Consider the following 72,089-nt stretch of genomic DNA (forward strand, 5'->3'; position numbering starts at 1 on the left):
CAGGTACCTGAAATCATCATAGCTTCTGATTTATTTTCATTAATTTTGTATCCAGACACTGACTCATATTTGTGCAGGCATTTCATAAGTGCAGGGATGGAAAGAAGTGGATTTCTTACAAAAAGTAAAATATCGTCCGCGAAGAGAGCTATCTTATGAATTGACCCCCCTTCATCCTCTATCCCTTGAATCTGTATATTTTGACGTATCGCCTCTGCCAGAGGCTCAACACTAAGAGCAAATAAGATGGGCGACAGTGAATCCCCTTGTCTCACACCCCGCTCGATTCTAAAAAAGCTGGAACAGTGACCATTAACTCTAACCTTGGAGCTGGGCTCCTTATATAATAAGCTAATCCAAGCCACAAATTCTTTGCCAAAGCCCATTTCTATCAGTGTCTGCCTCAGAAATACCCAGTCAACTCTATCGAATGCCTTCTCTGCGTCTAAGCTGAGAAGCATTGATCCTTGTTTGTCCCCTGACGCTATTGCCTGCAGGTTCAGGGTTCTCCTTATATTATTTGTTCCTTGGCGTCCTAGTATGAATCCCGTCTGATCTGGTTTAATTAATTTCTTTATATTTTGTTGGATTCTAGTAGCCATTATAGAAGTGAGGATTTTATAATCTACACAAAGTAGACTTATTGGGCGATAGCTGGTGCATTGCATGGGGTCCTTCCCCTCCTTATGTATGACAGTTATTATGGCTTCTGACCATGACTTTGGAGGGTCTCCAGATGTTAGAACATAATTATATAATTTACATAACATGGGAGTGAGCTCGTTCACAAAGATTTTATAGTATTCTCCAGAAAAACCATCTGTTCCTGGTGTTTTATTGTTTTTTAGTTTGGTGATGGTTTCTCTAATTTCACTCTCTGCGATGGGTTTTATTAAGAGTTCTGCTTCCTCACTTGATAATTTATTCATTTTAAGGGGTCTTAAAAACTCTGTAATTTTCTCTTCCTTAAATTCTAATTCTTCAGCCCTATATAGTTGTTTGTAATACGTAGCAAATGAGTCTGATATTTTAGTGGGGTCGGTCTGAACCTGACTGGTCTCAGGGTTCCTAATCTTGGGAACTGCACGACTAGATTGGGCTTTTCTGAGTTGAAAAGCCAGTAGCCTACTAGCTTTATTCCCCATTTCATAATACTTTCTATTAACATATCTGAGAGCTCCCTCTGCCTTATATGTCAGAGCCTCATCCAGTTGTTGTCTAATTACCTTTAACTTTTTAAGAGTATCTTCCTTTCCAGATTGTTTATGTTCCTTTGTTAGTTTTTTTATTTCAGTTTCCAATCCTTGTTGTTTTGCGAGCCTTTGTTTCTTTATTCTAGATCCTATAGAAATAATCTTTCCTCTCATCGTGGCCTTACTGGCATCCCATACAACTGATGGGGAGACAATACCATCGTCATTTATAATGAAATACTCAGTTAGCGCTCCTTGTAGTTCTTGCCTGATGTTTGTGTCTGTTAGTAGTGAGACATTAAGTCTCCAGTGTCTAAAGTGGTTGTCTACTCCTAAATTAATTTTCATGGTCACAGGGCCGTGGTCTGAGATAGTGATTGGCTCAACTATGCTTTCTTTAATCCTATATAGTTCAGTTTTTGATATACAAAAGAGGTCTATCCTCGAATAGCTCCCGTGTACTTGAGACATAAAAGTGAAATCTCTCTCATTTGGGTGGAGCTGTCGCCAAACATCTACCAAACCGCTATTTAGCGTATAACGCTAGCCTTCGGGGCACACCGACACATAAAAAGAAATCGCTATTTCTATACCACTAACAAGGCTCACAATATCACCACACTTACACGGTAGCATAACTAGGGTCTCTACATGTAAACCGAAGCATTGAGAACTTTGCAAGTTTACAGGCAGTTTATTAAAAAAGGAATACAGTACCGTTCGCGTCCGGCTCGCTTATCCAGGCGGGCGCCATCTTGGGGAAACTGAACTGTCTGTTGCCGGAAGAAAGCACTGAGAGCATAGAAGCACTGAACGAAGAGAATTCAGTTTCCCCAAGATGGCGCCCGCCTGGATAAGCGAGCCGGACGCGAACGGTACTGTGTTCCTTTTTTAATAAACTACCTGTATACTTGCAAAGTTCTCAATGCTTCGGTTTACATGTAGAGACCCTAGTTATGTTACCGTGTAAGTGTGGTGATATTGTGAGCCTTGTTAGTGGTATAGAAATAGCGATTCTTTTTATGTGTAGGTGTGCCCCGAAGGCTAGCGTTATACGCTAAATAGCGGTTTGCAAGAAAATTGGTCACATTTGACTAACAAAACAAATACATGAAAACAAATACCAGAGAACGGTCGAACTCGGTACACATGTGTTATTAACCCCAGGTTCATTTTGCGCCGGAGTTCCCCTTTAACTGTATTCATTGAGTTTAAGTATGCTGCCCTCCAGTGGTGGTTCTGTGGTAGTGCTGGCAGTATGGTGGGTAAATGACTTTGACCAGCGTATTATGGATCTAGTACAGATATTTAACTCTTCCAGAGGCTTAAAGAATTTGCAGCATGTGTGGAGTTAAATCTTTTATCACAAGTGCAACACCATCTTCACATGAGTAAAGAAATCATCATTTATCTCCGTATGACCTTCCAGTTAATTATTAGATTGAATTTGGGCCAGAGTCTTAATGTTTAAACACAACTTCTAATAACAAATGTGAGTTGGTGTAAAGTTGATAATATATATTTTTTTCATATGTATTAAAAATTGAAAACTGACATCTCTCAGTATGAATTTTGATAACTTGAGTGGCCCCCTGACCTTTTATCCAGCCCCATAATTATCCTGAACAATGTAAAGGCTTCATACACATTTTCATGGCACACTGTGTTCACTGTGGGCTAGCTTACTTTTATCTCATAGCATTGATTGGAAATTATTCCGTGGTACCTCCATCTAGTTTTCCATGCATTTATGTCTTATCAGTTATTATAAAAGCTTGGCTTGGAGAAGTACAACAACAAAGAGTAAGTTGAGGTAATAATTAAACAGGCCCAGCCGATTGTTTCATTTATTACAGATAAGCTCAGAGACACTTGCTCCATGACTGCACAGAAGCTGTAGGTCTGATAACAGCAGAAGAGGCCAAACTGAGCAATCTACCATGAAGTTTCTGACATCAGCTCTACTTGTTCTCTTCTCCTCAGGTAAGCAATTTATCAACAGAGAAAGACAGCGGAGAATATGAGTTAATCATCATCCCACATGGAGCACAGCAGATTCAAGAAGCTGCTAAACTGGAGGTGCTGAGTGAGTATGAGTCATAAATCTGCAATTGACTCAGAGTAATGTTTTTGGATTAACAACATATCTGGAGGAAAACAAACTGTTTATGAATGAATGTATTTCCAGGTCATGTCATTGTTTTATTTGTTTTTGTGCATAGCCAAAGTGTCAAGACCCACCACAGGCTGCCCCACAGAGAACTTAACAGAAGGTAAAACTTCAGAATTGTCTTAAGAAGTATGCCTGCAGCAGGTGTACTTCTCAAGTAATATTCTAACAGCTATGTCCGTGTTTCTTTTTATCTTATTTCAAAATAAATATCATAAAATGTTGGGGGTTTTTTTTAACACCAGCTGAAGCCTGATAATGTCTTATCAGTTTTTAAAGACAATAAACTTTTATTAAAACTCTCCATCAGATTGTACAGTACGCGTTTTACTTTTCTATTTTCCACAAGAGTGCGCTCATGTACAGCCATAAAGCATCAGCTGCTGAAACCTAATTTCATCTAAGTAGGCCTCCGAGCAGCCTGTTGACCAGTCCTAGCAGACGTGTTAAGAGGATAAAACATTAGTGATGAACTGCTCAGAGGCAGAGAATGGAAACTAGAACGGCAATGTCTAAGCAGTAAGGCCTGAAACCTTTCACAAAATAAAAAACTAACCCTCTGCATGTGTAGTTACTGTCCTTTTATCATCTTCCCTCTGTCCCTGAAAGAACTTTTCAGAAATCTGTGTGATTTTCAACTGAGGAATCATTTTCCTATAACTGCATTCATGGACATCATCATCATATTATTATTATTTTAAGCAGCTATTTTTGCTACTTCTGCACTCACTGACATTCTTGTGCCTGCAGCTATATTTCTTTTTTTTTACCATCTCGAAGTTTCCAGACCAGACAAGTTTCAGTTGTCACAGTTAATAAGTAAATATTAACTACTTATCAAATTACAACCATAATGAACTTTTATTGAAACTTCACATCAAAGTCAGTGTGAGTACAGATGAGCAGCATAATGTTCTGTACCTTCACACATGTATCAAACACACATAGGAGCCAAACCTGCTTCCCAGTTTCTTTAAAAATACTAAACAGAACATTTGGGGTACAAGATACAAACCAGCTAAGAAACATGCTGAGAAACATGTGTGGGCTGACATTTGTAATACCTGTGTTTGTGTTTAACGTGTCAGAATTTTGAGCAGCTATTGATGTTGTGACTGGAGTTGATATAAAATAACATACTCCTTTAATTTATCGCACAGTGGGGACGGTGGATTGAGTTATAAAGACAGATAGATCTATCTATCTATCTGTTGCTTTTGACAGTCCCTCTTGATACTGTAAATCAGTCATTCTGATGACTTATATGAAGTGTATATATTTTGCGCTAAAACACAAAAACCAGATTGTGAATGAATTTATGTCCCTCACTAAGGATGAGCAACTACTGTGTTGCATAGCAGTTTAATGAGTTTGTCAGTGTGCATGATTGTAAGAACAGAAGTTATTTGGTCACTTAACGGACGTGAATCTTTCTGATCTTCAGTAGTGGAATATTCGTCAATTTCTTTGTTTTTATTTCTTTCAGGCCATTTAAACAGCACTTTACCTATCATAACAAGTCTGACATTGAGGTGTTTGTCATTATCAGAGTGATGAGGATCGTGTACACTTCTCCAGTTTAATGTACTGTAAAATCAGGTGACTGCCTGCTCCACTGTGGTACAGTTATTACATTACTCTACTAATCTTATCCTTGAAGCTCATATAATCACAGGTGAGAACAGATAGAGGTGTTATTTTGATATAAGGCTCCATTACAAGGCTCAATTTTTTTTTTCCAACTTTGCAACTGATCAGCTTCACTTTATATTTCATGATTATTGGATCAGTGTTATATATTTGTACATCTTAATTTATTCTTTCCTTTAGCACACCCATTACCGTTCACTGCAAATTTTTTAACACCATGAGACTTCTTAAATTTTGCCCTCTCGATTTTTTTTTTTTTTTTTTTGTTAAAATAAAATCATCTCTTAAATTTCTTGTATACTTCAACATTATCAATAAATAATATCAAGTGTAGTGACTTTTAAACTTGCAGGTTTAATTTGTCAGGAAGGACCCAACAGGTTAGTCCTAATATTTATGCATTTATTGTTATTTTTGCTGAATCAAAGAAAAGTGTGACCTCTATAAATACTTTTGTTATTTTATAAGTTTCATATCTTATCTATGGTTAAACTCCTATCTGTAAAGATAAATGGACTTTGCTTACTATTCAATTATGACGGCATGAAGTCATGAACTTAAACATGGATCTGATCATCTTTATCACTATTCGGCCATAAATGTAGCACAAGTACATTATTCATCTGCAGTTACTGGGCAGACCAGACCAAGGACAAAGGATTTTTATGTTTTGTTTGTTTTTTTAATATATCTCACCTTGGATTCAGTGAAAAGCAATTTTTACACACCTGACTCATAGGAAATAAAAAAAGAAAAACAAAATAGTGACAATTAAAAAACATGCAAAAAAAAATAAATAAATAAATGCAAAAAAATAAATAAATAAATTTAACATTGTATCTAACATATTTAAACAGGATGCAACAGTGAAGCTGCCAAACGTTTAATAGATCCAGATGAATACGGATGCTATGGTGTAAAAGAAGAAGGCGGCAGGAGCCTTTAGTTATAAGCAAAAAGCAACTTAACTAAGTTAGATAGAAACTGCAAATATTATTTATTTATTTATTTATTCAAAAAATAACAGACTGATGTGTTTGCAGCTGCATCCATTTGTACAGTGCAATGCACATTATAGATGAAACCAAATATCAATCAGCAATCTTAGCTGGATCCAGATTTTCTGGATTTATTTAACCTCAGTTAGTTTGAGGCAGTTTTATGAAATGTTAACTATTCAAAAAAACTACCTTAATGTTGTGGAGCGTGCATTCAGCTGTTGCGAATTTGTTTTGCAGTAAATCAGCGTTTTTTTTTTTGTTTTTTTTTAAATTTACTTGTCATCCCTCTATAGCTTAAAACAAGAGGCAGGAAGAGGAAAATGCAAACCATTTCCATACTTTATGCTTGTGGCAAGAAATAAGCAAGCACAACAAGGCTGCAGTTATTCATTACACACATAAGGCTATTATGTCATCTTTACATTGTCCTAGATAAACTGTGATTTGTGGGGACCTGGGTAGTAACAAAAGATAAATTGCTCAGCACATGAATATCTACAAATCTCTACAGCTCTACAGTTGTTTTTGCCTTTTGGCACCACTCAGTCTGCATTCAATCTTTCTGTCTGCTTTGTACCAAATTATAAATTATGTAACTAGCACTTGATTTCATTAAATCTTCCTTAATGCTAAAACCGACTTGTGAGACTTGATAAATGATAAACTACAGTTTTGAGACAGATTCCTGAAAACTTGACATCCTCTTGCAGTATTTTCTCATTTAAAAAATATGCAACATTCAAATTTTTAATTACTCACTTAACGTTCATACTGTATGTAAAAAAAATTGTCAAAGAGCTTGCTCAAAAGTCTATATGATGCAACACTGCCACTATATATATATACAAGTGTTACATCTATTTTATTTAGTTTATTTCTTTATTTAGTCAATGCAGGTGATTTAATTCAATTGCCCCTCAGGGACAAATAAAGTTTTCTGAATCTTAATGTAAAAGGTTTATCAAGATGCAGAACAATTGCTTCCTTCAGCTGTAAAATGCTAACTCGTTTAACAACTCACAGATAAATAACTTACTCTACAGAGGTCACAGGTCAAACTAGCTCAAACATCTAAAAAGATCACTGACTTCCAAAGCTTTCAACAATCATGCAGATTTTCAGTCCACATTCTCTTCCAAATGTTTTTGTTTTTGCAAGTCATTTTCCCTGCCCACAGTCATTAATGTCAATGTTGTTTTAGTGTTTAGACTTAATGTTTGACTTTTCTGCCAAAAGTTTTAAAAGTCTCTGTATTTATCATATTTTTTCTTCTTAAGTTAATTCTGAGTTTCAGTGTAAAATAGATGAAGTGATCAGTCACCTCAGAGGTCAGTTAATACAAAAACAATAGTTTGACAGCACAATAATGTTACTACAGTCAATTTTCTGCTTTTTGTGTCATTTTCTGCTGCTGTTCTGTGCCCACAAGAAGTCATTTTGGGTTGCTGTTCACGTGTGGTCTCTTTGTCTATTTTATAGAACATATTTGCAGACTTGGGAAATAGACAAATAATTGAGAACTGTAGGGATGTAACATGTAACATGACACCATTTGTGAAGAATGCAACTTGTATCACATAAAACCTCAATTTACAGTATGTGCTCAACTAGTGTTGTGGAATATAACTTTGCATAAAGTGAGTCAGTGGAGGACAGCATTAAACAGAAATATATATTCTAAGCTGTCGTGAGATAACTTTATGTGAACTTAAAGTAATAGTACTTTTACTCAGTTTTTGGCGATTCCACCTGCTTCTGACTTATCATTGGACAACCTCCAAAATATTCAGTTTTCACTGCTTTTATGAATATAAAATCCTTTATATATATCCTTTTCTGCGTCTTTAGTCTTTGGTCACAACTTGGAGTCACAAATAAAACTCTGCGGGGTCACAAGTGAAACCTATGAGGATTACTGCTGTCAGTACAGAATGTCTCCCATCAATAGACCAGTGCCTGACAAGCCATCCTAACTTCCTCGATATACATTGAGTATCATATTTACACTGTGAGTACCACTAACAAAAGCCCTTTGTTGTTGAGACGCTGCAGGTTAAGAAGCACAGCAGGTGACCGGTTTCTCCTCCCATACATTACAGTCACATGTGACACACCGTGAATACCTCATTGTTTCAGCTCATTTGTTTCCGTATTTTGGACACATTCATCAAACTTATTTGTATTTTATTATTTTAATTATTCCGTATAAATGACTGAAAACTATATATAGACACTATATGATATCTTGACATTGTTTTCAGGTAATTATTCAGCCAGTCTACACACACTGAAACCAGCGGTCTGTTTGTAAAGCCATCTGAAGGAGGCTGAGAGTCTCCTGGACATCTTTGATCCTCCTCCTTAAGGAATGCTACGGCTCACTGCAGTTTCTCAAACACGGCCCTGAAGGAGACCCAAAAGCACTCACTGAAGAGCTCACAAAGCTGACACACAACACCCCACCACCATGACTCAGATCTTGGCTACACATATCTACATGTGCCAAACATTTGTATTCATGGCAAGTAATTCAGATGAATTATTCGTGGTTTTGTGGAAAGTCCTGCAACTGACATTATATTGTGAGGTCAACATTAAGAAATGAAACGGTCACAAGATTTCAGGACCATATAGAGGTTTCAAATGACCCATGGATTTGTCTTCATGAAGAATGACGGTAAATAAGTCTACAGAAGCTTATAGCAATATTGAAACAAAGTTTTCAAAACTATTTGATTACCAAGATCATGTCAAGGTACAGGTTAGCACTGATGCCTCACAGCGAGAAGGTCCCGGGTTCAAATCCATGGGCCGACTGGGCCTTTCTGTGTGGAGTTTGCATGTTCTCCCTGTGTCTGCGTGGGTTCTCTCTGGGTACTCCGGCTTCCTCCCACTGTCCAAAGACATGCTCATTAGGTTCATTGGTGATTCTAAATTGGCCGTAGGTGTGAGTGTGAGTGTGAATGATTGTCTGTCTCTCTGTGTTAGCCCTGAGACAGACTGGAGACCTGTCCAGGGTGTACCCCTGCCTTTCGCCCGATGACAGCTGGGATAGGCTCCAGCACTCTGCAACCCAGGAACAAGCGGTTACAGAAGATTTATGAATGAATGGATGTCAAGGTACACAGAGATGTGGGTTGTTGAAGTGTGGGACCGCTCTCAATTCCTCTTCTTTTTGGTTTCCGGGGTTTTTATTTATTTATTTTGACGATCTCCATTTCATTAATCCTGCAAAACCAAAAAAGTCCATCATCTCAAGGCCAGATCAACTTCTGACCAAACACAAACCTTGAGGCAGTTTGGTATGTACACAGTGGTATTGTAAATGCTCTTAGTGCTTTTTATTGCTGAATGGGGGGCTGGTGCTGGTACTGTTGGGGGGGTAGGGCTGGGGCTGGTCCTGTGTTGTAGGAGTGGGACAATAAAAGAGCAGGAACACCTGTGACTCTCCTTGCTTTTTGAGTTTGGCAAGGTCTCAGCATTAAAGAAGTCACCATGGACAAAAGCATCACCTGGACGGCTGTGATTCTTATTTTATCAGGTAAAAGTATAAATAATGTCAGTTTGTGATTTGAAGAGGTATAGCTTGTTTTCGTGTTTTAAAAAGAAATGTATTGTTGTTAAGATCTCACAGCAATGTTTAACCGTGTTTGTCTTTGTTTCTTCTTTGTGTTAATTAGGCATGTGTGTAGGTGAGGGCATACTACCACCAGGACCCCTGAGTGGAGCTGTGGCAGGCACAGTGAAGTTCATCACCACCCTCAAACCTCCTGAAAAACCATTCCTGTCAGTCAGCTGGAGCTTCAAAGGGGTGAACATCATCACCTCCACCAGCGTTAACATCACTGATCCCGGATATACCGGCAGGATTTCATTAGACCGAGCCACGGGGGCCTTGGAGCTCAAAAGTCTGATGCTGGAGGACAGCGGGGAGTACACGGTCACCATCATACCAGATGGAGGGCTGCAGAAACAGGGGAAGACCACTCTGAATGTGTTTGGTAGGTGTCGTACTTTGCACCTAACCCTTGATTAAAATAAGTGAAAGAATAAATAGTAGTGCATGATTGACCACAGTTTCAGAAGTATATCAGACTCATTGGTGAATTTTATAGAAAATATGGACGAGACATACAGAAGACGTCCTGGCAGAGACACTGGGGCAAAAAACAGTTGTCAAAGAAGAAAATATCAAACTCTTGTGAAGCTTGTGTTTCATCAGTTGCTTCATTTGATATCCTTAAAACTACTTGTACTGTTTGAATGAATCCTCAACTCTTCTCTCCAGTTTCCTGACAAAAACCCAGTAGTAAATACTTCAGTCGGTTTGCTTCAACATATGACGTTTTTGAGACTGTGAAGTGCTAACTAATACTAAATAATAAAATATTCTATTGAACTAATTAGAATTAACTGAAAATAAAATGGATGCAATTCAATCAATTCAAGTGTAATATATCTCCAGTGTTTAAGGACTATATCACTCTTAATGTAGTTTATCTGACGTTGTACAATTTCGGAATTTCACAAATATTTCATAGAAATACAATTTTTAAATGTCAGAAAGTTAGTTGGATGATGGAAAATACTTAATAGTTAACACCTTTAAAACATCAGCAACAAACAGGACGGCAATCTGGTTTGTCAAGCTTAGATAAAAGATTAGTTACAGGCTAACAAAAAAAAATAAATCTAAATGAAGTGAGATGGGAATGTTTTCTGTGCAGTCATTTAAGTCATGTTATATCCGGAGGATGACGACCTTTTCTTTCAAAATAAATACTGAATACAAAAAAGTGTAAACAGTGTGTCCATTCCTCACTGGGAAATTTGAGCCCAAGAGGAAAAATATAGATCAGTTATTAAATGAGAAACCACGGCATTCTTTAAAAAGCTTGTGTTTGATTAGTTTGCTCAGTGTATCCACATGGATTAAATGAAGAGTTAAAATAGATCATACTGTCAGTCAGTGGCAATGATTTTAATAACCTGAAAGATCCTTAAACTGTATGTTATGGTTTATTTCTCTGCTCCTGATAAAATGATATCATTGAATATTTTATGAATAATAATAACCCCATAGTGAATCTTACACCAAGTTAGTCGAGCATTATTTGCTTAACGCTGACATGACTTTCTGTGTAGCCAAATTCATATCTAACTCGACTGTTCTCCACTATTTACCTTCCACTTTCACTGCACTGACTCTTTTTATATGCACTGCCAGCACTGATAACCGGAGCCACCATCCGCAGCCCTGCAGCCATCCTGATTGAAGATAAAAGCTCCACCAACGTCACGTGTGAGGCGTCCGGCTCCATCAGCACCAGAGCGTGGTTAAAAGATGGCCACCCCCTGCAGCCCAGTGACAGAGTCAGCTTCTCCACAGACAAGAGAATCGTGTTCATACGACCTGTTCAGAGCTCCGACCATGGCACGTACCAGTGCCGAGTCAGCAACCCAGTCAGTACCATGACTGCCAGCTATAATCTCACTGTCAACTGTGAGTACTCGCCGTATATCCATTATTCCTGGAAATTCTCATTTTAAACAAAAAATTATGTGTGTCTTCAGAAATTTACTGGTGATTCTTTGCAGTGTTTAAAGAATTATAGATACAAGCTAACACACTTCTTTATCTGTGCAGTCGGACCACATAACATTTCAATTATTGGACCAGCAGAAGCCTCACCTGGCCACAGAGTGACACTGCAGTGCACAGCACACTCTGTCCCACCAGCAAACTTCAGCTGGATGTTTAACGGTAACGACACACAAGTGAACACCTCCTTGTATATTATAGAGAGATTGGAGGAGGAAAACATTGGGAATTACACCTGCACTGCCAGTAATCTGGTCACGATGATGGAAAACTCCACCACTCTTAATCTGAGAGGTAAGAAAATAGTTTAGGTTTTTTTGTCAGTTTTGCATACTTTGTGCTATCAGTTGACATTTCCTGTGATGGTAATTGCTCTTTGCTCCATGAAGCGTCCTGTACTGCACCCTGCTGGTCGTTCTCAGTGTTGGTCATCAGTGCACTCATTCTGAGAAGGTTAATATGACAAGAGAGGTAAAGTAGGACCAGCAAGATTAATAGTTTATGATATATTTGCTATATTGTTTAATATTTAACCACCATTTATATCATTCTTTTTGCTGTGTTAACTTACGCTGACGTATATTTATTCTCAGATTCTCTCCAGTCCGGTGACTTCTACTTCTGACCGAGGCCTCCATCTGGAAATCACCCAGAAATAAATAAATAAAATAATGTGTTATTTAGACCCAGCAGACATTGATGCTGCAGCTCATTATTCCTTCTGGAGAATTTAACATTGAAATAAAAGCAATTAAGTTGTTGTTGTGAGGTAATGTCATGTAAGAGCATACTACAATCATTACTGCAGTGTATGTAATACCAGAAATGTATTTTTGTAATACAGCACTTAGAGTCCTCTGTGTTAAAATGAATTTTTCTCTTTTTCGCCAAGTTTGTGTGTTGATTATCCTCATCATTTATCACCATCATTTTCGTCATGAATCATAGTTTAGTTTGTTCCTGATAACCTTTGGCCAAAAGCTGACAGTGACTAGCTTGATGACTAGCTGTTTAGAGTTGAAGTTCCTCCTCTGGGTTGCTTCACTGTTGCTTCTCTACAGAGCATATATCGAGACCTGGATGCATTTTGTTTTCTCATCACAATCCACTCTGGGCTGACCACACCTCTGCTCTATAGTGGTGTGTGACACCGCTAGATTTGGTATCGATCCGATACCAAGTAAATACAGATATCGATACTTTTTAATAATTAAGGTGGATACATCATCAATCTGAATCTGAATGAATTTTCATGACCTTTAAGTGTTTTTGTGATTTGCCTTTTGGATTATTAATCAGTTAAAATCCAGTACAGAATTTGGGCAAAGTTTATAAGTAAATAGAAAATTCTTTATTTTCACAATATAAGTTTTTGTTCAGAGACAAATTGTCACTTGAGAACAAATGAAAATAAATTCTTTTGAGTGTTCAGAAACTACAATACAATTATAAAACCAAATCTCTCCCTTAATTGCACTTCTTTCTGTCCCTGTTTTTTTCTTAAATAAACAAAGTGTGCAAAATTGCATTTCAGTCTTCATAAAGAGCTGGTAGTTTTGCCTCCATCAAAGATTTCCTGGAAAGAGGTTGCAGGTCCTTCACAATCACTTCCGCCAGGCTCCTTGTAATCGCCACTGCTCTAAGCAAATTAATAAAGATAATTAAGTCTGTTGCACATCTACTTGTAGTTTAAATATAGTAACTATACATTAACCTGTCCAGGGTATACCCCGCCTCTCGCCCGATGACAGCTGGGATAGGCTCCAGCCCCCCTGCAACCCTTCACAGGACAAGCGGTTACAGAAGATGAATGAATGAGCTATACATTATCCTTTTCACAGCTAACACAAAAGGGTAATTATATTTAAATATCAAATATGAAATCTGACCTACATTATAGTCAGTATATTTGTTCCAGTAATGTATTCATTTAAATAACACGCTTCAGTGGGATAAATGTATTATATCAAGGTCTTAGCATAATTCATACTTTTTAAGTTGGCAAAAGTAACAAATGACCAGTTGTTAATTATTATTAACTAATGTTGAAGATGACCAAAATATTTCTTTCATCACTATTATCTACCTGGATATTCTCTGCCAGACTAAAAAGGCCTCTGCCACTGACCTATGCCTCTGGGTTGGGGTCTGTCGGGGCCAAGGGGCAGGGAATTTTTCCACTCCTCTCTCCGTTTCTGTATACGTGTTTGTTGTGTTACCACTGTATCTTACAGCCATTTTACAAATAGTACAACTTGCTGTATTGCGGCCTGAAATATGACCAAACAGCGCTCTTCATCCTCTCTGCCATTCTAAGTATCAAAGAAATTACAAAAAGGCTGAGGTCAAGCCTCTGCCAACTGTTGTTCCAGTTTACACGATGAAATAAAACTCAAAGTTGTACAGTTTGTTAAGATGGTTTTTCTTGAGTCTGTTTAGTGACTGGCTCTGCATACATTTTAAATGGTTGAAGTAAAAGGTAGTCTACAGTTCTTCCAGTATTGGTGGTGGTCAGAGAGTCTGTAGGGGACTGCCACTGTCACTTCAGTTAAAAAATAGCAATATGCAATGTCAAAATTCTCCAAAAGGCATAAAAAGATTCATTACATAAAAGTGGAGAAGAACTGTCAGCAAAATTAAAATGAACTCACAGTATATGGGCGTGTATACATTCTAATATTAACAGGAAAAACAACATCACATTTGCCTTCAGATAAAAATAATACTACTAATAATACTTTTGTTGTTTAGTGGAGTAGAAACATTCATTGTGATACATTGTCTCTTTGGAAAATTTAAAAGCCAAAAAAGTGGCATCTTGATCATAGAAAATGTATCAGTCAACATGCATCTCTAAACTTTAAACTACTTTTCATCAAGGCGGGACAGAAATGGAGGGAGAAGAGAGAATAAATATAGTTATATTGCTCAACTGTTTGACTGTCACACACAATGCATGACAGTGTTCAAAGGACCTCTGTCTGCAATGACAAGACACTTAGAGGAGTAGGAAGTAAGAAAGTTGAGTCAGTTTGGGTCCGTTCCTGCCTCACCCCAAAGACCTGTATTAATAATTATAATGTCACCTCTTTAAGGCGTCAGGTCACATGGACACACACAATGCATGACAGTGTTCAAAGGACCTCTGTCTGCAATGACAAGACACTTAGAGGAGTAGGAAGTAAGAAAGTTGAGTCAGTTTGGGTCCGTTCCTGCCTCACCCCAAAGACCTGTATTAATAATTATAATGTCACCTCTTTAAGGCGTCAGGTCACATGGACACATCTTTGTGTTGTCATCATCTGAATACTGGTGAACATGATGCTGGGTGTGGGAGCTACACATTCCTCACCTGTTGTACAGTTAGTAAACAAATCAATGTGCTGCAGACACATCTAGATCATGACGCGTAGTATACCGCCTAGTTTCTTACAACTTACTTAAAGTGGGAAAAAAATCAATAAGATGAGGCTGATATATCATTGTTCAGATTAGAATTCAGTATAAATTAATAATGCCAAAGAGAAATCATGACAAACTTTAAAGAGGACATGTGTCAGTTGAAGTTAAAGACTGAGCATTGTTTGCATATTTTATACTACACGTGACTGAAACAAGTTCTCAGACAAAACAAAAGTAGAGGGAGAGCATTGGTAATCACTGTGGATGACTAGCAAGTAAGGTTTTTCTGGCGTTAAAATAAAAATGTTTAATATTTCTTCACGCTAATGCTTTGCAAACTAAACCCCACTAAGCACAGGAGGCGCTGCAGGAGTTCATGCTGTCACACTGGCTGTGAAGTTGGGCGCTTTATCAGTGATGAGTTGGGCGTATTAAGTTTAAATGTGTGCATTTATGTTTCGTTGAATCGCCTGTATTCACTTCATCTGCATTTAGGCACAAGCAGCTTCAGACACGGATAAGACAGGGCACATCGACCAAATAACACCCACAAACCACCACATCACAGGCCATGTAGCAAAAAAGAAAAAAAAAGCAACACACTGTCAACCGCTGGGGCCGCTGGTGAGTTACTTGGTCAGACCCTGAACCACAGTTTTGCAGACCGGATTGTGAACACATCAATTTCCTATTTAATGTCATGCTAAATGTAATAGCTGAAGAACATTTGACTTTTAACTACTCTGTTTAAAAATTCTCCTCCATACTCACTCAGACGGTTACATGCATTGGAAAAATGAGCAGTTCCACTATCAACATTGAATATCTATTGTTAATTTGACTTTATCTCCACAACTTCCTCCTTCATATAAAGGGGAACAAGAGCAAGGGTACTGCGACCATTCGTTCAACTGTATAAACAATAAATGTCAGAGAATGGTTTTCAGAGGGCAACAAAAAGGGAAACTTAAATCAAAAGTGAGGCTTGTTGTGTGACTCTTGCATGTTTCAATCACACATATCTATGCATGGACCAGTAAACCCAGTAAATGAACTGTAACCGTTTGACGTGAACATGCTTTGGCCACACGAGGTCACTGTTGCGCATGATACCGCATGGGAAGTAGGCTAGCAGAGAGGAGTATGGTGTGAAAGGGAATCCACCCATAAAACAGAATTAGAAATCAGACTGGAACACCTCAAGAGAAGCGATCGCCATGACAGAGTGTTGGTACAGCTTCAATAACCTGCGTGTTAGAGGTGGAAAATGATTCCTGTCGCCTGGCATCTCCTCCTTCATGGGTAATTTAATTTCTGTTTAAATTAAACAGCTGAGTTCGGATTACTACTTGACGGATTCACGCTGAGTGGACAAAATGTTACAGTCACCTTAAAAAAAACTCTGCTTTTGATTTAAAAATAATATCTTGGCGAAGTTGATCGTTTTTAGACAGTGGTATTTGATCGCTGGTCTTTTAACAGTTGTTCCTCTTTGTAGACGGCTTTCTCTCTATGCTATTGAGATTTTAGTCCTCCTGTTGTCACTCTGTCTGCTTTACTCGTCGACTTGCGCTTCGGCGTTTTTTTTTTTTGTTTTTTTTTTAACTTCGTAAATTCCCTTCACGTAAACTTGAAAGCTGACATACAAAATCAGGAATACTGCTGATTTTTGTAAGCTGTTATTTCTTTCTTTTCGTCCTTCGCCTTTAGTTGTGCACAATGAAAACTTGTAACAGATCATTTCACCTACTGCTAAAGCTGGTTTACATCACATTACTGCCAGGTAAGACAAATGTTTTTAAACTTTATACATTTTTAATATTTTGAAGACTAATAAATACGGATTTGTAGAGATTATTCGGATTTTTAAATTGTGAAACTTCCCCTTTTTATGCAAATATACAAATGCGCAACGTCTAGTTCTATATTTGTATACGGCTCATCTATATCGGGAAAAAAACTGTCCACTGTTGCATATATGTCTGGATAAAATGTAAATGGAGTAGTTACTATTTAGTTGAATATTTTAACTGTCTGTCTTTCCCCTTCACTGATCACCATCTCTTTATTTTGGGCAGTTCTTGAGGCACAAGATATCAAAGTGTTGCCTGAAGTGACTGGATACCTTGGAGAAGATGCCACCCTCCCTTGCAACTTGCAATTCAATTTCAACAATATTACTCAGTTTCAGTGGGATGTCCTGTCACCAGAAGGAAACAGGACTGTCCTCATAGTTGTCAACAGTCAATTTGGACAGGATATTCGTGAACCTGCTCTGAAAGGGAGATTGGAGACAAAAAGACAATCCTTGATAATTAAGAATGTACAAAAGACAGATGCAGGTTCGTACAGATGCACCATTTCAACATTTCCCAGTGGTTCACATGAAGCAACCACCGTACTTATTGTTCAAGGTGAGTAAAAACTTTTGAAGTTATAATATGAAGTAGCAACCTTAAAAATAATAATTCGCCAAGCCAACACAAACTAAACGCTCAGTTCAACAACTGTGTTTTCTGTTTAGTTTTATTTGTCGACTAGAAACTCACAGCATTTAACACTCTGCCTGATTACAATGAGTCTATATTGTGTTGTTAAGAATAAGTTGCTTTATTGTGTGAATGTTTTTATCAGTTGATAGACCTGAAAGTGATGTTTAATGTTGCACACAGATATAAGGAATTAGTTCTCTGCCCCACGATTTTGCTGTGTTATATTCTGTCTCTGAACTATACTAATTACACCACTGATCATTGATTGCAACCAAATAAGAGTCTGCTGTGAATCTGATACTAATATCAAATATCCAAACATGACTTGAAATAATTTCATGAGGTACACAAAGTCGTGTTTTGTCTCACAGAAAAGATGCAGTTATCGGCGGGGCTGGTTCCTGCTGTGGTGATTGTTGTCATGCTGCTGTTCGTGATCATGGCGGCCGTAGCTTACCTCGTGTACATGAGAAGGTAGGTGTGTGCACAGTCACATTTTAGGGACCACAAAAAAAATCCATACAAAGTAAGCCAATATATTTTAGGGTAAAATATTGGTTTCTCATAGTTTTGTGGCATAATGCTGACAATTTAATATTTGATTAGGAAAAATAAGTGGCAGCTTGATCTATAAAAATAAGGACTGTATCTGCAGCGTTGGCTTCTCTTTTGAATCAGAACTAATGGCACTTTTGATTCCTGTATGCAGATGTAACTCTTTGGTCAGGCATCGTGTCTTCATAGGTGAGAACAAACTCACACGTTTCCCCTGACTCTATTTCTAATTAACACTCGATACGTTTATCTGTTTTGTTTCAGTTCCTCTAACCAAAAGCTTGTGTGTCTTTCAGATACAGCCGTGACAGATGTGGCCAGACCATCTGTTATTGTAAGAGAGGAGGTGAGCTCATTAAGTTGATCACTTTTATTCAAATACGTTTTAAATTATGCAGTTGTTGAGGTAAGAAAGAGCTGATTATGATACACCAGAGCCTCCTCCAACCAGCACTCTCTCACACTCTTACTCATAGGATGTGGTCTACTCTGACGTCAAGCTCAAACCATCCAAAGAGGCTACTCCTTCATCCAGGGCCAAAGACAGAGACAGTGAGCATGCGGATGATGTCACATACTCCGAGGTTGTAGTTTCGCGTCAGCAGCCAAAATGAGACACACTGTATGTAGACGTGATCATAAATGTATTCCTTGTGCTCGAAAGTCTCTCTGCAGATCACATTTACTCTAATCGTGGTATCATTTATTGAACATCTCAGATCCTTATTACCTGCACCCAAAATAAAACCTTTGTAGCTTCTTCAATGTTTGAATGTAATGGAAGTGGCGTTTGGGCCTTATGGTTTTGCAAGATGAAAAGTCAGCATAACTGTACGCTGTAGTCATTGAGATTTCAATAAAGACTCAAAAGTCAGACTTATCTGAACGTTAGAGTAAAAGTAAGTAACCTGCAAATCACTCAGTAAATCTATACTAAATTCCCGCTGTAGTTCTCTAGTACATTATGATTGCATGAACAATTTGAGTTGTTGGTAGTAACAGAGTTATAATTTTGAGTCCTGCAGAGATATCTAACATCCATCCACCAGTTGTTAGGGATGCCTTGAATGCAAAATGTCATGGCAACATGTCTGATAAAATATGTTTAAATGATTAGTCCCTGGTATCGCAGGGAGGAAGTATACAACCAGCCACAGAGAGCTGATTTCCTCAAACCTCCAAAATGCCAACGAGCTAAACAGTTGGCGTACATAGCTTCATTAAATAACTGAAATCTTCTGCAAGAAGGTGCGAAGACTCTGTGTGGCTTGCAGGGATCACATGACTTTGCAGGTTTTGAGTGTGGTCACAACAGGTTGCTGGGAGGAAAGATGCTAGTCCTCACAATACAAAGTGGCATTGATTACAGAACGTTCCTGTTGCTGCTTTGCCAAACATGAAAGAGGAAGGTGGAAAGAAAGATAAAAGTAGAGAGTTATACAATTAATACAGAAATAACTTTGGAATGCAAAAAACACTATGACTGTTCAATATTGGCGAAAGCTGAAGTGACCAAAAAGTGTTGGATTCACTGTAATTGTGACTTCTTCTGGGAAACTTTCCAACAGCCGCATACTGTGTGATAATGCAGTGTACTGCATTGTGCTGTGGGTTGTCCAATTCTACAGATTATACTTATAGCTGCAGTCTTTTAACCTGACCAAGTAGGCCTGTTTATGCACAATATTGCTCAATGTGCATGTCACACTCCAGTCTGCATGTGTTGCAGTCTGAGTCTGCCTTAAGAAAAAAAAAAAAGGTGACAAAATATGGTTTTGCATAGTTGCTATAATGTTGTACATTACAAACAGTCTCTGTCACCTGCTGGTTTTCAGCCAGCATTTCCTGAAAGTGTGATTTTGTGGGTGTGAGATGTTAAACCTGAGGCTCACACACTTGTGATATGTCTACTAGAGTCACTCTGTGTTGTCAGAGCATGTGAGAACAAAGTGAGTTTGTTACTGTTTAAAAAAAAAAATCATAGTCAGGGGCTTGTATATATGTTTTTTTTTTTTTTTTTCAATTAGTGTTGTGTAAGTGAGCAAATGAGGATTTTTTTTACGTAACAGTAATACTTTTGAGACTGGAATTAAGTCGTATTGACATAAATGACAGCACACAGTCCTGTAAACTCTCTATGTTTGCTTAATCTTTTGCAGCTTAATAAACCTTTACATTTTTACAGATCTTAACCAATTCTGTGGTTTCTGATTTCTCTTAAGAAGAGTTCTGTCAAGACAGGAAACAGATGAAAGATAAGATGAATGCAGTGCAGTGAAAGGGAGCGCATTTTGAGAGTCTCCATATCTGATCACTGAGACGTGAATAGAAACAATGGAACATTTTCAAACTCTAGACACATCATTGCTGTACTGCTGAGAATGAGCCACTGGGGCAAACGCTGATGAGCAATGTTGTTAAGACAACAACATGAAGATGATGGGAGGAGGGAGGAGCAAATTTACACATGCATTTATTCTACATCATCTGTGGTCATGTGGCTTTTATTTTGTACTTCTTTTGATTCTCTTTGTGACTGTTTGGTGTCTTTTTAGTTTATTAAACCAGATGTGCTGACACTTGTTTCATTGTGAGGTTCCTACCCCCACAGTAATCCAGCTAATCTGATCTGACTCAGGTAGGCCGAGCACCAGTTGACAGACAGTTACATAATCAATGCTGGTAGTTTTTTATTTCTTATTTGTCGTTTTTTATTATGTGGTGGTGAATGGCTACGTGAGAGGACATATGATAGACGTATCATTAATAACCATAAGCATTGTGATCCTTGAACAAAAGAAAGTGGAAATGAAAGATTTTAATGGAATACTTTGTTTCTGTGTATCTGATTTTAACACATTTTGAAACAGTTGTGGCAGATGTATTGCTATTTTTGCCATAGTTATGAAGTGTGGAATTTGCACCACTAATAGGTGATGTTAATTCATGTAGAGTGTTTAATTTATCACTATTCTTGTATCTAGAGGATGTAAACATTTTCTAAAATGCACAGCAACAGTAAAGTTGTTGATTTACACTGCATGGTTTACCCAAGGAGTGAAATAAACTTTTACCCATATTTGCATTTGCATTACATGTGTCTGAATCCTTGTGATGTCCTTCACTCTTATTTCACCACAGACAGTACAATTCTACAGGAGCCTTCCGGTGAAAGCTCAAAGAAATTAACCCCTATAATTGAGAGTTAAGGAAGCGCCACCCTGATGAAAGCAAGATAGAGCGCTCGGGGAATAAAACATGCCTTTTAGGAGGAGAGTTGTGTAATTTGTTTAATTTCCAACATTCTCACAAGCTGGTTGGATTGTTGCTGAGTGATTTTCCCACATTTGAATAGATGAACATATTTCAAACAAACAAATTGCTGTAAATTACAACAATTTATTATATTTCTAGTAAATTCCAATAAAATGATCTGTTAACACTAAAGCCTGTAGGACGTGTTCTTATTTAACTCCTTATTCCACCTTTTGTAAGAAAAAACATAAAGTTTTACGTGTAAATAATAATAATAATACATTTTATTTAAAAAAGCGCTTTTCAAGATACTCAAAGACACTTTACATAAAAAGAACATCAAATCAGTAAAACAATGTGAAATAGAACACTAAAAACACAATAGACTGAGCTTAACATTAAAAGCAATTTTAAAAAGGTGTGTTTTTGTCAGAGATTTGAATGTAGGATGGTCGGTACAGTCGCGGATGTGTTTGGAAAGGTTGGTCTTTTTTAGTAATATTTTATGCGATGCTCCAGGAATTTTTGGTGTAGCTTCAATTTTAACTCATACGTGCCTTGTCTATCCAACAAACCCAGGACCCAGTAATTATACGATAGCAGAGTTTTGTTGATTTGCTTAAAAAAATTGACACAAAAATTGTCAGTGTGTATTTGTTCAGTTTGTATGGAACAATTTTAATATTTAAGCTCTGGCTGGATAGATCATATTTCACTACTGAAAACTTTAATTATCTTATCAAAAGACTGACATTAACACATAAGCCACTTTCTCAAAACATCCATGTAATACATGTAGGCCTATCTAGAGATATTATTTCAGTGTTTTGAGACATTATTATTATTTGACCACATGAGGTCCCTGTTGCACTGGTTGTTGTTATGGCATTAGTGGGGTACAGCACCAGCCCCTTTTGTTATTTCTGTGAGCACAGTCAGAATGAGAAGGAAGAGCCAGAGCAGAAGAATACAGACAACAGTTAGATCTATTTTTTCAAATTGCTGTTGTATTTGCACGGATATTGTGCTGGAGAAATTACATTTTTCTTCACCCACTGTAGTTGTGCACGATGAAAACCTGCAGCGAATCACTTCTCCTAATGCTGAATATGGCTTACTTTGCTTTACCAGGTAAGGCAATGTTTTCACTGTGAAAGGCACTGAAACAAATCTTCAGCATGTGTGGTGAACCTTCTTGAATACAAAGATACAGTAAAGCAGCCTGGTTTAGATTTAATGAATTAAATGTAAACAGTGAAACTCTGTAACACAATATGTAGCATCTGGTTCTAAATGTGAACGCTGCTTCTATATTACAGAAAATGTCTCTGGATAAAATGTGAATTGAGAAGTTACTAGTTACTAGTTATAGATTTGTCTTGTTTTAAACAGATTTTCTTCTCCGCTTTCATTTATTTTGTGCAGTTCTTGAGGCACAAGATATCAAAGTGTTGCCTGAAGTGACTGGATACCTTGGAGAAGATGCCACCCTCCCTTGCAACTTCATCCAAGGACCAAATTTCAACAATATTACTCAGTTTCGGTGGGATGTCCTGTCACCAGAAGGAAACAGGACCCTCCTCATAATTGTCAGCAGTCAGTTTGGAGAGGTTATTCATGAATCTCCTCTGAAAGGGAGATTGGAGACTAAAGGACAATCCTTGATAATTAAGAATGTACAAAAGACAGATGCAGGTTCGTACATCTGCAGCATTTCAACCTTTCCCAGTGGTTCACATGAAGCAACCACTGTACTAATTGTTCAAGGTCAGTAAATGAAGCATTTTTATAAAATAAACTCAAACTAAAATAATTATATTATACCTCTATTGAGACTTAACTGAATTTCAACTCAAACAATTGTGGTCATATTATTAACACTGTGAACTTTTGTTTAATTTTCATGGAGCATGTCTTTACTCTCATAGAAAAGAAAGAACAGATGGCGATTTTACCAAGGATGATTGGTGTTGGAGTATTTCTACTGGTAGTGGTGGTCATGTTAGTTACAACTCACATCATTATCATCAGAATAAGGTGTGCCCAAGTGCGTGTGTCGATCATGTATTTTGTGTATGTTTTGGATATGAGTTTGAAAAGCAGACTCCCCCCTGGACTCTCCTCCAAAGGCCTTAACATGAAATATTATTCTATACACTAAAATTATTATTATCACATCAGCATTTTTAGATATAGAATCTTTAAAGTATCACTGTAGATATTAGATCAGTTTCAATTTAATTGAATCAAACCATTAAATGAAACTGTGCTGTCTTGTTTGATTTAAGCACATTCATTAAGGACTTGTTTCCTGGGCAAAGCTGTTCCTCTGAAATAAAGTAGCAAAGTGCAGAATTTCTAATAATAAAATGTATTTCTCTTACTCAGACGTTTTGGTTGTCCAACGTGTCTGAGTGCAACTGGTGAGTTCCCCGTTGTCTACTTTCTAATCAGCATCATCTTTTGGTTTGTTTTAGTTTCCTTCACTAAAGCTATACGTCTTCCACATACAGATGGCCCAGAGATGTGCAACTGAAACGGATGAGGTGAATGCAGAAGTGGTTTGAGGCAACAGTTTAAAGTTCAGTTCGCATTTTTTATTTTCTTATTAGACTGATGTTACGCCATCTAATGGCTCACAGAGACTACTGTGGACAGAGATATTTGCCCAACTCTAAAATAAAATGGTCCAAATGGCTTGAAATTAGGTTTTTCTTTATTCAACGATCTCCATTTATCTGCAGCGTATATTCAGTAATCTGATTATCATTTCTTGAGCCAACTGAAATCATGTTTCATAGTCTCTAAAACCGTTTCTATACACCTTTATAGAAACATTTTGATGAAACTAATAGAAATTTCATATTTGCATCATTATATCCATCATGTTCCACTGTCTGAAGTTTGACTGCTGCTCTTCTAATGGCGTCCTCTGCTAGGCTCTAATGGCACATGAGGGGGAAATTAGTGCCACCAACAATTTATCTCAAGGCGATAAGCAACACTGTGGAGGTTTATTGCCAAATAAATCCAGCTGTTCAGTAAATTTGAAAAACAAGCATTTAAAGAAAAGCAGCAAAAATACATTAGTCGGACAACTGCTTAAATTTTGTTCTTGTGATGACCCTAATTATAGCGTCTACGACTCAAAATAGCTTCCTCTTTTTCAGTTGAAACAATCTAAATTGAAACTTTGTGTGCTGCTTGAGGGTTTGACTGAAAAAGGGTGGGAGCGTCTCAGTTCCTTAGTTCATTATTTCCTCTTTTTTTTTCTTTCTTTTTTTTTTTTTTTTTTTTTTTATTCCTGGCTGCCCACATCCTAAAACAACAGCCTCTTTAACACGGAAACAAGAAATACATTTTATGGCGCAGACCTGCATTGCAGTGACTGTAGCAGCAAACACAGTTTAAAATGTATCATTATTAACCAATGGATAGGAGCTTTCTTGTTCTCTGCTGCATTGTTAAAAGGTTGTGTTTCAGTTTTGTACTTTGGCTTTTTGTACATGCGTTGCACTTGTCTCCATATTGTACAATATAGTCAAATCTTTTTTTTTTTAACATAAATTACAGGCCATCTGTCTGTTGTAACAGTGGTCTGTCATCACACCTAGCCCTCTGTGTTCTGTCTGTTGTGCAAACCGTTGCTCAGTGTTAATGTCGCAATCCTTTGCTGTAGCAGAAGAATGTGAAATTGTGGTTTACAAAGTTACTGTAATGGTTTGTACATGATGAACACTGACTGTCACCTGCTGGGTTTCAGACACAGTGTCATTGTGTGGGTGAGACCGTCTGCCACGCTCCCGTTAAGCTGTCAAAACACGTGAGAACAAACTGTTTTTGGGTTTTTTTGTTTGTTTGTTATATTTTATTTTTGCTGTTTAAAAGTGTTTTACAAGCTAATTTTTAATTAATTTGCTGCAAGCTTTCATTGATTAGTCGCAATCTGTGCTGTCTGAATAATGTTGTTGTGGCTGTGTACCTGTCACTGCTTTGGCTACGTTAACAGAAATGTGTTGCTAAAATAAAGTTGCCTCATACATCTGTGGTGTCTTGTTTTTGTCATGCAGTTGTAGTGTAGTGTGAAGAAAGTGCGTTACGCAGTGTTGAAAGCAGTGTGAAATGTAGTTCCACCACATTTCCTCTCTATAATGTTCAAATAATTCAGAAAATACAACAGGTTAGCACAGTCCTTATTCTGGGAACTATACTTGACACTACACATTTTTTTTTTTTTTTTTTTTTAACAACTTCTTGTACTCTTCAAATTCAAACACATTTTGCTGATCGTTGTCTTTGTACTTGCAGTATGTTAAATGGTGCTTCTTCCACTCCGCTACCAGATCAGCATATCATATGGCTCAGACATAAGAAGAAGCAAACACGCACATGTCACAGAGGGACTGTTTGAATAATTTTATTCCAAAAGAATTTTGTGTGTCTATAGGTTTGAACAACAGGGCGGCCTCTCCGAAGAACATCACTGCACCTTCACCCCTTCCCCAACCCTTCACCCACGAGCACACTATAGAGCCTCTTGCTCAATAGGAATAATAACAATTTAATCAATTTAATATTCATCAGTTTCAATAATCCATTCAGCACTAGTATAGAAATATGAAAAAAATACCAAAGTAAAGAACATAAAAGTACATAAATGTTTTGTTTGTTTTGTGGAGTAACACATCAGACACCCCACCTTTGACTTGTTTTGTGACCCTCCCTTTCCCTTTTAGATTCACACAAGCAATATTTTGGCTTGTCAAGGTTTGTTCCGTCCTCTTGCCTCTCCACAGCGGGCAAGCTAATGCAGCTGATGGTTTAAAGCTGTTGATAGCCGCTTAAGCACCGGCTATGTGGTGCTGTCACATGTCAAGATTTCATAATTCATTTGGACAATACAATAAAGAAACTCTGAAGACAAAAAAAAAAAAAAAAATTAAAATTAAAATCCAAAAACATCCAGTGGGTTCACAGACTGTAGACAACAAAGGAGTCTGTGATGTTGCGGGTGAGTATGTTTCTGTTTGTGTGTATACAAAGGTTGGCTCGTGTTGCCTTGTCAGGATTCTGGTCACAAAAGCAGAAGTAAACAGACAGAGAGCGAGAGAGGGGCATCAAATCAAACCTGCTTCTGCTGACAACAATCATTCAGAGAAAATGCATAATGTGTGCAAACATTGTGCAAACATGATCGCTCATTATCTGGAGCACAACAGCGTTGACAAATCTGCCTCACTCCAATATGCATCATTTTATACAACAACGCAGCGTTAGTCTGGACAACAATGCTGGCGTGAGGAATTTGTAAAAGGTGGACTGGTGATCTTTTATGCTACTTTACACTTTGTATTACTGCTGGATATGGATGGATAGGAGGCCAGTGAGGGATCACATCCTAATTGCTGCAGTAGCAACTCCTGCTATTTGATCCGATTGGAGATAATATATATATATGTGATGCTCATCAGTTAAAAGTTAAATCATCTGGCAGTTTCATGTGTATGGAAAGAGGCTCATGGCTGTTGAGTTTCATAGAGATTGTATGCACCTCTGTACACTATACAAATATGAATTCTTAACATGTTGAGGATGTTGTTGAGGATGTCGAGAAGCAGTGGCTTCCAAGAATTGAGAATCACAGTTGTGTATTTACAGTGATATGGTAATATAATATATGGTAATATCTTACCCTACCTCTTCCCCAGTGTCACTGCTTTTATGTTTACATGGACAATATTTATTCAACAAGATTGAAATTATACTGATTGTAGATTTCGACTGTTAACTTGTTTGTTAGATGTATGCATTTACCTGCCCCAAGACATCAGTCAGCACAAAGAGGTTCTTCCCACTGTGAAGCCTCAAATCTGCCAGAATTAGAACAGAAAATATATTTTTTTTCTCCCCAAATTTGCTGAATACATTCAACAGACAAACATGATGAAGATGGACGCACATTTTTTTGACTACATTGAGTCTGGCTTTGTCCATCTACAAATGGTTTTACTACTGCCATGTTTATGTCTCACTTTGTCACCTGATCTTTACCCCAAATGCAGAAAGTATTTATTCCACCAAGAGAGAAAAGATCAGCTCAAGCATTTAAATGTTTATATGGCGCCAATATTTCCTTTTTACTGATTGGGCCAGTCTGTTCCCCTGTGTTTACATGAGACATTTTTGTTGTGATTGGACTGTTCTGATTATTAGTGACATTCAGTATGTACTAGTGTCCATATAAATTAAGCCAGTGTTCCCTGAATACACCAACCAGAAATTTTTTATTATACTAAATTAAGTATGTGTGTATAAAAGTGTCCCATGTACAATAATTAGTAGGTGTTAATTTGGAAACTGATTTACCATGAACACTGCTACTGAGTCAGTGGCCTGCAGAAAATACTAATGCATTATATGATAACAATGAGAAATCAACATGTCATTATGGGACTGATATGTCTGCATTAAAAGCCATGCAAACATAATGCTGTTTAACAGAGTTACATTTACTCCTGTGGCAGCATCATTTAATAATGTGTACGAATGATTAAAGAGACCTAAGACAAACCCAGAGACAAACACGCCTAGTGTCTCATGCATTCAAGTGAATAATCTCATTTCATTTCATTCTTTTATCATGGACGTAAAACTAATCAGATTCATGTCCTCAAACTGCAACAAAGCAAGGACTGCATTCGGATGAATAAGATGATTGAGCTGCCAACAAAGAGCTGGTGACAGAGGATCTATATTATACTCCAAATGAAAACACAAACCTTTAAATCTGGCACAAGTATATTCTGCCACAACATTAAAACAGCGGGGCACTTTAGTTTTACTGAAACAGTAGTCAATTTGGGATTTACTGGAGACTATTCCGCGGCACAAATTATTCTGCTAGTGTGCATTTCTGGCAAAATAAAAAACAACAACTGTTATGTAATAAAGGAACATGTTCCCTGGCTCAACACTATCTCAGGCAAATATGATCAAACAATTAATTGTTGGTTTTGGGTCATTTCAACTGATTTCCCACCAATTACAAAAATATAAAAATATATAGACTTTTTCATATGAAAAGCAGTGGCTGCTTGGGTGGTTGGGAATTGGTCTAAAATTGTATTGTATGCCTTGACAAATGCTTAGCAGTAATGTGAAATGTTTACAAGCAGCAAACATGTGCACATCCACCAGTGTGTTCCCATTAATGACCCTTACGTATATATAGTTAGGCCCATACTGTATAAATTTGTATTATTTAATAAATGGGCTTAAAAAGCTGACTCTTGACTTTAATTTGACGGGATTTACATTCAAAGTGGAGGAAAGAAGAAGGAATTACAACCATTTCCAGACACAGTCTCCTATATTCAGGGAACCAAAAGTGATATGACAAATAAACATAATTGTAAATAAGCTTTGGAAGCAGGAAAGAGTGAACTCTGGACATCACCAAAGAATGGATTTCCTCCTTTGTGATGGAGCCTTTCCTGCAGCTGTCTTCAGTTGTTTGATGTTCATGGGTCTTTCAGCCTTTAGCTTTGTCTTGCAGCACTGAATCCTACGCAACTCAGTCAGGTTGAGATCATGTGACTGCCTCGGCCACTTCTTCACCTTCAAAAACATCTGGGTTGCTTTCACAGTAAGTTTTGGGTCAGTGTTCTGTACAATGAAGCGTTGTACAATCATCTGTGCTTCACTTGGCTTAATCTGAGCAGAGAGTAAATCCCTATACACTTCAGAATTAATCCGGCCGCTTCTGTCCTCTGTCACATCATGAATAAACACTAGTGACCCAATGCCAATGGTAAGTCTGCCTCCACTGTGTTTCACAGATGATGTTGTATGCTGTGAATAATGAGTCGTTTCAAGACTTCTCCAGTGGTAATGATTCATTCTGGTACAGGCTGATCTGAGATTCAACTGTCCAAAGAATGCTCTTCCAAAACAGATGTTTTCTGGCAAAGTCTAACCTGGTCTCTCTATTGAGGATTGTTAAAGGCTTTTTATATATAACTGATAGTTTGTCCAATCATCATTGAGGCCCTAAAATATAGGTGAGTACATGTGTACAGAAACAGTAATTCTTACACCATTCCTTCAAATTAGATGAATACCGTCAAATTAAAGTCTAGAGTCGGCACTTTCTGCTCATTTTAACTTCAATATGTTTCGATAAATAGCTAAAATAAAAAAATTAAGTTCAAAATTCAGTTTCCAAACATATATGAACCCAACTCTAAGGCTGCAACAACAACATAATTAAAATAAATGAGATTCTCTTCCCAGCCGCAGTGAAAAACATGTATTTTTTCAAACTCTATTTATCAGCACGTTTGCCTGTGTTCATTACTTCCTCAATGAGTCCCCAGCCACCAAGGGGAGTAATTAGGCGATCAAAAGCTTGAGACAGTATTGACAAGGCCGTGTTGAGTCTATCAGTCTGGCAGGAGACGCTACTGTGGACGGCCAAGTCAGTGTGTTGAACAGAGAGGAAAGGAAAGAAGCTGCAGCTACAGCCTGCTGGCGCATTAACAAGGCCCTTAAAAGATGCCCAGAATTAACAGATCAGGACAGATCTAATAATGGAAGTTGTTCAGTGGGGGATTTCTCATTCAAATTCAGTTGTGTCCTTTTCCCTCTCTATCTCCTCTCTTTCAGTTATTCTCTATCTTGTCTCTATGTTTCTGGCTCGTCCAGTCTCTCTATCTCATCTACGTTGGGTGAACAGAGGTGAAAAAGGAGTAAAGGCTTGGCAAGCGTTACCCGGGATAACGAGGGACATTAATTTCACATTTCAAAGCCTCTTGCTCTCTCTCTCTCTCTCTCTCTCTCTCTCTCTCTCTCTCTCTCTCTCTCTCTCTCTCTCTCTCTCCGTTTTCCTGTGGCTGTCTGATTATCTAACACTGGTAGAAGGGTGCTGTTGCTGGGTACATGGTTTTTCTCATTTGAGCAGTTAGAGACAGTCTTACAAGAAGCACAGATTTTACACACACACACATACACACACTGTAAAGAAAGGCAGACCAACAGTTTTCTCTGCTACTGTTTTCATTAGGATGTCTTGAAGTAGTTTCATTCAACTTCCCGTCCAAAAAGCAGCTAAGGGGCACAGGGAGGGACACAAAACTCAATTAGCCATCGTTTCTGTAATGTATAATCCATGTTGTCACACATAGTCTGTATATAACTCTGAAATTCCCACTTAGAACAATGGTAACAAAACAAAGACAACAAAAGAAAAAAACAACAGGAAATAATTCTCTGGAAGTCTTTTAGTTGCTGTTTTAAATCACATACGAATACAGTATGTCCTCCAGCAAGGCTTCATTTTACTAAAGGGCTAGTTAGCTTCCGGGGTGGTGTGGGTGGAAGAAAACCAGCACCCTCGAGTCTGAAGGTGATGTGAGAGAGGAATGAGGAGACAAAAGGAGGTGAATGGAAACCATCATCTGGTCATGTGCAATTCCTCTGACGACCACCTTTCAGCCAATTCTGTATCTGTAGACCTCCGCTAGAGTGTTTGTTTTTCATGTCTGTTCTCTGTTTGCAGGAGATCTCACTTTCTATTGGCTGCTCTGGTTAAACTCAGTGTTGTTTCTCCCACGTTCTCAAATGAATTTCACTTGTGGAAACAGTATTTCTCTAAGCAGCACACATATCCCCAGCTCACATCACTACAGCTCTCTCACCCCCCAAATGTTTCTCGTCTCATTCCTGGTCCCCAAGTAGGTCTGTCTTGTTGCTGCTCTGTGGAGGTGGAATGGGTCGAGGGGTATGAGGCGGGGGGCTGTGATGTAGCCGCCTTGGGCTCGGTCCCCCTCCGCCCTCACTGTCTGTGTTGGACGAGGACGGGGGTGGGGGTGGAGGTAGCCGGGGCAGGGGGGCAGATGAAGGTGGTATTCTTGTTGAGGTTGATCCTATATTGCTGCTTGATCTCAGGCTCTGGATCCTTCGGCACTCCTGGCAGATCCTCACATGGGTGCAGCTGCGGGCGGGCACCATCACAGGGGTGGGGGCAGGCGGAGGCGGTGTGGTGTTTGCTCCCAGTGGATCATCTAGGATACGTTGGGGCCCAGGGCCCAGATCTGGCGGCGCGGTCCCTCCTGCTCCACCTCCAGCTCCACCCGTCAGGGGGCCAGCTCCACTGTACAGCTTGCCGTTGCTGAGCCGCATTTCCCGGACCAGGCGCAGGGGCCGAGGGGCCCCTAGAGCAATGCGCGTGGGATGTCTCAAGGCTGCTGAGCTGCTCAGGGGCCGACGGCGGCGCATACGGGAGCTCTTTTTACAGGAGACGGCGTTTCGGAACTCTGTGATCATCTCCTGACAGACAGACACCTGGAGGAGAAAGGGGAGGACGGAAAGACGGAAAGACAGAAGGGAAGGAAAAGAGAAGGACGCAAAGGTAGGGGAGGGTGCCACAGACACAAAGTAGGCAGGCAGCAGAACAAGACAGTGGTAAGGCAGTACATAAATAGGAGAGCAAAGGGAAAACAATAAAATTGAGAGAAAATATAAAAAAAAAGAAAGAAAGAACGCGGAGGCACCAAGGCAGACACAGTAGGCATGGTAAACAAAAGTTGCAGGAGAAGCAAGGGCATAGAGATCAACAAATAGAGAGGTGTTTGAAAATAGAAATGAAGAGGTGATGGGAAGGATGTGGATATGGACAGAGATGGGAGAATATCCAAGGAGCAGAGAGAGTTATTACAATCCAAACACACAAAACACCAAAATGTTGTTTAGTTCATGGGTACTTCATTATGACACTATGAACGGACAGGCAGGCCTGCAAACTCAGGTGCACATACACAAAAGCTCTCAGTCATACGGCAACTGTCACACACACACTCTAAGACACACTTTCACATGTATAAAAATTATATCTCATCACTCCAACAGCATGACTACTGTAATTTGCACACACGGCGAGCAAAATGCATAAACATGTCCACTACAGACGAACATTCTCATTGAAATCATGATTAAAAAGTCATGTGCTCACATAAACAGAAACAGTATTCATTATTGGAGAACAGACACTGATGGCCAAAATGACAGGAGGTGTGTGTTTGAGAGAGAGACAGAGAGAGATGCACAGTGAGATGGGTGTGAAGTAATCCAACAATGGAAACGAAGAATACCAGCGTACATGTGAGGCATGTAAAAGAAGATACATCATGACATTTAATGCCAGGGAAATAAGATCACACTACTTCTTTATGCAAGCAAATATTGGCATTTCTCAATATTGCTTATCCATACTATCATGTTTAGCTTGCAAACACTTACTGCCATACTGTTAAACACCAAACACCAGAAGGGCACAATGACATCAAAACAGGCAGGACATGCAGAGTGAAATTCTCCATTTCCTGTTTATATTTTTCTTCACTACGGCCGTTCAGAGGCGCATACATTAACATTCCTCTCATCTCACATGCACAGTATACATCGAACCTCAAATGTTATCGCACACACACACACGAATGGAAGCAAAAGCTGAACTCTACCCTCTCTCACACTCAAACAGACACACACAATACAACATAATCAAAAGGGTTGGCGGGATGCCATGGGAACCTACTGGGGTGTGTCTGTGGGGTCGGCGAGGGCAGGTATGGGGGCATACCTCATCAGTCTCTGCCGAGCGTCGTGTCGACCACACAAACTCCATAATGGCCACGAACACGGCAATAATGAGGCCACAGATCAGCACCACGAAGATGCCCCCAATGTTCTCCATGCCCAGACCTGAGAGCGGGCCACAGGAGACAAACGTTAGTACATATAGTACAAGCAGAAATACATCGACACTGTCATCAGTTTGATGTCAAAATAGGTTTGCTAGACATGTGGAGTACTATAGTATCATCTTCGGCTCTGAAGGAGTAAAAGGAATCCTTTTTCGGAAATGTGGTTATTTTCACTCTCCATCAGAGGTCTCCTTTAACCACCTGCTAACTTCATCTGCTGCTCCACCAGCACCAGCGTCTAGACTCCAGGATGGTCCTGTCTCTGTTTTCCTTCATTGTGTGGGATTCAGTTTCATGACATAGTCAAGTTAACCAGAAAATCAGTGAAGACTTGAGGAAGTTACCACAGCCATTCAAAACATAACGTACCCTAAACCTAAACCAATATAAACTGTGGTAATCAAAGATATGTTGTGGAGGTACCAGTAGTTGTTACCAAACTACTTTATTGTCTGTTTCCATTCTTCGTGTTAATCTAAGATAACCGGGCTCTAGCATCACAGTAATCTCTCATCTCTAGTGAAATAAAAATGGTAATTCCCGTCCAAGTATTCCTTTATCAAGTGTTTTTGTTTTCATTATCTCCAGTTTTGTTTTAAGACTGCACATTTTTAACCTGTGTGAAAATCTGCAGTTTATTTGAAAGAATTACTGCTCAGAGAGGATAGATGAAAATGTTTTATAATGCTGCACTATGGGTAGTGTAGGATCCACCTTGAACTACACAAATAATTAAAAATCTCTTTTTTTTTCTGACTTATATATGTTCCTTGCAAGCATCTTAGCTTTATGTGCTGTAGATGAAAAACTAAATCCCTGAAATGCTCTTTCAGTTGAAAGAAAAAATGTAAATGGCCTTGGATGAAGTGGCTGAGCCAATAACAAAATCATTTGGCCTTCATATGTTTGAGATCAGCAGTACAAATGAAGCTTAAAGTATTTAGTTACAAGAACAGTTCTGAAAAGATCTGACTGCAGAGGCATAAAGGCAGAGGATTTTTTTTTTGCCGTCTTTATATTTGAGCCAGGTGCTGACTTTTAACACGCTTTAACAAGTTTGCATGTCTAAACAGACGCACTCTCTCCAACAAAGCTGATTTTACAGACCACCTGAGACAAACAGAAGACATTTGGGAAAGTAGATTATGCTGAGCATCCTTCACAAGGACACCAGGTGAGGCAGTGACCATTAGGTAGAGTGAGGAGACTGTAACTGGGGACATTAGAGAAGAAGGAAGGAGAGGAGACAGACAGCTGCAGTCGACTCACCCTTGGCACGGTGGTCCTCCTCTTTTGGACATTGGCCTCCCTCCCACCACCTCCTCTTCAGTATTTCAAGCCTGTTATTCTCCTGCAGCTGGAGGATGGCCAGCGTGATCTCATCTCTGAACGGAGACCCTGGCAAATGACAGGAAAGGAGGATAAGAGTAAGTGGTGGACAAGGTACAGCACAAGAGCCCAGACAAGAGAGGGCTTATTTCAGAAGAGGGAGGAAAACATGGGATGTTGGGTGAGAGAGATAACTAAGCAGTAAAAGAGAAAGAAATGCTGTGAGTGATCTTATGGAGAGCATGAAGAGAGGATTACTGGGAGATAAACTGTGAGATTACACCAGACAGAGACCATGGAACAGCTGCTGGTCAGACAGAATACAAAGTATGTCACTAACTAGGCCCACTAGAACATATTGGGAGGGCTTAAAGAGATCGTTCAGTAGAAATTGGAAATATGTTCTTAGTTATGATAGAGATATTTAACCATTAGGATAATTAACAAACCTCAGTGTGATCAATTTTATTAGAGCATTTTCCTTTTAGGAAACACTGCCAATTTTACAAAGACTGTTTCTTTAAAGACTTGCTGCTGTTTTATTTTAAACATATTTACCAAAATAAATGCAGAAAAATAAATTACAAACAGAGCACAGAAAACTGTCTCCAATCCTAGTCGCCAAGATCAACACTTCTTCTAGTGGTTGGGCTCTGTGAGGCAGGCACTATGAATCACTTCTCAATATAACAAACTATTTCAAAAATACACATAGTTTTTGATATAGTGTATACCATTACCATTACATATGAAGCTGACTGATGGTGGTTAGCTTAGCTTAAAACTCAAAACAAACTCAAAACCATTGTCTACAAGAAAGCAGTGCATCTAAAGCTTGATTAATACTTCCAACAAAAAAATCCAACAAAAATGTAAAAAAATGGTGAGTTACAGTGTTCCCAAAATGTCCAACTATTTCTGCTCACTAAAATATGTGCATACACAGAGGTAGGATATATGAATGTGGATTGTGTCTGTGTTACTGTCTGCTCTCCATGCTAATGCACAGTAACTCTGCTTTGTCAATAACACAAAGTGATATGTCCGGCCTCTTCATTAGAACACATCACTGTGATCCAATGACACCTCCTCTATGTGCTTAAAAGGGAGCTTCACACGAGCTGGCAAAGCTATTAACTGCATGTTGCAGGCAGTTTAAATAAATCATCCATGAAGGAGACGTTTTTCAGATCGAATCGCTCACAAATCACCAACAACATGTGTTTATTTAACATTATTGATCTCATGTACGTGTTTCTTCCTCTTTTCCAGTAGATTAATGAGTCGTATTGTTTTTGTTGATGTAGACTAAAGATCCACGATAGTCACTCTTGTTTAAACATCCTGCCCTCTGTTGGACATGCTCACACACAGTATGTCACTTTTTCTGCCAGAACTCACGTACAGTACGCTGTAAATGTAAGACTTACTACCCACTCTAGTCCTCAAAGAGGTTACTGGGGCTATAGGTGACCTACTTTCTTCTCAACTGTAAATAGCTCCCAGTCTAATGATTGTGTCCTTGACTATTTTAGGACTGCTCTTCTGAAGAAACTCAGCCTTGAGCTCAAAGATTATAAGAAAGAGCAACATTTGTACATCATTTCATTTTCAGGTGTCATTCTTTCCATCTTTAAAGTAAATCGGCATTACTCTCATAATAATGCCGTGAATAATGTCTACGAAATATATATCCCACAGAAGCTTGATCAGTTTGGGATCTATTGAATTTGAAGACCTTGTGAGACCATCCACATGAATACCAGGTCCAAATGTTTCCCAGCAGAACATTGAATTGTCACAAGATGGTCAATGTTATTTACTTCTCCTGTCAGTGGTTTTAATGTTATGGCTGATCAGTGTATATATGTGCTTATATTATATTTGCTATATAACAGTATTGCCCCATTATTTCTCAATCTGGGCTTTAAATGAGAAACAAACAAACAAAAAAAGAATATTTTAATTGAAAAGCTCTCAGTTTATACACATGCATACAGTATGTGGAACCTGTGATGGGGGGCTCCAGTAATCACAAGCCCCAGAAAGATGAGGTAAACCACTGCTTTCACATGATATCTGGAGAACATATTTATTCATTGTTTAGAGCTAGAGTAACATTTGGATTGTTCTGCCAGTATTCTTCGATTACTGAGCGCATAAATAAATGTATCTCTATCTCTAAGTGGAACTCAGAGAATCATGCATAGTTTATAAAGTTCCTGTCTCGATCACTGGAACATCTTATTCTTTTAATACCCACCTGTGAGACAACTCCTGCAAAAAGCAGGAAGAAAATGGTCGATGCTGTATCTCTATCAGCTTCACAGTGGACCGCTGTTAACTGAACAACTAATTTTATGACTTAACTGATCAATTGCAAGTTTAATCAGACTCATGACAGCTGTATTTGTGACCTTTAAAAAGAAAAACAGGCGAGTAAAGGTTGAATGTAGAGAGCTGCAAGCTTCAAAGCCTGAGAAAAATCAGTGCATTCCTATTGATGTTTTTGCCTCTCTTTAAAATCTTAGGGTGCTTAAGATAAACTTGTAAACTCATAATTGTGAGCAGTGTTTTTTTATGTTGGTTGTTATGTTGGTGGTTTTATGTTTCAGACTATAAAACTAATAATGTGATAACACACTGTATCTCTGCATATAGTAATTATTGTGACTGATCCTTTTGATCGCTTCCTGGGTAGAGTAACGTGTGTAACAAGTAATGATAAGGCTTTTGATGTAATTTAATTCTGGCAATTTATCAGGTTCTAAGTTATTTTGCTTAGTTATTATTATCAGTTGTTACAAGAAAAATCTTTTTACCCAGTGGCATGCCAATGCCGTAACCCTTGGTGTCCAGCAGGCCTCCTATCTGCGTGAGATTACAGTTGAGGCCACGGTGGTACTCGTTCATTGTGCTCTCCATCAGGAAGGCATACTTTGAGTTGACCACGCGGGCGATGCCCTCCTCTGTGCTTTTTACAAATACACTCGGCTGCTTTGAGTTCATGTAGTTCCACATCCGCTGGTAGGTCTGGTACCTGGAGTTCTGCAGAGAAATAGAAAGACAACAATGAGCATTCAACACTGTGTGTTTGTCTGCGCTTCCCTACACGTACTATGTTTTGTATTAAAAGAAGTAAGAGGGGGAAAAAGGACAACAAAAGAGACACATCCTTGGTTATCAAAAATGTAAGTACACATAAACAGAGAATCTGGAGCGAACAATGACAATCAGAGTGAAACATCAATGGCAAACAGAGGGGAAACCACAAAGACGAGAGCAGCGGGAAAAAAGCGAGGTGAACCGAGGCAGCAGATTATTTGCTTATAGCGTAACTGATGCATCATCCTTCATACAGATGGAGGTAAATCAGCACACAGGAGGGGGATCAGCACTTAACACAATATGGCAATCTCCACAACAGGATTAAGTGTTTAGAGTGTACAATTACATGTTGTATCTCTGCGTGTATTTCAGAAGAAAGGAAAAGAGTAAAAAGGGTGGCATCTGTGTGTAATAAAACGGCTGTGTGTTGTATGTGTGTGTCTGTCTGTGCTTGGATTAAGAATTGAGTGGGGTTAATGTACTGTAGCAATGAAACTGGCTTATGTAGGCAAACACAGGCCACTCTTTATTCTGTCTTCAATACGGAACAAAAAAAAACATTAGAGAATGAAAAACACACACCTTGGCATGTAGCCATTCCCCATGCATGCAAACAAATAAACCAAAACATTTTTTTAAACACTCACCTACACACACTCCCACATGCTAACACACCTACACACAAAGATAAAACACACTCACACACACACGGCATGACAAACACAGATGTCGACACAGATGCCGGAAGCGTTTTTATAAGCAAACACAGGCAGTCAGCCACTTAACACAAACAGCCATAAAGGAAACAACAGAGAAACTCAGTGATATGGTGACAAATATGAGGACGATCATTCTCTCCATTCACAGTAATGAAAACAGAAACACTGCACTAAATCACACACACGCACAGCTTATGAAAAGCCATTTCCTAAAATGGCATAAAGGCGATTCGGAAAATCAGTAAGTGACAACACAAAGAACTGTTTAACGCGATCACACGGATACAGATGTACATGGATTATTCACAATTCTGAAAGACAAAAACAACAGGAGCCGCAGCTGCTGTGGTGGGCCGTACCATGAAGAAAGTCATGGTGCTCCCTCCGTGGATGGTGCCATACTCTATGTTGGTCTGGTCGGCCAAATCGTCTGGTGACTCGATAGGAACCTCCATCCTCTGGACGGTCAGGAAGGCCGCCAGGTTGGCCGTGTAGGAGGAGATGATAATCAGAGTGAACGCCCACCTATGAGGTACGAACAAGGCAATTACAAAATGCATACATATGAAGCTTCAGCAAAGACTCATATGAGTGTACAACGTGGTCATAAATCATTAATTTGTAAAAGGTGACACTCTTCAGTGTCAATAAAAGTACAACAATTTTCAAATGCTCTGGAACAATAACACCTACTCTACACCCATAACCTTGAGGATGGGACTTATTCTTGCATGTCCAAAAACATTTTCAGGAAGAACATTGTGTACTCACTGTACTTATTAATATCCCCTATCTTGCTCAATTCTGTGTAATTTGCTGTTCCTGTCTTCCTCTACTCTTTATCTCCTTAGCTCTGAGCGGTTATTATTTCTTTCTCAGCACGTGTCTCTTTCAGAGTCATTCTGTTGCCACAGGAGCATCACCGGGCTAGTATTTCTGTGAGCTTAGCATTTTTTCATTGTTTGCATAAAGTGTCGGCGCTCAGGGACTGAAACTCAGGAGCCGTATGTCAGCCATGAGCATAAAATTTAAAATGTAAATGTCATTATCTAACGGAGCAGATGTGCTTTAAAAAAAAAAGGGAAAGCTTTGGAAAAATACAGGTTTTTGTTAAAAAACAATGTGGCAGCCAGTGAATATGCTTTAAATTACATATATACACTGATCAGCCACAACATTAAAACCACTGACAGAAGAACTAAATAACACTGACCATCTCGCGTTCTGCTGGGAAACGCATGGACCTGGCATTCATGTGGATGTTACTTAGACATGTAGCATCCACCTAGACCAGACCAGGCACCCCCACCCCATAGCAATGACACTCCTTGATGGCACTGAAATACAAGTCTTTGTGTCATAGTACATGTGAATTGTATTTCAATATATCCTTTAAATCACAGGCGACAGTCTGAAAGGTCAATGATGTTTCAAGACATATAAAAATACTCTGCTTGGAATAAAGATTTGTGTCTGATATGTTTTTCTCCAAAAGCAATTAAAATTTCCTGAAACCAGACTGACTTCTTCCCTTCATAGCTTACAGACCCCCTGGTGTCACAAACCCTGCTCATAGATACATGTTTGAAGCCTTCTTGCACATGCATCTTTCTATACACTGAAGGTCAAAGAGATGCAGCTCGAAATGGAGGGGGGCTTTAAACTGTCTGGCACATGCAAACAAACACAACCGCTGTAACTTACCACACCCCACTAACACATCTGGTGGACAAGGCTCTGGGCATTATCTCTGATCCCTGCTGCATGAAGCCTCCAACAGGGAACCACAGGCTGTTTCCGAGCGTGTACTGATTCTCCAGCATGTCTCTGCGCTCTCGCAGGCACGGGTGAGGGTTGTACCACTCATAGGGGCTTAATCTGGTGGAAGAACACAGGTACAGTGAAACCGTGTGGACAAACTGCATCACAGTAGTGTCCTCGACCAATCAGTCATTCGGTGCCTGTCAGGCTGTATGGAAGGTTGTATAAGGTAAGAAATTTCAATCTGTGACAGGGACTCGTGTTCAACAAGATTAATAGAGCTCAGACATGAGCTGCAGACAATCAGTATGGTGTGTGATGTAATGTATTGACCTTGCAGCCAGAAAGAGCACACAGCTGACAGCCAGGTAGGCGAGCAACATGAAGAGCCAGACAGCTGGAGAGAAAGGATCGAGGAAGGAGAAGTAACCCGGCTTCCGACCCTGGTACAAAGAAAACAGAAAGAGAAGAAGAGAGATGGAGAAAATGAGACAGACAGTGACTGATGGACAGACAGTAAATATCAATGTCTCAGTTGTCAGGGAATGCCCCCTTTGCACCACAGGAGGGCAGTGTCCTTCAGTGCACTCTGCATGCTGGTCTGCAGTGCTTTGATACGCTAATGCTACAATCCATAAATGCTCTGTTTCACAATGCCTGCGCTGAAGCATACTTGGCTTAGACCCAAAACCTCATTAGCAATGTAAAGCTGCCACTGTTACCCAGTTACAGTGCACTGACTTATTGAGCAACATAAATTATACCTATAAATTTCAGCGTGGACTTGCTGCAGCCTGCAGCACACTACACAAATACAATCATCAGCTTCAAAGATGAGATCAACACTTATGAAATAAGCAGTTTGAGTCCTTAAGGTAGTTTTAACAAGTGTAGGTTGTCGTCTTCTGTGTAACCCTGATGGCTTTAAAACACTGCAAGCAAAAGAAATTAAATCCAGTACAAGATCTGCAGTGAGTGCATCACCCAGCGGGTGCCCTACAGGCCTAGATAGCGCCCTCACCAGTTGAACTCTGTACAAGATGCTGATCCCCAGGGTCATAAACGGCTTAGAGAAGTCGATAACTTTCTCTCTTTCCGATGTGATGGTGAAGCCTGCCACGGCCAGGTCTGCTTTCTGCAGGATTGACAGAGATAGATAGGTGGATGAATAGCAGTGGGGGCAAAAGAGAGATCAAGAGGAAGTGAAGGAGAGTCATGGAGGAAAACGACACGTGGTCAGGTGGCTGTGCTAATGCGGCACACTGTTTGTATAAAAGTGTTGAGTAACGAGATGAAAAATGAAAAGTTTGACTACACCCTTGAAAACACATTTTCTAAAACATACCAACATGCACACACATTAGCCACCATTCAAATGAGGCTAATTGCAAGCAGGCGTTAGGTGGCTGGTCTTTCCACCTGTATAAAACCTTGCAGGTCTCTGGTCGCTCTGCTTCCTCTCCATCTCTTCCATTAAAAGCTAATTGATGAACATGGGCCGCTAATTAGAGCTGAGTGATCAGGCAGTGGGGAGGGCAGGGAGGGAGAAGAAGCGTGGAGAGATGGGGGAGCACCAGTGTGGCAGGCACCACACAGGGACCACAGTCTGGTAATTGAAGTATACCGTATGGTAATTAAGCAGAGAGGGGCTCGCATTAGCCTACTTCAACCAAAGTGTCTGTCAGAGGCACACTAGGCCTGGACAGGGAGAAAGAGACGAGAGACAGCCTGGGATAGTGGCGAGTTACTGCGAGGAAAGATGGTGCAGACAACACACATTGCTACCACTCTCTTTTGGGGAATTATAAAGTCAGCTTTTGTCCTAGATAAGAGTCTTAGTTCCCTCTGAGGGCAATTTGAGACATGGGAAGTTACAGCAGAGTTGTGGTTTGGGGCTACGGCGAAAGTGTGTGTGAGTGTGTGTGTACATAGCTGTGTGTCCAGTGTAAGTTTCTGTTTGTAGAGACACTGGTTCCAACATTTGTGCTCATTTCTGTGTTTCTTGTGCGTGTGAGAGACAGGGTGAGACAGGGACAGAGCAGAAGAGGGAGCGTACTCACTCTGTTGATTAGCTCTCCAACCATGCCAGTCCAAGAGCCATTGGGCTCCGGAGCCCCATACAGCCCATCATCCACCAGCTTGATCTTGAAAGAGAATTTCAAAATGTCTGCCAGTTCCCTCAGCATGTCAACACAGAAGCCCTCATACTGGTCGTTGCCCTGGAAGTCTTGATAGTTGTCTTTCCGCATCACATATGGGTTCTCCTGAACACAGGGGACACATGAGGAGTCTCAGTCAAAAACTGCAAATATGCAGTTTGAGTAGAGATTATTAACTCAAATAAAGAAATGGAATGAAATTCTGGAGAGTTTCTGGCCGCGTTAGGTGAAAACCAAAGATTTCAAATCTGTTCACTGAAAATGAAGCTAAAACCGTGAAATAATTAGCTGCTTGCCAGGCCCTATCACACCCACCAAGTGCCAGTAAAGCTGTTCTAACATTAACTAGGTCTCAGTCTCAAAACCAGAATGGTTAGAAAGCCTTTAAACGAGTGGAACTGAAATTTAAAATCATGGGTCTGGAGATCTGACACAGGGACATCATGGGAATTTTAGTATTCAGCTTTCCTGAAGCTTGACCAATACTACTGACTACAAGTCAGGATATCTTGCCCTCAGCAAAATCAATTTGGGCCGTTTTTTATCTGCCTCTTGTGGGTCCCATACAGTTATGGAAGTCCAATACAAAATTACTTTAAAAGACATAAATTGGATAGTGAAAGATGGCTGCAGGTAGGTGAAAGTGAGGGGGAAAAAAGACTCAGTAAACACAGTCTGGCCACTGAAATAGATCGGCTAGAAGGCTCTGCTCTCACTGACCTGAGCTCCTCACTGAGGGCACCAAATATATTGACATAACTGTTTCATAAAGCTAGCATCATATGCGCAAAGTTCTCTCAGCACACAAAGTTTGTTTTCACTAGTGTACCTAATGAACTGGCAAGTGTGTTTAAGCTACATTAATAAGGTTCAACAAAGAGTCACGTCAGTAGGGATGTTTGATTTTGAAAAAGAAGCTCCAGCGTGACATTACAGCTACATTTTAGACATAGTGATTGGGAATCCCAAGAATGCTCTGATCATTTTTTTTTTTTTGTACATTTCTACACCAACCCATAGATGACCGAGCAGCATCACGTAAGAGATTTATTGATTTTCTGAAATGACAAACAAAAAGGAGGAGATTACTTCTGTGGCTGTGTCATTTTCAGAAGACCAAGATTTTGTCAGTCCAATGTTAGTAACAAATCTCTCTCAGCGTTCTGTCAGTTTCCATTTCAGTCACAGCGACAGCAAAATTAGCAGAAACAGACTACATTGCAGCATGGGCTCCAGCACAGTCTGCGTAGCAACACAAAAACAACACTGAACCCACCAGGGTGGAGGTTTAGTGAGTAACTGTGACCTTACCAGTATGGTGGTGACAATGAGGGTCTTGTTTGCTAGAGTCTCTGAGACATTAATATCCAGACTGGTGGAGTTCATTGCCAGGGTGTTGTTCGAGTACCAGATCCCGATCTAACAGGGAAGAGAAAGCGAGAGAAAATCAATGGCTATTGTGGGATAAATAATGTAGTGTTAAACTTCGCTGCAGCTGTTTTACTGTTGTAGCAGGCTACATGCAATCGGTAGTAAGTATTTCAGTGGATACATTATCCCTATTGGTCTATTTTATAGCGTGAAACACCCTTATACTTTGGTATAAATACCATGTGTGCATATTGATTTGATTGTTCCCACCGGAGCCATACCTCTAGTACTACGCACCAATATAAAGAAACTGCTGTTTACAAGCAGAGCAGTGCGCTGGAACAAGACAGCAAAGACATTAATAAAGTATTCATGATAAAGAGTTTCACGTCCTTCCTCCTTTACTCACGGCTTACTTAAATTGTGTAAAGAACACCTCACATATTTCCATTTTATGGAGACAGTTAAGTCACTTAGGTACATAAGTGTGTGATTATGACCTAACCAATGTGCAGGGTGGAACAGCAGCTCACAGAGGCATTTCTTTGGAAGATATTATTTTACAACTTTCAATAGGTCAGAGGAGAAGTAATGACACCTCAGACAGAATCACAGCTTTTCTATGACACTCTTTATCCTGCGGTGACATTTAAGAGCGCTCTTCTTTTTCCCAGAACTGCCTTCCTACAGAGTGGGTGTCGCTGTGCACAGAGGTGGGCAGAGTTAAAATGTTAATTACCGCAACCTTGACGCTCAACTAAGTTAAAGTCTAGCTTTAAGTATATTTAGCAGGTGGCATTTTGTGTTAACGTGGGAGACAGCTGGCCAAGACTAGAGTGCAAGGAGACATATTAAAGTGAAGAGAAACAGCTTCCTGCAGTCAATGAACTGCAGCACTATTCCTTCTGGGTCTGCAGTGATGTGTGTACTTATGCTTCATTTAATCTTGGCTTTGATTTGCAGGTGAAATGCATTTTGATCTTTGTCTTCCCTCACCCTTCCTAATAATGTTCACCGGAGGAGGCTGAATTGAGGAAATAATGCACCAAAATTGGCCTGAACACCTCATTTGTTGGCGGTGCTAACGTTTTATGTGGTTTCCCACACTGTCCAACTACCTTGAACTAATTTGTTGTGCCTTGCAAGTGGTAGATCTAATGCGCAGACTAACAGGGAGGATCTCATCCAAGAAAATGTATAAAAAGATTATTTTTTAAATAAAAACCGTTTTAATGACAAATTTCCCCCCTTAAAAATGAAGCATAACATACAACTTTGCTCTACAGCTTTCCTTGGCCAGGTATAATCAGTAGCTTTTTGTGGTAAATGTTCACACTTCAAATTACATTGGTTCACTGTAAATATATTTGCGGTAGATTGTACTTGTTTGGCTATACTGGTTCATAAAAACAACTGGATTTTATATAGCAATGCACTATAAGCATGCCAAAAATATAATTCTATTCAAAGCCAATGGGTAATAATATTGATCTATTAACATCACTCAAATCCAATTGATTGTTAAACGCTTCTCCTCAGAGCCTCCTCCGTATAAAAGGTGGTGTCAGAAATGATCAGTGAAAAGTAAAAAAAAAAAAGGCCAAAACCAATACAGACCAAAACTAAGCCTAAAGCAAATTCAGTTCAATACAAGACAAGGATGAAAGTGAACTCAAAGATAAAATGGAAATTATATATAGGATGAGCAGAGATGTAGATTTATCTGTACATATTGTCTTGCTCTGCACTCCAGGCAAATAACAAACACTGATTTCTGCAAATGAATGTCAAACTATTGTTTGTAGGACAATTCATGAAATACGCTTCTTATATTTTTAAATCAGAAAACATTAAATCAACATGAAGCGGGAAATAGGTTGAGGAAATAAATGAGGCGAAGGAAAAAAGCTTCTCTGGGCACGAACAACTGAAAGCTGTGAATGTTTCTGAAACAAGCAGCGTATGCATCAGAGAAGCCTTCAGGTAAAACAAGAGTTAACACATATTTGGCGCTAAAACCTACACCTGGTGACATGTTACACTGTTCACAAAGTAATGATTTGGCTACCATGGCTACTTTCATGCTGACCTCTGTGTTAAACGACTCCCCCGGCTTTGTGAAATCAGACAGTGACCTGAAACTAACCCAAAGCCTAAGGGTGACCTGGCTGCCACATGATAACAGGGGACTTCCTGACCTCTTTGTGGCCCCCTCTGTGCTTCTCCAGGATCCGCAGGGTGTAGTTAGTCCTCTGACCTTTGCTGTTGAACTCCACTCGCCCTGTCAGACCATCGTACTCCACCTGGCAGCAAGTGAGGTGAGGAAGTTTGACAGAAGCAGAGAACAGAGAAAAAGCAAAGATAAAAAATGAGGTGGGAGCAGGAACAGTGAAAAGAGAAACCAAACATCCTTCTTCAATCCATCATGATTAGACAGATACTATTAACATTGATTAGGAGAAAAAAAAGAGGCAAAGACCAAGTGAAAGACAGATGAGACAGGGATGATCACTTTTGGATCAGCCAGAAGAAACTGACTGATTGAGAAGCTAAGACAGAGCAGCAGAGAGAGTCAACAACTTCCTAACAAGACCTGCACCTTACAGCTCAGCTCTGCCTCTCCAAAACCCAGGTGCTGGCACGGTTAGCGAGAACTATGATGAATGGCAGAGTGCTGAAGATGGAGCACACCATGATGTTGACTAACAAAGACAGATGTCGGGCCAGTGGGGTGGAGGCAATGAGAGATGGGACTCAGGCTGCCTTGACAACAGGTCGTCGATGAGAGAAACAGACAAGCAGAGATGGGAGATGACAAAGAGACAAACAAGAAACAGAAGTTACATGCAAAATAAGATGAGGATGATACACAATGTAGCTGCACTGTTATCATTTATCAATAAGTCAGCATCGACCGCATACATAATTAGTGTCTGTGTCATTGGAGTCATTTTTCAAGGAAAAATAATAAACATTTGCTAGATGTTTAGACATTTAGACATGCCATTTGGGGCAGGGCTGCAGTTACAGATTATTTTTATTACAGATTGTTTTTCTTATTGATTAAGCAATTAGTTGTTTTGATTATAAAATGTCACAATGCCCATTACAGTTTCCCTGAGGTGAGGTTTTTAAAAACTTTTGTTTTATCCAATGAACAGTCCAAAACACGAGATTCAGGTTGCTATAACGTAGAGATAAGCTGAAAATCCTCAAATTTGACAATCTGGAACTCATATTCGCACACATTATTTTAATACTTGATCGATTATCAAAATAGGGGCAGATAAATGTTCATCCAGTGTACTAATAGAGTAGTAAAGTAGTTCTAATTTGAAGCTGTCACTTCCAGTATATTTTTCAGTATTTTCTGTCATTTTATTGATTATTTGGAAATATGCATTAGAAATCCATAATAAGAATAATAATGGTTGCAGCCTTCCTTATTGTACTATTGTAAAAAGGCACAGAGCATATCATACTCGGGGGAAGTGTGTATAACCAAAGAAGTAAAGCCCTGATATGAAAAGTTCAGTTTCAAACCATGGTGATGTATGCATGTGCATGTTCAAGTGTATGAGCTTGCATATTAGTAGGTGATAATACGACACGTATTGCAGATTCATGAAGGGTTTACCATGCGCAGGTAGTTCATAAGACTCGTCCCGTGCTGCCAGATCTGAGGTGAGGTGCAGCTGAGAGGCTTCACTCCAATTTCCTGACTGCGGTTCAATTCCCTCACCGCCCCCACCACCACATGCACTGCATCAAACATCAGCGCCGACGAGAGCTGCAGAAGGGGGGGGGGAAAGGACACGCAAGAGACATGGAGGGGGAGGGAGAGGCAGAAACGGGTGGTATGGATGGAAACATGAGGAAGAAGGAGAAAGAGTCGAGGGAGAAGAGGCAGTCAAGAGAGGGGTGCACACGTGATTGTGATTGAAGGGTTAACAGGGAGAGGGAGAGGCAGGGACGTGGAGAGAGAGAAAAGATGTAAGCTGCGAGTAAACCAATAGGGAGGAAACATAGATGGTTACATCAATACCAATTAAATACAAGCAAAAGACTAGCTGAATCTCTTTAACTGCTCCATGAATCAGCGTGAGAAATAAAGTAGCTTAATGCTGCGTGGGATGCAAACAAAGCTTTTAAAATTACTCTTAATAGTGTGCACGCATGAGTACATGCAGGGCAAAGACACTGACCGCAGGCCCGGGGTATGTTAGGTCACAGCCCTCCCTCCAAGAGAGGTTGAGGCTCCTGATGAACTCCAAATAGAAGGGATGGGTGGTGTTAAACATGGAGAAACCCACAATGTTGGATTGCTCATCCACTATGTCATCCAGTCTCAGTAGGGGGAAGTCCTAGAGAGTAGGAGGAGGGTGTTTGCAGAGAGAGACAGAAAATTCAGGTGAGTGACAATGTTGACAGTGTATCACATCTTTGCAAGGAAGAAAAATACTGTGCAAAGAAGAGTGCAATAAAGAAAAAGAGAGGCGACGTGGAGTGACAACATCTAATCTCTGATGTAGAGGGGAAAAGGAAACAGAGAGCCAGGAAAAGGGAAAACAGAGATACAGGGGAAAGAGAGGTTGATGGAAATGACTCGAGCCGCTTTTCAAAGTGATATACATACAAGTGCATCAAAAACAAAAGAATACATCACGTACAGAGGGCAGAGAGGGGAGAAGGAATAAAAATCAGACTGGTGGCACAAAATGACACATTAATTCAAATGTTAGACTGGTATGGGGAGAATATCAAGGAGGTACATGGAAACGCCGGAAGCGTAGTGAAGGTGGCGGGTGGCAAAAGAAAAAGGACACATCTCATCTGTCATCACCTTCACCTCAGACCTCTTTTTCTTTGCCATCCTCCTCTGCACATCCACTTCTTTGTACAGCATGTTCAGATCTTTCCCTCTCTCTCGACTTCCTTCTTCCCAACTTTCATCCCCTCTCTCTTTTTTCCCTGTCACCTCTCTCTACCTCCCCATATTGAGTATTTTCTCTGCCTTTGCTTGTTCATGAAGGGACGGAAAGGAGGAGGAAGAAGAGAAAGTGAAGAAACAGGAGATAAAGGAAGGAGGAGAACTGGAGTACTCTTACCATGGTGGTGAGGATGTACTTATAAAATGCTGATGTCATCCCAAGCTCCGATGCCTGTAGGACAAAGAGACAAAGAGAATAAGATGAGAAAATAAAGAGGAGGCAGGTGGCATACAGGACGTGGAAAGAGAGAATGAGGAAGGATGTAGAAAGATGGATGGAGAAAGGGAGAGGGGGTAAAGGAGTTATTCGGGAGGCAAAGAGCAAAGGAAGCAGTCGGGGGGACAAAACAGGAGAGAATAGAAAGGAGGATCGGGGGAGGGAGCGGGAGCATACGTTAAACACAGTTTTACATCATCGGGCTAACACGAGGACATTTCGCTGAGGGCGGACAGCCGCTCGGATGTGCCCAGAGAAAACTTCACATACACATTCAAACTGTGACTCACAGCGCGGCCTATCGGCATTACAAGACGTACCATGAATCAGAACGAGCCTGGATAACATCTGCACAGCATCCCAGCAAAAGATGTTCTCTTGTCAAATACTTTCATAAGAGTGTAAGTGATTGTTGCTGGCAGATGCATAGATATACTCCCTATGCAGCTCCAGAAGGCAGAGAAGGTAAAAACAGACCCCAACAAATGTTTAGGGAATGAACATCCTTGGTCTTCTTGACTGTAAACTGAGTGTTTTTATCTGGTACATCAAAAGAAAAATACACCCTTGACTCGTACACTTTGTACTGTATACAACTTAAAATCCTAAACATTTGCGGGCGGCCCTGAAAGTATTGACATTTTAGGACTGACCTTCTTGAGGATGAGATAGGAGACGGAAGCATTGGCGTCAATGATGATGGTGGCCACTTTGTCGTCACGGATCTCCTTCAGCAGGGGCGTGGGGTCCAGGTTGTCATCCAGCATCCTGACTGACAGCGTCTCCCGAGAGATGAGAAAGCGGCGGACCAGCTCCTCCAATCTCAACAGGCCTGAGGAACAGCCAAAGCAGAGCCAAGCCGCATATCAATGTCGGCAGCAGTAGACACCGCTCATATTTCCAGACTGTAAGCTTTCCGGGACCTATGTAAATCTTGATTTATCAGGGAATGGCCACGTATCGCTCTCATTTTGCAAAGCCTGATATATGACTTGTCAAAATCCTCAGGAATCATTTACTATATCTGGATTAAACATCTCTCTTATTTTTTCTATCTGTAATGGTTCCCCCCAAGAAGGTTTCATTTTCAGTTCATGTCTGTTAGATGGCAAGACTATCTTACAGCCTTGTTAACATGTGTTGTGTCTTGAGTTAAGGTGTGCACCAGTTGTTTTAAATACATTTTCCTGTTACACCTGCGCTGTGACTTTAGCTACATCCTTTTAAATTATTTTTTTCAAAATGCTTTTTACGTACAAAGGTAAAAAAACAACAACACAGATTTGAATGAGTTATGGCCACATGGATTCATTGATTTATTTTTTTTAGGTATCCACCAATTCATGGCTGCTGTCGACCAATCGCCATGACAACATTCTAAGCATTTCCTATTAATAGAGTCATAAATTTGGAAGGGTGTGAAGCCTTGGCAACAATATGTGCTCGTTGAGTCTTTTGTAATTCCGTCTCATCCTTTCAGTTTTTTGCCTTAAAGCTTTTTTTAAGTAATGCATGAGTAAAACAGTGTGAGCTCAAAAAAATGAAAACCTTCATATTAAATAACAAGACCGAAGACGCAACAATTCTGCAAAGACGGACAGAGGGAACAGCGGAGAGACTGACATGCAGTACAATTTGCCCACTTCAAGCAAATTCCTCTTGAAAGCGAGTAGAACCAATGGCAGTCAAGACTCACTTGACATCATGTGCGGGATAAGCCCTTACTAGAAACTCTACTCCGCTGCTTCCTAATTGTAATTCCATAGTAAAGCACCCCTAGCTATGTAAATAAGTGGTGGGGCAGGCATCTGGGGGGACGAAGGGGATGGGGAGAGAGAGGGGAGAGGTAGCATGCAGAGCCCTTCAGCAGGAGAAAGCCTCTGTAAGCAGTGGGGTAATCACTGAACCAGGCCAAAACTTTAATTAGTTTGAGGAAGGAGGGGGAAAAAAATCAATGCACTTTACAGCTTCCTCTCCTCCCCTCTTTCACATATTCTCTCCCTCACGCACATAAGCTCTAACCTCTCTATCGCTCTTGTCTTAGCCTTGTGCTCTAGTTACCTTTCTCTGTCTTTATCCATCTTGCTCTTACGCTGCCACCATCTCCTCCTCCTTGAGCTCAGTTTCTCCCTCTCGCTGTCCTTAACCTCATCCATCTCATGAAAACTGCATAATGGAATTAGGCGAGTTCTGACCCAGGCGCAGCGAGAGGAGGATACGTCGGAAATGACCCAAAATCTCTGACTCTCCCGCATTTAATAGAATAACTCGCTACGGAAGGAAAAATTAAATCAGTTCCGTGCTGTTGCAGAAATGACCGGCTTCAACATAAATTGCTTGTTTGGAATGCATGTACGGTGGGTGTCAATGAAATGTTTGACTTCACACATTACTCACCTCACTGACAAAAAAGACAGAATGTCTGCTTCGCTTGAACACAACCACTCTACACTGGGGTAAACAAGATGAATAAAACAAGTGGGCCGGTGGTAAACATTGTCTGATGTTGAACCGCTGCAGTGCCACAGCTGAGCCGCATGCACATATATACATACAAATAGCCAAGAACCCATTCCCACATGTGCAGACGTACAGTGCCATCAGGAGGTAGGTATACACACACACACACACACACACACACACACACACACACACATATATGAACAAAGTGAACCAAGCAGACTGAAAAAAAAACATCAAGCACACACATACCGTGCCACACACACACCCACACAGTTGTTCAAAGTGTGGAACAAGCCTGTTGAGTGGCAGTTAGCACCTATTCGGCAGCCATGGCAACCAGCTCCACGGCGATAGATAGCGCAGCCAAGTGGGTCAGAGTCTGTGAGTGCGATAACCTTGTAAAGATCACCTTCAAGCCAAATATATTACACACAAAACATACCCCCTCGCTTTCTGCGTCAGTATGAAGCTGCATCATTAGGCCCAGGCGGCAACTGTCGGGCTACGTGTTGCCTCTAATTCTTAAGAGAAGAAGAGCCTGGTGAAAGACAAGGCTCTTATCTACCCATTCAACCGATGATCAAAACTAAAAAAGGGTGTCTGATGCCATTTCAAAGCTCTTTCAGTTCAATGAAATGACAAGTCCACAAGGAATTTAGCGTACTTCCAGGAAACGGCGGGAAGTCTGGCAAACTGCTGGGGAGATAATGAAAGCATCTCGATGATTGAATCAATTTTTCATAATGTCACGGCTTTTTTTGTTTGTCAAAATGTACCCTTTTCACACTGCCATGACAAATGTTCAGACTTCAGTGGTCCCGCTAGTTCTTTATGTACCCGCCATTCAGTTTTTGGACAGCTCCGCTTGGCTGGTGTGAAGAGTCAACAGATGTACAGCATGAACTCCAGAAGTCGGGCAATTATTAAGTTGACAAGTCATGATTTTGCCACATCTAACTGTACATAGTGTTTTCTGGTGCATATTCACAAAGCTTTCTTTGAATTCTCCAACCAAGGCCTTTAATTCCTGCAACTCTCGATTGGGGAGAGCATAATAAATCAATAACACACTATTTCAAAATGAAAATAAAGAGGGCAAGTGACTAAGCCCCAAATCCCCTGTGATGTTAAAGCTCTCTGAGTGCCTGGCAAGTTAAATCAAAAGTCCCCTAAGTTCTTCCAATACTGGAAAGCATTTCAAACATGAATATTTATTAAATTGGTTTGGCCTACCAGCCCTCTGAGGTGGATAAGAGACAGTGTGCAATAGAGTGAGTAATAAATAGTAAAGCTTCAGCATGAGCCATGTCCTGAACTCTGACAACAGACAGAACTTCATGACCGCACTGTCAAAATGAGTGTCCAACAGCGCCAAACACTCATATCCGCCCAAACTGTGCAAGTGAGCCAACACTCCCACAGAGGCACTTGCACACACAAATATACACGTACACTAGGTGAACACTAACCTCGCAAGAGCACACAGCTGATGCATTCACACCCACCTAAGCACCGACACAGCCACGCAGTTGCTCATAATATTCTGCTCAACAATACAAAAGGCAGCATGTGTACTCACACTCAGCCTTGGCGCAGACCAGGCTGGCAGAGGGGTAGCTGAACGAGCGCAAGATGGCTCCTATGGCCAGGCTCAGGTCCTCGTTGCTAGGGTACAGAGTTACAGAGGCAAAGCGCAGGTACGGCAAGCGGGGAGTTTCCTCTGGCCCAATTTTTACATGAGGGATCTGTGAGGGGAGGAAAACAATTAGGCAGGGAAGAAAGAGAAAATGAGTCATGATTACCCACCCCAAACAAACACAACAGGCAGATCCATTTGAGTGGATAAGACGTGAGGAAAGTGGCAGTGGAAGAATCAGTGAGAGCAGAAAGCTTGGAGGAGACGGAAGGACATTTCTGGAAGAAGTGCGTGATGGTTAATTAGAAAGATGGTTAATGAGAAGGAACTGAATCTGTAGATACATCTATCGTGACGTCTGTGTGAGAAGAGAGGTGTGGCATGAGAGGAAAAAGTTGTCTGTGTGTGTTTACCTTCCACACTCACCTCTTTCTCCCCACATATATGACTGACAGTGGAGCCAGAGGCGGGGCTGGAGGCGGGACCAATCACAGAGACGACGCCTTTGGGTAGAATCTGACACACTGAAAGAAAAAGAAGGAAAAGGAGGGTTGGATCTGCAGAGACAAACTAACACACGCAGACATTTCCTCTGCTTCGTGTTGATGACAACACTGAGTTAGCTTACAGTTGAGACTGCAGTCAGGCGAGAAGAATTTATAAAATGCAGCAGAAATTCAGAGGATGAATTATTATTTCACTTTTACCACTTATTGTATTGTGGCAGCCCAATCTGCCTCATTATAAACTGATTTACTTTGAGAGGAATACTCCAAGGGCTACATAAGCGAAACCCACAGGTTCCCTGCTGCTATTATTCAATGAGGGTCTTTTTAATGACTTTTAAGACATGTTACTCTAATCATATCTGTGGAATGCGAAGTAACAGACCGCCAGTTGTCTTCAATTTACAAATGCCATTTGCACGATTATCCTTTTTGCAGGAGGACGTTAATGTGGGAGAAACAGTTTTACACAATTGTCTTTCACATTAAGTATTCATGAAACTATTAACTCAATAATTTCACTGCTCGGGAATGGCTCAAGTAAACACTATTTCTGTGACTCAGTATACACAATCAAGCTCTGATTCCACAGTTTAAAACCCAAAATGTCTCCACTGTATTCATAGAATTAGGTTTAAATTAGGGAATTCACATTATTTGGATTATTAACTGATAGAAAGTTTTTTTTTATTTCAGTCAATCACTGTGTTTGTCTTTTATTCTGCATGTAGTAGTTGAGTAGATCAAGTTGTCTCAGTATTATATTCAAAACACGACATAATTGCCAGTCTGAAATTGTTACTGATTGATAGGCCTAACAGAAAATTTAAAAGTAGGAATTGCCTAATGGAAAAGGTTTAACATTTTGGAAATTTTACTTTACTAATGGTGGCCAGTTACTTAAGGAAATTGAAGAACCAATCGATTTTCAAAGTTCACCCACAACACATAATTAGAGAAGTGTGAAAACAAAGTCGTCGTCGTGGTTTATGCACAGGACTATTTTGTTGGCCTTGATGAGTTCCACATGAAATTGTCTTACACATAACCACGTATAAAACAGCAAATTGTCCTTGTGCACTTCACTTTTTTTAGAGTATAAAACAAATAAGACATTATTGTTGTTACAGTCCATGGCGGCTTTGTTCTGCCCTCTTTCTGGGTTAACTTTGAGCTCCTGACTAGGGTTAGAGCCCATGCCTGTTTGTCATCCTCTCTGTCATCCTGACTGATTGGACTTGTGCTTTTGTCCTTGTTCCTCATCCCGCCTACCTCCGTGACTGATCTGACCACTGCCCACTCCAATGCTCAAAACAATCTGCAGCAATATCTGCACCATGTTTGAAAGAGACCCTGACTTGTTAGTCAGCTCACCTATGTGTATGCTGGTAATCACTTTCCCAGTTTCTACTTGCTGGCTATATTTGTTCTGTATTCACCTGCTAGTGGCTACCACTAGGTTTTCCAGTGGTTACTCGTCTCTATGTGTTCTGTAGCTATTTAGCAGTGGTTATTTGTCACTTTAAGCTTTGTTCATTTGCTGTTCATTTGTTAAACTTCCTGGAGACTGAGCCAAGTTTAGTTCATTTTCATTAGCAACTTTTGTTAGATTCACAAGGAGAAGGGATGCTGGCTACCGCTGTTTCAGTTTGGGTAGGGAGCATAGCTGAATTGAGTTGTTTTATTTTGCAGATTAAAAGAATTTGGGGCTGTTTGATTTTATTATTTTTTCCCCCTCATTGATTTAGCAGCACCCCCTACAGCCATGCTTTTCTTTGGAGTTTTTGAATCATTTGTTCCTCTGTTAATTTTCTAAGCAATAAATGACTTCACAAGACCAAAAATCATCAGGTTTTATGTTTCTTCCCACTACCCTAGCTGAGCTGGGATGTAATCCCCTGTTTCAATGTATGCCAATATAAACTAAGCTAACCAGATGCAGGTTAGGAGTATTTTTTATTCTATAACTATTCTTTTGAAAGAAAACATCTGTGCAGTTAGGAGCTGACATTATATATTTGTGATATATAATATTAATACTTTTATTGTGGACTGAGTTCATTTTTATTGATAATGTTTTCTGTCTACCCACCTGGAAAATTATTTCATAGCAGCAGAATAGAGTCTAGAGACTTAACTGTTTTTTTTTATAGTCACTTTCTTTCTGGTGTATTTGGCTGGTGTTTTAATTCATCCCAATTAGTCTTCCTCAGTATCTGCCGCTGTCTGCGTCGTGTCTGCGTGCCTCTATATGTGTGAGTGTAATCTGTGTCTGCAGTAAGGGATGTCTGTGCATGCATGTGTAAGCGCCTGTGTGGGTGAATGTGTGCGTGCTCGCCTCAGTCAGCTGTAGCTGAAAGATGATGAGCTCTCTGATCCAGAGACCAAAAAAATGCTGTGAGCAAACAAGGCTGTCAGAGTCTCCTGCCCATCGGTCAAGGACGCACACAGTCACACACGCCTGCAACTCAAGCATGCACATATGTACACAGCCCTTCTCAAGCACACAAAGACATTTTGCCAGTAGCTTGTGGCAGGGTTAGTGACCTATTAGAATAGGAGCAGGGAGTCTCTGTCTCCTCAGTGCCTGGATCCAGCAGTGCGTCTTCTGTCTTTGCAGACTCCAAACATTCTGTTTCAACTCGTATATCAATACAGTTTTCATGGAGCAGCCTTTGTGGTTTGCTGATGCTTTCCCTTGGCCTGTACTGCTGATGTGTATTAGTATTTGATGATTTGTTTTTATCATGGCCCACACAGCACACAGTGCCAGCTGTTACTAGAGGGCACAGGTCCACTGATTTTAATGAGACAGTCTTAGTGGCCCATTACTGGTCTCCAATGACATGTAAACTAATCAGCAAAAGCCCTTTCTGGCCTCTAATCACATGAAAGTGGTGAGGTTTTATCATTCTAGTCATTATTTGAGATTTTGCTCATAAAAAGGCAGCTTTTTTTTGGAAAATGTAATTAGCTTCTTTTTTTTTTTTTAATGTATGAGCACCCATCTAAAAACCTGCAGAATTACATTTCCAACCACTGTTCTTTTCTGCTCCATATTGGTCACTATTAATATTAATATTCAGTATTACTAATAATATCCACTGGTATCTGTAATGGTCCCTTTTTCCCTGCATTAATGAGACACTATGGCCTCGTGGACTCTGATGATTATTGCTGGACTTAATCATTCTCTGATGGGTAGTGTGAATCTGCTCCACTGGTCGGCCCCACTCACTGGTGTCAGTGGTGTCATACTGGGAGTCTTTTTGCAGCTCGTATATGTCCACCTCCACTCGGGCTCGAGCCGGACCCTCCATCACGCTGTTGATGTTCTCCCTGGCCAGGGCCAGCGCCAGCCGTTCCCCGCGCCCACACACAGACTGGTCATCCAGGATCGCCGCTACAGGGGCAGAAAGGGAAGGAGATGTAGGCAAAACACAGGAGAAAGGGTCCGAGTATGAAAATGTAGAGTAGAGGTGGAAGACTGGTTGACATTATTAGAGAGCTCGTATGGGAATATGCATTGTGAAGAACTGTGGGGCCGAATGAGGAATCACAACATCTAGCAATGAACTGAAGAGTTCTTATTTAAAGAAGTATGTGGTAGCCATATTAAAGAAAAGGTGAGTTGGACTGCTGACTGTCAGTAAGTTTTACTGAAATATTTTATTGCACTAATTTGCCTTTCAAGTGCTTCTATTTTCTCACACTACTGAGTTTGGCAACCAAAAGAACCAAAAGAAAAGATGAAGAGAAAGTTCATTCAAGAGACAGCTGTCCACTCACCCATGCGGACAGAGGAGAGCAAGGGGGCCTGACTGAGGGAGCGTGGTGGCATGGTGACTAGCAGGAAGGAGAGGAAGTGTATTGACAGCAGCAGTGCTGGCAGAGCCGGCATCTTCTACTGCTCCTCATGGAGAATGGTCTGCTGGCTGCCTGTACCACCACCTGCAGGAGTGGAAGAAGAATTGTGTGTTAGTGGACATGAAATCCCTCCCGGGAAAAATGCTCTTTAAACAGCTTATCTTCAGTTTGAACTGTCATACTTCCATGAAGAGGAAACACCTGTAATTTGACAGCATGTGCAATCCACTTACATACTCGGCTAAGAAGATGTTCACTGTCATATCACAGGCAGCTCAGTCCCATGCATACTGCCTGTCCAATAATAAAAAACAGCACACAACTCTGTTCGTGTCTCCAGTGAAATGTCTGCCGTTTAGAAGTGACAGGATCCAGCCTTGAAGAGATCTCCAGAGGCAGTTCAAAGAAAACATCACTATTGGCACACAAGTTGTCACACATTCACGCCTACACATCTACATTTCACATACACATACATACACACTGTATAAACAAAATCTAAAACAAAAACGCACAGTACTAGAAATACTTAGTTGTAAGAACAAAGACAAAAGCCTTGAATACATATGTACATAATCATATACCATACAGCCCCCACTATACACCACACTTTATGTGGTGTTTTCTATAACCTAACCTCCATCCCCACCTTCAAACAGACTCACAAACACAAAAAAAGAACACAAAGAGAGCTCAGCTGAGCTCCAGCGGTGCTAAGCAACCCTCTCCAGGAGTGTCAAATCCTCACTCTGACTGACAATATGACAAGGCAGAGTGAAAGGATGGAGAGATTCAGGGAGGGGTGAAGACAGAAGAGTATTGTGTGCCAGACAGGCAGGGAGGTTGGGGGTCGGGTGACGTTGGGAATGGAGCAGTCGTCGTACATGGCTGTTGACCTGGGAATGTTTCAAACGTCTGGTTCACTGGTCTGAGCTTTAGACAGGTTTGACGGACAGCTGAAACCCTTGGTTCAGGACCTTCGCTTGACCCTTGCTGCTACAAACAGGGGTTTAAGGGAGTCCTCAGAGGCTGACCTTAGACCCTGACGAGTTCATGTGGGGGTGAACATGAACTGAAATGTTAGTGTATACACTTGTGCATACATCAAAGCTGACGTGGCTTGTCGGTCACTTTGTTGAACATTCCCCCACCTTCCATGCTCTTTTTTTTTTTCGCTTTAAGATTTTCATGTTATCTGTTTTCCCCAGTGACCTTTCCAACATTTGTTTGGCTTTGATGTTGAAGATACATCCAAAAAATAAATAAAAAAATTCAGCCCTGCGCTTTGAATCCCTCTTCCCACCTTATAAACCAACCACTCTTCCCTTTTCCTCTGTTTTTTTTTTTCATTCTCTGTACAATTACTGACCTTCCTTTCTTCCTGTTTGGCTTGTCTCTCGTTTGAAGGGAGGGCAAACGTGTGCGTCAACATGTTTGTAATACTAATAGCACACACCATACTGTGCAGATGGCTGTGTTGCTCTCATTATGGTTACCGCAGCTCAAAGTGAACAGAGGCAGGGCTTATGCAAGGCCATCTGTATGTGTGACACAACATAGAATAACAGGCACGTAGTGGGCGTAATTTACCCTATTATTGTTTTCACCCCTGGTTTAATGGGCTATGTTGTCGTAAAGTTGCCAAAAAATAATTACTGCACCACCGAGTTCAAAGTTCTGTGCTGTCGTCAAATTTGTGCACATGTATAAAATGGGTATTCTGACCTCTCTGCTGTCACACAGTTGTGCAGCGCAGTACTTAATTTTGCTGGCTGTTTGCTACTGTACTCTCTTTGCTTCCCACACCCGTGGTCTCTTTCTCTATTTACTCTTCCCCAAAGTGTGTGTGGTGTCTGTAACCGTGTGTTTATTCCAGGGCATGTATGAGCATGAGCTTACGTTGGGTGTGTGTGATGGGGTATTGATCGAGCCCAGCAGAAGTGGCGGGCCCTCAGGTGCAGTCAATCAAAACAATAGGGAACCTATCATGGGAGCGCTGCGTTTCACAGGAGCCACCTGATTGGCTATTACCAAGAAGCAGATTGCCATGATGACGAATAAGATCCTAACTGAGGCCTTCATCAATGATGAGATGGAACCGGTGCTTTTTCATTGTTATTGAGAGCTATTGACAGCATTAGACAGAGGAGATTATAGTATCTATACTCCAAGGAGAAGGAGAGAGGGGAGGGGGGGGGGAGGAGATGGAAACCTGTGATAGAGAGAAGTAGAGAAAAAAAAAGAAGCAGAGGGAATGGGCTTGCGACGACGAGGGAATAAAAGAACAAAATTGAATACAGAGAGAGAAGAGATTGGAAAGTGTCTCTGCAGAAAGAGACGCAGGCCAGGATAGAGATAGAAAGACAGAGGAGCCGTGGTGAAAAAGTAGATTTACTCAAGGACAGCCCTCAGGCAGAAATTTAAAGTACCTGCACTTTTGCTTAAGTATTTTTTCTTATTTTCTTTCACAACATTTAAAATATTTTACTTTTAAGTGACATTTAAATGTTACTGTTCAGAAATCCAAATACGATTTGCTGCCGTAGAATAAGCTCCCAGCAGTTAAAAGAAGTATTTAAAATAAGCTCACCTGGCTGCAGTATACAGCTTGTGCAGCATGTTACAGTAATTTGTCAATAACTATAATCCAGCACATTTAATAAAGGATATTGGAATATTGGAGACATTCTCTACCGTACATCATTACTTAGAAGTTAAGCCCTGTTTATTACAGCGTGTTACGCTTATCACAGATGACAAATGTACTCATCGCCGCTGTATGTATCGCAGAGGTGATTAAGCTTCTCACCAAGAAGAAGGTAATAATCATCTTATGACATTCTCCTACGAAGCTCTGCTGCTAATGTGTCAAAACTGCTCTTCTCTCTTTTAAATCTTGCCTTTAAATACACAAGGACTTCATTTCAAATATACTATTACTACAGTACGTACTAACTTATGCACATTTAAATGAAATGAAGTGTAAACTGCTGCATTGTTTTATTTTAAAGCTTCAAAATCTGACCCTTTTATGACTTTTGTCTGTTTTTGACGTTTTTTGGGCAATAATGAATCATTTTGACCATATGTACTTATTATAATGTGATATTATTCTCATCTTTTTACACCAATATTTGCCCCTTTGATTGCTTTTGGGCTTTAGGGGGTCACTGAAGTCTCTTACCACATGGAGAGGCACCCTTTAATCGGACTGAGTGGCAAAACATGCTACAACTTGGCTACCTTTAGAAGAGGAAGTTGCAAAACTGTGAGTATATCAAACAATCATCTGTTGAATTTAGAGGAGGATGGACTCAATGATCCTTACAATTCACACTGAAATGTGGCCATGAATTGGGCTGCCTGACATTTGTACGGACCTTGTGTGTTTGACGCCTGAGAACGCCACTAAAGGGAGCTTGAAAGCATACAAAAGCTTCAGTTTTAGTGAAGTGTATCTGCCAATTGCAGCGATCCATTTGCTTCTCTCTTCTTTAGTTTCTGACAGTCTGTGAAAAATGTCTTCTCGCTGAGTGTATTTGTACAGTCAATCGCACAACAGCTCTCTAACATTAGATGTGATTTTATTTTGAGTGTGCGTTTTTGCAGGCCTAAGTTTTCCAGCTGAATGCCGCCACTCAACAAGCTAGTCTTTTTGGCCCTGGGTGGATATAATCGCACTGATTTCTGCTTTCTACTGAGATGTGCAAATGTTGTGCAGAGGCTCTCTTGGCAAATAAGATGACATTCAGTGATGTGTGTGATCAATGTTTATCTGTTCCGTTGCATCAGTTTTGTGCTGGCTAAATGTTGTCAATGCTATTTCCGTGATTTAAACTGTATTGCCTATCTAAGCACTTTTACAATTAATTACATTTTAATTTATGTTGTTGTTATTTTTTATCGTGAAGGTTTGTTTCCCTGGCACAGAAAGGGACTATAAAATGACATGAAAAACTGAACAAACATGGCACTGGCTATCGACAAAATTATTTTAAACACCAAATTGGTATCGGCGAAACATTCTGATGGTAGTAATACCACCAGAAAATGATTATTATAATATTCAGAGTATGGAACAAGCATAGCGTCTCTCTTTATTGGCATTTGTTTCTGTGGTTTAACCACAAAGGAGAATTTTTCCTAGTCAATCAGACACAAAGGGACAACTCCTCAGCCCACTGTGAGAGTAGTTGCAGTTACTCTGGCTGCACTAAATGCTCGCTGTGCGTTAACATTTTTGTCAGGATTCTTCCTTTTTAAATTATTTGAACTCTTTAACCGATTAAGCCCCAGAAAATACTATTTAATTAAACGTCCTTAACTTTTAATATCCACCTTCTTGTGTTAATCCAGTTAATAGTTGTTCAGCAAAGTCTGTTTATTATCATAAGAATACTTTTTACCATGATAGTGTTTTCCACAGTAATCACAGCATGACATTCGGGTCCATCACTGCAGGTGAAAGAAAATCAGAAAGAAAAGCAGCTGCAACATACGAGGTGATGGGTATCTCAGGAAATGGAGCGCAAACAGTGAAATACTATTGCTGTATTTAATTTACGAGGGCCGTGTTTCTGGCTGCTGTACAAGCTCTGTTGCTGCAGTAGTATATGCCTGAGTCCCCGTAGCAGTCGGGTGTCAGTCTGCAGGGAGCTGGAGCTGCGAGAAGGCCGAGCAGAGCCAGACTAGTCTGAGCTGTACAGAAAACACAGCTTCTAGCTCCACTCGCTCACTCGCTTTCATTCTGCACCCTGCTGTAAGTCACCCCACATGCTGGCACCATAGAGATATACACAAAAGCTAAAATACATAAATATCCTGACTGGCTATGTGTGTGTATGCAAGAGATTGTATAAGAGAGACAGACAGAGAAAGCGAGAGTGGAGAGTTTATGAGAGGACATTCATCCTGGCTGGAGATTTAGCTGTATGGTGCATGTATTCATCTTAGTGTGCGTATGAAAACATTTGCATATTTGTATGTATTTGCCAGTTTGCTCGCGTGCGTGTGTGATAGAGACTTGGCGGCTTGCTCACAGTGTCTGCAGAGCCTATTATGAAAGAGAAAACCGTAAAATCAGAGATCTTAATTATCTGGAGAGAGAGCACAAGGGGAAAGGGGGTGGGTGGGTTGTATGGTAGGCGAGCAGGCAAAGGGAGGGCCAATGTGTGTGTGTGTGTGTGGTGGAGAGAGTGTAATAGAGAAAATCAGAAAACGAGAGAATGCTATTTTGCCTCGCACCCCCAGGCAGATGAAGAAACGATGCTAAGACAGGATGGGCGATAGTAAAGGAGGAGTGGAAAAAGAGGGGGATGTGGAGAAAGACAAAAACAACTCAGATGGCGGAAAGGAGCTTCAGGGAGGGATGAGGAGAAGGAGAAGGGTTATGGTGGGGGGGCTGGCAAATCATTTGTTTTTTTCCCTTCTGCTTTATTGTATGACAGAAGAAAATCTGACAGTTATCATAATGGAAGGATGAATCATTCCCATAATTGAATTTGCAAGTGGAACGGCTTCAGCGGTTGTGCATTTAAGGAGAGTGTACCGCCAGCCATGATGGGACACGAGTGTTATTTTGCTCATTCTTCTCGCAATTAACAGCCACGGCTGACTAGAGCGGGCCCTGTTGCAGACAGCTGGGCCTGGTGACCCTGAATGAGCACGGTCAGGATATTTCAGAGCATTCGTTAACCCCCAGACAGTATGGATGAGCTGGGAGGGCGCTTAGGTGTATGTGTGTCAGTGGGAGTGGAAAAATACCAAGGACCCCTCACTCACCCTTTCAGGCTTTTCGAGGGATTGAATGTTTAGTATTTTAGTGTGTATGCATTCTTGGTAGCATTCACTCATCATTTTTCCTTAACTCAATCCACATGCACCTCATCTAATGTCTGACTTTCTCGTCTATTATCACTTCATCCTCCTCTCTATACCTATGTGACTTGTGTTTTCTCTTTTTCCTCTTTTTTTGTGGAAGTTTAACCTCCCCTTACCTTCTTGTTTTATCCTTATAGCTGTTTTTTAGAATATGGATTTGAGCTATGCAAGAGTTCAAGGAGAAGTCATGATTTATTCATGTGATGTTGCCTACCGGTAAGCTGGCACGTATATCTGTAAATTTGATTTTTGAAAATGTTTACTGGACTGGAGAATGTTGGGTAAAAGGTTATATTAGTTTGGCCATATGGAAGAAGACAAAGTTATGGCTGCCTATCTTAAAACTATTCTAAATGCAAACTAAGCTACATAGAATGAATGGACACAAGAACATGAATAGAAAATTCAAAAAAATGCTAAAATGGCGTAGCAATAAAAACAAGCTTGTGAAGTTTGTAGTGTTTAATATATTTTTTTTACTATGAGTTCTCACCTTAAAAGTGACTTAAATCAATACTTCACATCAACACATCAAAACCCCAAACTGACCATTTCTCACATCTGGTGCAAGATCTTTTGATGCTCGACTTTCTGCATGATAAAAGTGAGGCAGCTAAAATCCTTGGGCTGACATCAGGTTATAGTGTTTAAAAAGCAAACCCTTCCTCAGTGTTGAATCGACAAAAATAACTGCAGTCTCGTGTATGAAAGTCACCTGAACTACTGCATCCAGCTAACCCCTCGCTGCATGAAAGGAAACACGACTTCTTACACCGTTATCTTGTGAGTGCTGATTAAAAGGTTTCTAAAACTGTAACTTATTTAAACATTTTAACAGTGATTATGAAGCTAAAATGGCAAAACAAAAGCTACGCAAATGTTTATTTTCACCTTTTCTCGTAAATGCAAATGGAATCTGGTCTGCAGACAAGAGCCATAGTGACGTGCCCACATTCTGCTGCATGTTTTTTTTTTTTCTATTTACAATTTAATTTTCCTCATTTTATGGGAGAAAAAAAAAACAAATAATAACCCCAAAACAGAATAATTAAGAAGAAATCAGGGAAAAAAACTCAACATTTGTTACATGACTTCATCAGGCACCATTGTGTCCAAGCCAAGCCTCTGGCTTTCTGTCTGGTTGTTACTTCCGCCATCTTCCTACATGTCTTCACCTTGTCGTCTCTCAGTTGAGCTGCAGACACTTTGATGTCTCATTTTCACCCTCTTCTCTCTCACCCTCTCCTCTCTCTCTTTCTCTTCTTCCTCCCCGACCTCTGTATCTCGTCTCCCCAGCCTCTATCTATTTTGTCTCTCTTCCTCAGGAACACTCTATACCCCTGTCTCTTTACTGACCTCTCTCCTCTCTCTCCCTATCTTAGCTCTCAGCAGTCTCTTCAATCTCGACAGTGCACTTTCTCTGTTACAGTCCCCCCTTCCCCCTTCTCCCTCCCTTTCCCTCTCTGTTCATTGAACATGGATAAATTCTTCCCAGTGTTCTCCTTGACAAAGAGGCCCTCAGTCAGTGACACCGCCCGCTTGGGGAACCACCGTGCTCCTGTGACACTGTCACATCGGAGCATGTCACACACAAACATGCACCAACTCTCAAGGAAGCCCCAAAGAACATTGTGTGTGTGCTTGCTTATGCGTAAGTGTGCCTTTTTGTTTTCTTCTATGCCTGCACCCAGATGCACTCCTGCGTGTTATTTGTTGTCCGTACCAACGGTGAGTTTGCATTCAGACTACCTGCATGTGTATGTACCGTCCGCTGCTTGAAAAAGACGTGCTGCTCAGTGTGTCTCAGGTCGCACTTGTTGCAGCTGTGGCTTATGTAAGCACAGCTGTTTAATCACAATTAGGATGCTCTCCTTGAACTCACTCAGCCCCTAGGTTGTTTGGAAAGCTAAAATCTGCATTCTGAACCCTTGGAAATATAAGAGTGGTGTTGGCGCTGCAAAGAGAACAATGTCTGAGTAAGAATAGAGCGCTGTCAGCGTGGATCAGCGTTAGATGTTAGGTGGTGGTCACAGTGGATGTGAAATGTTTTCACTTTCATCATAAATGGACGGCACGCGTTCTGGGATTAGGTTTGCACTTAAATTTAAGTCTGTTGATGGAATATAAATGCCTCTTGTTTTGAAGTTTTATTATTATATTCTTCCCAAATGCTGCTTCTATTGGAGGAGGAATATCAGTGATGGAACGTCTGCTTGTCCATCTTTTCATTTCTCTTATGTGCTAAAAGCTTTTTTAACAGAATTTTCTTTTTCAACCGAAGTTGTGAGTGTGTAAAGCCCATGTCACACTGTTTTATTAAAAATAATCTGACTTCATTTGACTTTACTTGATCTGATTTAGAGGCACAAGAACGTCATATTAACAGATCTTAATGCAGAACATTTAAATTATTTCCATTATTACTAAGCAAGAGTAACTGTGGCTCTAACGTTGCATGTCTTATTTGTTTGATCGGTCACAGCACACTTGAAGCTGCTCTGAGCATATTGCTTTAAAATGACCACATTTTCACAGTTAAAACGGAAACAGCACAGATACACGCTGTGAGACAGACAAAGGTAGTGCGTTTGTCTTCGCACTGCCATAGCTCTGTGATGAACCGATGAACCGACTCCACACAGCTCTCCCACTTAGACACCCACGCGCCGCACTCCTGCGCACACACACACACACACGACTGATAAACAGAGATTCGCACAAACCAACATATTCGCCTTCATACACAAACACATGCATACACATGCACAGGTTGGGGATTAAATGACTCAGATGGCATTTGCTCTCTATGTCTCTCTCTCTCTCGCTTACTCTCTCTCTCTCTCTCTCTCTCTCATTGTCAGGTTCTGCTGCCGTGGCAACAGAGTTGAGGATGAGAGGAGGAGGGAGTGGGAGTGGGGAGGAGTGCGAGGGAGACGAGAGCGAGAGAGAGAGAAGAGAGGAGCCACTGATGGAACAGGTAAATGAGAGATCGGGGAGTCAGAGCCCACTGGTCATGTGATGCTGGGCTTCGTCGTTGCTGCAGTGTGTGCTTTTCTCTGAGTGTGTGCGTGATTGACTCTAGCAGTCAGAGGCAGAAACAACAGAGAGAATGTGTTTTTGCTACGTGACCAGGAACAACTGTGCACACTGCGCCTGACTTGTGTGTGTGCACCTTATGACTAGGACGAGTTGTGTGTCCGACACAACCACGTCTAAGACTGGTCGTGTGGGATCAGGAAAAGTCATCGCACTATTAGTTAAGAAAGACAGCAACCAGGAGAAAACCTAAATAAAGAAAAGATGAAAATAAAGGGACAACTGAGTGTTGTGAAAGAGCTCTTGTGATTCAAGTTTACAATTGGAGCTTCTGGTTTGTGTTTTCGTAGGGACTAATTTGCTCTGCAGAAGGCAGCATGCTCAAATTTGGTTTTGTTTATAGCCAGCCGCGAGCAAGAGACAAATTCTCTGTGACTGCACTTCTCAGACTCAGTTCAGCATCTGAGAAGAATTCACTTGCATCCATGCAAAGTAACTATGCAAAGGAAAAAAATAATAATATGTAGGGCAAGTCAGTGCCCTGCTTTAGGAGTGGGATGATCTCTCATAATGTTAAATGGTCAAGTATTAATGTCAAATACAAGGGTTAAAAAATCTTACATCATGCTTTTTTTCCTTTTTTTTTTAGACTGTGCCTGGCAGCTCTTTCAGTTTAAAACACTTCACAAAGAAGTCTGTGAGAAATTTACTTCCCTGTTGAAGAAAAAAAAGAAAACTGTACAAGGATTTGTAATAAATGAACAAGACTTGAATCATCTCCAAGTTAGATTAATTCCATTTTAAAAATCACTGCGGATATTATGAAGGAAATTTAAAGAGTCAGTGAGACAATGGATCAGAGTTTCAACTTGATCACTGATTGATCAGCGAACGTGATGATTTTAAATTTAACAGCAGCATAAGTACAGCGTTTAATCAGTTGATTTGTAAGTACTTCACAATCAGTTTTTAATCAAAGCCTCATATATTGACTTGTTTTTAGCTGTTTCTTAAATACATTTTATTTAAGCAGGGAAGAGGCAGTGAATGAAAAAATAATCTTACTTAAAGAAAACAAATGCAGTAATTATCTTGTCTTATCTGTCTTCGCGTTCCTGGCGTTCGCCTGACATTGTTTCCTTGTTGTTGTTGTTGAGGATTGTGCCTCGGGATAAAAGTACAAAAAATACATTGTTTTTTTTGTTGTTGTTTTTTTTTTGATGCGGCTGCTAAAATAGCTGAGAACTTTGCATTAGTGCCAGATGGTGAATATAAGCCGTGAATAATGCCATGAGACCGGAGACAGCGCCAATCTGTGTTGACTCAGCGACAATCTGAAGTCTGCGCCTTAACAGATAATGCGGCCTTCATGTTGCTATACTGGGAAAATCTGACTGTCACCAAAACACAATCTAAATATGGCATCTGAATATAAGGGAGTACTTGGAAATAACACGAAGAGATACAACTAATCCATCAATGTGCACATGTATTGATTAAAAAATAAATAACAAAATAAAAACAAGGGCGCTCCAGGTGGCTGTATGGGATCACATAATTGATCAAATTATTTATGAGCAATTTCATTTGTTTTTTTTTTTTAAGAGAAGGAAAAAAGCAGACCAGTCAATTTTAAAAAGGTCACAGAAGCGAGAGGACAACACAATAAAGCCCTGAGGGATGTTTTTCATTTTGTTTCATGTTGAAAACAACATGGTATGAATATAGCTTGTGACCTTGGTTGATCGTTGCTGCTCTCCTGCATTGTCTTTCATTCTGCACTCTGTGATATCCAGCACACTGGAAATGCCAGGAAAATAATTTTTAATAATGTCCTCTGCCGGATTGTGTGCAAATGCACAGAAAATGCCACGTTGCTGGAGGAGACAAAATCAAAACATAATGACTTTTCAGTATTCTCTTTGTGTTCGGCCATAAATTATCCTTTTAATCAAATGGTTTCATCAGTTTTACTCTGTAAATCTAAATAAATGCCTTAATGTCTGTGTTTACTGGCACAAAAAAACTGCTTTTATCTGACCATATTGTATTATACTAATCCTCAGGCTGTGCATACACTGTCTATCATAAGTGCTTGTTTTGGCTTATAATTGAATAATATGAATTCAAAGTCTAATTTATTGTACTTATGTTATGTAAATTGCCTGGAGATAGTTGTTCCAGTCCTGATTAATGCTAGCCTTGCTGAACCGTTAAACCGGCTGGTATACATATTAATCAGATCAACTTTAGATTTTTTTGCTCTGACCAGAGGCTAACACTCGATATTTATTCCAAATTTTACATCCCTGAAAAATGATTTAGCTCTTTGCCTGAATATGTTGCGTGTCTCCTCAAGATGTTGTGCAAGTCAGACACCCAGACTAAAATTGGTCATTTCAGCTCAAGACGAGATATCGCTCTATTAGACCTGACAGGGGCTGACTGGAGAGGGGCAACGAGATTCAGAAAAAAATACTGATATACAGAGTGACTGGGCACTTCCACAGCATCGCAGTGGATCAGTTCGGCATAAAAACCTCTTTATTTGTTTATCCGTCTGTGCTAAGTGCATCGGCGACAACAGGAAATTGTTTTCAGATGCCCCGAGCAAAAGGTGTTTTCTCCTTTTCTGCACCTCTCAGGGCCAGTTGAGAAACAAAACAGGACAGTGTCACACACACAGCTAAAGTGAGGACCTTTTGGGGATTCAGCCACTTAGCATGTTCACTACAAGGAGAAGTGTTAATGTAAAATGACAAAGCATTACACATATGCAGCACACCACAGTGCTCTTTGTTACTTACTTACTACTAAATATCAAAGGAATGCATTAAAGGAAAACAAAGGGATGCTCTTTCAACAAACACTTGCAAGATATTAATTAGAAAGAGCATATTTAGAAATGAAAAATGTATTGTTTTGTGAGATAATGCACCTATCTTCTCCAAGAAGTTGAAGTGTATGTAAATGCCTAATATTCTCCCAGCATACCTGAGCAGTGTATTACTGATGTTTTCAGCTACTCAGATTGTATTTTAAAGAAGTAAGTTGTTAACTTCAATATATATTTCATCTTATATTCTGTTAAGGTCAACGGTCGCGCCCCGGAGGCCAGATATCTGAAGCATAACAATGACTCGGATGATCAAAAACACTGTATCTGACAAATGATGAATAATTTCTTCCCATTTGGACCTTGATTCTATCTGGAAGTCAATATTTAATGTCCCTGACCGGCAGGACAAATTAGCTGCTCAACCATCTCCCCGAACCGTGTCTGAGCTGAACAGAATAGCCACCTCACTGCAGAAGAGCTGGTGAAGAAAAGAAAAGAAATCACGATAGCGCTTGTTTATACGAGAAATGCAGGTCACATTCAGGCTGTGTGTGCTTCTGTTTGTGCATGCGTCTCCAGAGTGTAACCTTCACAAGGTTAATTAAGTGATTCAGTTTGCCATTCAGTGGTCAAACAGTGCTCCACTAGAATCTGCTCGACTTTCTCATGCTAAATTGTCGGTTATCCCTCTTCCAGCTCTATGCTAATAGATCCTAGCATATGCTAAAAGCTATGTCTGTTAGAATATTTATGCAACAGCACCATATTTAATGCAGGATTAGCATTTGTTTGCTCCATTGTTCAGTAAATCAGTACCAAGCGCTGGTGAATAAATGCATAATACATTTAGTTAGCCCATGGTGCATTAGCCTTAGAAATTCCACAACTTACTACAGAATCATGAATATCCACATTCATATTTTATACAGCTTACAACTGGCAACTCAAATTAGAATCACTCATTCATGTTTCTTGATCTAGGTCAGGTTTACTTAATTATGCATGAGAAATTATTATTTATTTGAATCACTATTTGGAGTGTACTATCACCACTCTCATGCCTAACAGCTACATTTACCCACGTCTGGATGCAGACTGAATGACATGAATTAAAGCTATGAAACTGTACGTATGATATAACATGCAGACACTCAGTGTGATTTACTAGTAGTATTTATGTATCGCGCTACGCCAGTGGGAATGATGACAACACATGCATGTGGCTTGTTGTGCTCCTATGTGAATATATTTTATAGTTAGATCGTTGGCACGCAGAAGATGCACTGAAATTATATATATATACAGAATATGTAACACAAATGTCACAGACTCTCTCTGTAATGAAACAAAGGCCATTGCACTCTCAAAGAAGGTGCTGCATTAAGCTCTGAAATCATCATGACCATGTCCACAAAGTGCCTGAGAGAAAATAAACTGTTTCCATAATAATCCATAAACGGGTGGACACAAAACCCCACAAAACACTGTTATGGCCGATGAAAAAGAGATAGTTTTAATTGAATCGCCCATATTAGCATTTTAACTGCAGTGTATGTCTCAACACTGTGTCGCTGTCCATGCGGCAGTGGTGATTTTTGAGAAGTGCGGCTCAGGATCTGGCAGAAATGAAGCACGCTGTATTTCAGAAAACAGCAGTTCTGACATCCTGCATGCCTGAGATAAATGTAAAACGATATAATGTGATGGCAGGGGGAGAGCAGTCACCGCGGTTCCTGAATTTACTTGTCTGTTTTATTGAATGTGTTTTCACATGGTGCGTCTGGTCAAAAACAAGCTCCCCTGGGGGAAGGAATGGGGTGTGATTTGAAAGTTGCCCTATATTTGGCTCAGTTGCTTTCAAATGCGGCCTGTCAAGTTGCACCGTGTACTGCATCACCTCTCACTCCGCCTGCCCGGTGGCCGTCGGCTTGGTCAGGTGAGTTATTGCCAGAACTGCTGCTTAAACACCCCCCTCAACCACACACACGCACAGCCACAAACACTCCAAGTCGTCCATTACGGTGCCTGTCAGCCAAGCGTGCAATCAATACTCCCCCTCCGACAGCATGCACATATGTGATGGAAGGCAAAAAAGGAGCAGAGGAGGAGGACAGCAAGGGTAAAGAAGGGATGCTGGAGGGTGAAGAGGGAGGAAAAAGGGTGCACAGGGGGAAAGCGTTTGTGATGGGGTGTGTGGGGCTCGAGGGGAGCGGGTGAGGGAACAGGGGGGGAAAGAAAGATGACAAGAAAAATGTCCAGAGACCGGAGACAAACAACAGAGATCGGTAATACATAACAAAACACAGAGATGGAGTGAGTGTGGGAGTAGGAGATGGAGGACAGAGATGAGGAGTGGCAGAGCAGAGGAGAGATGGAAAGTGGAGGGAAAAAAGATAAAAATGTGTGTGTGTGTGTGTGAGAGAGAGAGAGAGAGAGAGAGATGGAGAGGGTTTGTGGGTGGATGAGGAGAATGCTATATATAATGGCAGAGGTTCAGGAATAGATCAGAATGATTGTGTTTTGTGATTACCTAACGCCGCAAAGAACAGCAGCCACCAGCTGACATCAAAGACCACACACAAACACAATGAAAATACACACTCATTGACACACAAGCATGCAGGGAAGTAACACAGGCATGCGCCGGCCAGAAAACCTCATCTTCATGCTAAACTGAACTAACTCTCCAGTAAAGGGCTTCTGTCATCTGGTCTGGATTGATAACACCACTCACTCGCAAATACAAACACTCGGACACAGACACACTCCCACCGTGCTATGAGCACATCTCATAAACAAAAAAACAAAAAAAAGATTCATAATCGCATAGAAACACACAGACGTGGCTGCATTGTAACGCTCCATCCAAGTAGCCATGCTACTCTCCTGATAGACAAAAAAAAAAACTTGTGGTTTTTAGTATTTGTGCTTGAGTGTCTGTGGATATGTTAACGTACAGTACATGTACAACCTTGAGATGGCATAAATTCAATAACATAAAGTTAAAATGTTAAAATGAATTATTACAGTTCAGCTGTGTGGCAATGTATTTTTAGAAAAAGTGTTAAGGAAATAGAGCGCAAAATTAGTCTAACAAGTGGCTTAACCAGACACGCAGGTCTCTACGGT

The 72,089-nt window shown here is 40.3% G+C and overlaps 3 protein-coding genes and 1 long non-coding RNA gene across 4 annotated transcripts; 3 read left to right on the forward strand and 1 right to left on the reverse strand.

Annotated features, from left to right (window-relative positions):
* Positions 1 to 9,509: 9,509 nt before the first annotated feature.
* On the forward strand, positions 9,510 to 13,048 carry LOC311497679 (cell adhesion molecule CEACAM6-like; the record flags this gene model as incomplete). Its single annotated transcript, XM_084558026.1, has 5 exons — positions 9,510 to 9,555; positions 9,695 to 10,015; positions 11,242 to 11,517; positions 11,662 to 11,910; positions 12,006 to 13,048. The coding sequence occupies 5 exons, from the start codon at positions 9,510 to 9,512 to the stop codon at positions 12,077 to 12,079; spliced, it is 966 nt and encodes a 321-aa protein (XP_084414152.1). The 3' UTR covers positions 12,080 to 13,048.
* Positions 13,049 to 16,180: 3,132 nt separating this feature from the next.
* On the forward strand, positions 16,181 to 17,271 carry LOC311496614. The gene is made up of 3 exons (XR_014699354.1): positions 16,181 to 16,320; positions 16,729 to 16,801; positions 17,097 to 17,271. It is a non-coding gene; the product is annotated as an uncharacterized lncRNA (long non-coding RNA).
* A 432-nt stretch (positions 17,272 to 17,703) lies between these two features.
* Positions 17,704 to 21,528, forward strand: LOC311496589 (uncharacterized protein). The gene is made up of 4 exons (XM_084556476.1): positions 17,704 to 17,984; positions 18,220 to 18,254; positions 18,362 to 18,411; positions 18,542 to 21,528. The coding sequence occupies exons 1-4, from the start codon at positions 17,887 to 17,889 to the stop codon at positions 18,677 to 18,679; spliced, it is 321 nt and encodes a 106-aa protein (XP_084412602.1). The 5' UTR covers positions 17,704 to 17,886; the 3' UTR covers positions 18,680 to 21,528.
* Positions 21,529 to 31,034: 9,506 nt separating this feature from the next.
* Positions 31,035 to 57,282, reverse strand: grik5 (glutamate receptor, ionotropic, kainate 5; the record flags this gene model as incomplete). Its single annotated transcript, XM_084557439.1, has 19 exons — positions 57,128 to 57,282; positions 56,577 to 56,741; positions 53,259 to 53,356; positions 52,776 to 52,941; positions 49,387 to 49,565; positions 48,635 to 48,688; positions 47,732 to 47,890; positions 47,164 to 47,316; positions 45,725 to 45,829; positions 43,467 to 43,574; positions 42,057 to 42,260; positions 41,018 to 41,131; positions 40,330 to 40,439; positions 39,940 to 40,113; positions 38,595 to 38,760; positions 37,231 to 37,456; positions 34,349 to 34,477; positions 32,911 to 33,077; positions 31,035 to 31,661 (listed from the first exon to the last, which is right to left on the reverse strand). The coding sequence occupies exons 1-19, from the start codon at positions 57,237 to 57,239 to the stop codon at positions 31,035 to 31,037; spliced, it is 3,216 nt and encodes a 1,071-aa protein (XP_084413565.1). The 5' UTR covers positions 57,240 to 57,282.
* Between the last annotated feature and the right edge of the window lie 14,807 nt (positions 57,283 to 72,089).

Source organism: Chelon labrosus (assembly GCF_963514085.1).
Source record: "Chelon labrosus genome assembly, chromosome: 12".
Lineage (NCBI taxonomy): Eukaryota > Metazoa > Chordata > Actinopteri > Mugiliformes > Mugilidae > Chelon > Chelon labrosus.

What these genes read in the sequence shown, in the direction of transcription:
- LOC311496589 (XM_084556476.1), top strand. Translation starts at nt 17,887, where the DNA reads ATGCAGTTATCGGCGGGGCTGGTTCCTGCTGTGGTGATTGTTGTCATG. An exon ending in TACCTCGTGTACATGAGAAG is followed by an intron (nt 17,985 to 18,219) that starts GTAGGTGTGTGC and finishes TCCTGTATGCAG; the next exon opens with ATGTAACTCTTTGGTCAGGC. An exon ending in CTGTTATTGTAAGAGAGGAG is followed by an intron (nt 18,412 to 18,541) that starts GTGAGCTCATTA and finishes TCTTACTCATAG; the next exon opens with GATGTGGTCTACTCTGACGT.